At 32.2% G+C, this 60,948-nt stretch overlaps 5 protein-coding genes across 5 annotated transcripts; 4 read left to right on the forward strand and 1 right to left on the reverse strand.

Annotated features, from left to right (window-relative positions):
- Nucleotides 1–15,029: 15,029 nt before the first annotated feature.
- Nucleotides 15,030–16,177, forward strand: LOC115971795. Its single transcript, XM_031091837.1, has one exon. The coding sequence runs from the start codon at nucleotides 15,169–15,171 to the stop codon at nucleotides 15,784–15,786; it is 618 nt and encodes a 205-aa protein (XP_030947697.1). The 5' UTR covers nucleotides 15,030–15,168; the 3' UTR covers nucleotides 15,787–16,177.
- Nucleotides 16,178–36,074: 19,897 nt separating this feature from the next.
- LOC115971855 (putative gamma-glutamylcyclotransferase At3g02910) lies at nucleotides 36,075–37,000 on the forward strand. Its single transcript, XM_031091935.1, has one exon. The coding sequence runs from the start codon at nucleotides 36,194–36,196 to the stop codon at nucleotides 36,707–36,709; it is 516 nt and encodes a 171-aa protein (XP_030947795.1). The 5' UTR covers nucleotides 36,075–36,193; the 3' UTR covers nucleotides 36,710–37,000.
- A 1,077-nt stretch (nucleotides 37,001–38,077) lies between these two features.
- On the reverse strand, nucleotides 38,078–40,254 carry LOC115971856. Its single transcript, XM_031091936.1, has 3 exons — nucleotides 40,149–40,254; nucleotides 39,075–39,218; nucleotides 38,078–38,519 (listed from the first exon to the last, which is right to left on the reverse strand). Exons 1-3 carry the CDS (start codon nucleotides 40,184–40,186, stop codon nucleotides 38,348–38,350), a joined length of 354 nt encoding a protein of 117 aa, XP_030947796.1. The 5' UTR covers nucleotides 40,187–40,254; the 3' UTR covers nucleotides 38,078–38,347.
- A 12,743-nt stretch (nucleotides 40,255–52,997) lies between these two features.
- On the forward strand, nucleotides 52,998–53,999 carry LOC115972564 (glycine-rich cell wall structural protein 1.8-like). The gene has a single exon (XM_031092889.1). It carries the CDS (start codon nucleotides 53,033–53,035, stop codon nucleotides 53,813–53,815), a length of 783 nt encoding a protein of 260 aa, XP_030948749.1. The 5' UTR covers nucleotides 52,998–53,032; the 3' UTR covers nucleotides 53,816–53,999.
- Nucleotides 54,000–59,087: 5,088 nt separating this feature from the next.
- Nucleotides 59,088–60,266, forward strand: LOC115972563 (glycine-rich cell wall structural protein 1.8-like). The gene has a single exon (XM_031092888.1). The coding sequence runs from the start codon at nucleotides 59,120–59,122 to the stop codon at nucleotides 60,074–60,076; it is 957 nt and encodes a 318-aa protein (XP_030948748.1). The 5' UTR covers nucleotides 59,088–59,119; the 3' UTR covers nucleotides 60,077–60,266.
- The last annotated feature ends 682 nt before the right edge of the window (nucleotides 60,267–60,948 follow it).

Raw genomic sequence — 60,948 nt, forward strand, 5'->3', positions numbered from 1 at the left:
TTTTTTTTACAATTTTCTCCTTGATTTGGAGCTTAGTTTTCGGACATAGACCGTTTAATGAACCATAAAAGGGATGGGTTTAAGGTTTTTAAGGTTGGATCGATGTCAAACCGAGATTGAACTGTGATAACGTCATAATTAATTTAAAATATAAATAAATATATTAAATTAATACAAATATAAAAATTAATTAAAATAGTCCAATTAAATATAGAAACATATAATTCTTTATATATTATTGGTCGAAATCTATATAATTTTTTAGAGAGGTGTTATGTCAACAATATTTTCACAATAAATCATAGGTGGTTAGTTGTTATTGGTTCAAATTTGAACTTAACACTAAGATTAATTTTTTGCCCCAACAATAACAACCAGTAACAACCTGTCATTTAGGATTTATTGTAAAAATGTTGTAGACATATCATTTCTCAATTTTAAAAAAAAAATTCATCTAATAGACCTAAAAATAATGAAAATAAAAAAGAAATGAAAAAGGACACGTTGATAAAAAGAAAAAGAGAGAAACATGACATACACACTAGTCGTAGATAATTCTTTATATATTATTGTTTGATCATTTGTGATTAGGTGTATAGTATTAATATAATTGTATTGGGAAAATTATATAATTATAAAAACATACACTTACAATTTCTTTTGGGTGTGTCTAAGAATCTTAAGGATAAGTCGACTCCGCATCACCAACTGTTGTTTGCAGTTTTGATAATAGCATGTGAGTTTAACGAAAAAAGGATAAGTCAACGAAATTTAAAGAAATGATTGCAAATTTATCCCACTCTAATCGTAGTGATAAGAAGTATAAATTTATAATACCCCAATAGTCATTTTATAGTGGACCACTTGATCTTAAAAGTTCCTTTAGAAACTTGTGCTCTTATGCCAATTACTTAAGTATAAATTTATAATACCCCAATAGTCATTTTATAGTGGACCACTTAGCTTGATTTTAAAAGTTCCTTTAGAAACTTGTGCTCTTATGCCAATTACTTAAGTTCTCAACGAAAACCTACTACGTACTTGAGCATTTAATTTTGGGTCATTTGCAAACTATGTAACTTAGTTTGGACCACGTTTAACTAAAATTAATGGTGTTCAATCTGTTTCAAATGAGAATGGACTGACTCAAAACCTAATTATCATGTCCAGATAAAATTAAAACTAACTTGCCCTACTTCTTTTTTTCTACCTGGTTAGATAAGGGGGGGTCCAGTGTCCAATGACACTGGACCGGTTGGAATTGTAACACTTGTTCATTTTTAGACGTATCAACATCCGACCGGGTCTAATGCACTGGAAGCACTGAACCTAATCCGGATCCTTTAAATAATTTATGTTCTCAAGGAAAAATAAATAAATAAAGATGTGGACTCCAACAATGTTAAGAAATTAGAAACAAGCATTGTCAAGTCTATTGGAGAAATATTTACTATTTCGTGTCCAAATTGAAGGCTGTCTTCATTCAACAAATAAATGGGCGGATTATTGTAAATATTGAATACTGCATATGCTTGGGGTATTAGTCAAGCACCCAAAAAAAGTCTTTACATTTTACCCAAAAATTTTAGGACCATGGCTTATTCTACGCACCTTGTCACAACTCTCCTATGTGACTAGTGGTCTGATCATGAGTAGTTGAAAAAAAAGTAGTGAATTTATGTAAATACTATAGGTAGCCGATTACAGTTTGTCACATAGGATACTCGTAGCAAAATATGTGGAATAGGTAGTAATCCTAGAATTGTTGCATTTTACGAGGTACAATGTAGACTTACTATTCAGATAACGATGTCTATCCTTTGTTGGGACATTCGATTACAACTGAGGCGTCCATCGTTAACATTTATTTGGGCTTTGGAGCACCACATTTTGCCCAAACTCGGCCCATTTCTATGTTTATTGGTGAAACTCGCAACAACATTTGGCAATTTCCTTCTTCTTCTTCTTTTTTTTTTTTTTTTTTTTTTTTTTTTTTTTTGGAGTGGAGCATGTAGATACTGTGTCCATATACCCGCTATAGTATTGCAGTTAGATATACAAACTCTACACTATCCCTAGGCCTAGTGTGGGTTTAGCCCAATATTGTGTTTATTGTCATTGAAAATGTTTCAAATATTTCGGCCCAATCGGCCATATAGAATCCAGCATTTGAGAGTTGAGACTGTCCTTTACTTTTTTGTGCAAGGACAGTGCTGTGTCACAGCCAACTGGTTCAATGGCCCTCGCTCAACTTAACTTTCGCAAGTAATCAAGTGGTCTTGAGCAATGTAGAGTATAATCCCTGGCCCAATAATTTAAGACTCGGACAATCTGGTTCATGAAATTCGGCCGGGGCCCAAAATTAATTAGTAGAAGGATTAGTTAAGTGCTAAATTATTAACCTTAAAATTCATGGAACCGAAAAATTAGACGTGGTCGGGGGTGGGAACCCTAAATTTGTTTTAAGGCAACCTAAATCCAAATATCCCAAGTTTAATTCAACACATTATCAGTGTATAAGATTTTCAGAGTGTCCTATGCATAAGGAGCGAAATAGTTTTGATAATAATAAAAAAGGTCCCTCTACAAAGTACAAGCTCTTAGAATGGGGAGGGTAAGGGCTGGACTTGAAATTTCTGATTTAAAAAAAAAAAAAAAAAAATGCTTGGACACCACTTTCCTTGTGTGTGTGTGTGTGTGTGTGTGTGTGAGAGAGAGAGAGAGAGAGAGAGAGAGAGAGAGATGTTTGTTCCGATGGGAAACCTTATGTGACGATAGTTTTCCGTGTTATCCTGCATTTGATAGTTTTCCAACTCATTTTAAAGTTGCAACCAAATATAGGAAAATAAAATAATTTTCTAAAAATGCTTTTTGAAAAATAACTAATGTAAAAAAAAAAAAAAAAAAAAAAAAGAGAAAACGTTAGCAGGATTTGTACTTGCATTTGGATTGCCCGACTAAGGTCAAACCTGTATGTTATCTATCGTTCCAATTATTGGCTAATTTTAACTGATGGTCAAATTTGATCATGCTTAAAGGTAGCAAGTGTTTTGTATTTTATTATTTTTGGCATAAGTTAAGAAGCATAGCTATGAAGTTGAAATGTTACATATTTTCAACTCTATAAATGGATGTTATGAAAATTTGTTTTACTAATTGTATAAAAGGGTATGCGACTTCGACATTCAAATGAATCAAATCTAAACTCCACAAAATAGGACGAGTTTGATAAAGACCAGATGATAACCAGACCTTCTGCTTATGACAGCATCCTTTACGCATGCGTAAATCACTAAATTGTGTCTTTTTTGGTCATACATTGATATACCTTACAGCCTTAATAAGCATGAAAGTCATATTTTGTGGCTATGCCTTCCCAGGCTTAGAACACTCACATGATCAGTTGATACATTATAGCATAAGTTTAAATTTTAAACATTCAACTCTAAAAATCACCCGCATTAATTTATGTAAACTTTTATAAATTTGAATGGTTGGTACAGTAACTAAAGCTATAAATGAACTGACCCAAGTATTAAAAATTCAAACTTGTTTATTTAGATTTTTTTCAAATACGGCCCGAGCTCGAACTCATCACAAACAAGATTTATGTTCAAGCTTGGCTCATTTTCTTGTCGAGCAAACTCGAGCTTGTTCATGAGCTACTTGATTAAAATTTTCCTTTTTTATATATTGTGAAACCATTACTAAAATGTTTTGCATCTTCACAATTTTATGAATTTTTACTACAAATAGACTATTTATATTATCAATAAACTACAAATAATAATTTAATATCATATGGATCTATTAGCAAACTTATACCATCTAATTTCAAGTCTATAGAAATATATTTTTAGACAAGTATATATATAAAAATATAATATTACATATAGTAAAATCAAGCATTCATGTTCACAAGTTTGTTCATGAACACATTATTATGTTTGAGCTTAGCCCGTTTATTAACTGAGCCTAAACTTAAGGTTTGAGCTTGGCTTATTTTTTAAACAATTGATAATAAACAAGATATTTCCGAATGTGCAAGATCCTAGGTTCCACAATTCATTTGGGATTTTTTTTTCTTTATTTTTATTTTGACCAATTTATTTAATTTCATTTTTTATATATAAAAATAAATAAATTAATAATTTTATTGTGTCACTTTTATAATATGTCCAATTATTTCTTATATACCATGTAATTGGGGCATAAAAGTAAATTCAAGAAAATTACGTTTTCCATCATCTCACTTTTCTACTCAACCAAACAAATGAGTTTTATATCCTTCCATTTTTCTAACCCTCTTACCAAATACAGAGAGAAAATAAAAATATTTTTTATCCCTCTACTTTTTCATCATCTCCCAATTTTCTATCCTCCTACTTTTTCACCCCTCCCTCCAACCAAACGAAGACTTAGTTTTGAAAAAAATTTCTCTATTGATTGGATTAAAAAAAAAAAAAAAAAAGACTAACTAACTAACTAACTAACTAATTGTCAAAACAAAAAGCAACTCACAAGCAAAACTTTCCAGGCCCAGTTTTTTAAGACTCGACCAACTTGGTTGCGCCTTGCAAGGTTCTTGTTAGACTCGGTCGATTGAGGCCCAAGATTCACTAGTAGACAGATTTTTTTTTTTTTTTTTTTTTTTTTTTTTTTTTTTTTTTTTTTTAGAAACAAACACACACAAACACAAGGGAGAGATAAATTAATTCTAACACAAAGACATATCATAACTCCACTCAAAAGCTATGTTAACTTTTAAGGAAATGTGGGGCAAGTTATACTATACACAACATACTCTCTTAAATAATGTGAGATAATTACCCCATTTTTTTTTAGAAACAAACACACACACAAAAGAGAGAGAAAGGGGTTTAATATTAAGATTTTTTTTCCCTTGAATAAAAAATGAATTGATGAAACCAAAAACAACTTATAACCATGATATCCCTGGTCCAATCTTTTAATATTCAATCAATTGGTTGGGCTTATTTAGCAAGGTTCATAAAATTTGAGGTCCAACATTCACTATACATGGATTATTTAAATACTAATTTAATTATTTTCAACCTCAAATTTATGGAACCAAACAATTTTTAAAAGAATGAATCTTGTTTTTTTAAGAAATATCTTTATATTATATCCTATAGTAACACTCTTTTTATTGTCCATCCTCGTCATTTGTTAATACCGACAAATTATGAAATTGCCTGAGCTTTATAATTTAGTCACATTATCTTTTATTTATAAAAAGAATTAAGATTTGAATTTACTCTATTATGTTATTGTAACTATTAAATCCTTTAAGGACGTAATTATGAAATTGCGTATAAAGTTATGCATTTACACTTATTGACTAAGATTTGTTTATTTCTCTAGAGAATTTTTTTTTTTAAAAAAGGAAAGGTAAGTTGACTTTTTCTTTTGTTTTGTTTCTTAGGACTTTCGTTGTTTTTTTTTTTTTTTTTTTTTGGGTCAATTGGTAAAAAGACTTCTGGTACGTGGTTTTCAATACTTTTGAACTGAAGACCACTACCTTAAAATGTTGCAAAAATATCATTAAGCTTTGAAATCCATGATGTGACTATTGATTTCATCGTTTCACAAAAATATCTACACATATACAAATAGAAATAGTCAAATAGGCATATACTCCTCCGGTTAAAAACAAGAGAGAAGTCAAGAAATATTGTTGAAAGGACCAGATGAATATGTAATTGAATTACACTAACATATTTATATACAAAGAATGACATATATATGTATATGTATATTTGCATACATGAAAGGTTCTTGATTGATTTTTTTTTTTTTTTTAAACAGTAATACTTATTAAAACATATACAAAAATAGTAATATTAATATTTTAAACCGAGTTTATAATACATTACATAATTAGAGTACAATTATAAAAAGACCTAACCTTTGTAGTTGTAGACATAGGTTATAAATAGTGGACACTAGATACACACAACCAATGTAGAATAAACATCCTTTATTTTGAGTAAACAATAATACTTATTAAAACACACACAAAAATAGTAATACTAGTATTTTAAACCAGGTTTATAATACATTACATAACCAGAGTATAAGTACAAAAGGGTCTAACCTTTGTAGTTGTAGACTGAGGTTATAAACAGTAGACACTAGACACATACAACCAATATGAGATAAACATGCATAATATACTTTCTAAGACTAAAATGCATAATTTACTTTATAAGTTTTACCCAAATTTATTTCAGTCTTTTAACTTTACTATCATTCATTTCAATTATATAAGTTTTAAGTTTATTCAAATAAGATCTCCTCCTCAACTTTCATTACGTTATTAAAAAATATAGGTGTAAATACACTTTTAGTTCCTACATTTTGACTTTTTTCCATTTTGGTCTTTACATTTTAATTTTACCACTTTTAGTCCCTAAACCAATTAACACGTGTTATTTTCGTCCTTTCCGTTAGTCAATCGACGGAAATAGCTGAGGTGGCTGTCGGAGGAATTAAAATATTATAAAAAAATGTCACATCACCCATGACACATCAACATATAAATTTTAAAAATTAATTTATTAATTTTAACTAAATAATAAAAATAAAAACATTATTAAAAGCTAAAATTCACATGAATTAAGATCTAAAAGTTTCTTAAACAAGAACACCAACCCAAAAATTTTAAAACCCAAAAAATTAACATAAGATCCAAACTTGAACACTATTCTCAAACCGGCCACACATTTTTTCTTTTTTTCATCTCAAACTCAAACTCTATTCTCTCATCTCAAACTCAAACTACACGGCCACACACTATTCACTCATCTCAACCAACCCAAACAAAAAATTATCATTAGATCATTTTAGTTTTAAGTGTATTTACTTTTCTTTAAGTGAGTTAGTAAAAAGCATCAAACGAATTTTTTTTAATTATCAGACCTTTTTAAACCATGATTTGATTTTAGAGAGAGCTCTACCAAAAAAAAAAAAAAAAGAGTTTAGAGAGAGAGAGAGAGGGAGAGAATGAGATGAGGCCAGTGATTTGGAGCAGATATAGAGGAAGGGGGGTTGGCGGTGGTTTAGAGAGAATGGAACTCCGTCTCGGCCACAATGGAGCTCGCCGGTCTCGGCCTTCATCCCGGTCTTGGCCACAATGGAGCTCACCAATCTCAGCCACCGTCTTGGTGTGGGTTTGTTGACTAATTGGTGGGTTGGTTGACATTTTCGGTGGCAATGGTGGTCATGTTCTGGAATTTTTGTAGGTTTTTGAGCTGAAGTTCATGTTATGAAGAAATGTTTTTGATCGATAGGGTGGTGGTGGCTTGATTGTGTCGGTCATTGTGGTGGGATCTGGGTTTAATTGTGTTGGTTTGGGTTTGATTCTGTTGATCTGGGTTTGTTGTGATTGGTTTCTTGATCTGGGTTTAATCTAGGTTGGTTTGTTAACTGGGTTTATGTGATTTGCTGAGAATTCGATATTGATTGTGTTAAAATTTGGGGAAGAACATGAAGAATTCGATGATCTTGATTTGTGGTAGATCTGATGGTGCTGGGTTTGATGATCTCTGAGGTGTTGAATTTGGATTTTTCCTTCTTGTTTTCATTTATGTCCTAGTGATTTGGGTTTTAGTTCTTGGATTGCTGGATTTGTGTTCTTGTGATGGGTTTGAGTTCTTTGCTGCTAGGTTTGATTTGGGAAGAATATGAAGAACAAGTTGTAAAATGAAGAACAATCTAAAGAACATGAAAAACAATCTTAATTCATGTGAATTTTAGTTTTTAATTATGTTTTTATTTGTATTATTTAGTTAAAATTAATAAATTAATTTTTTAAATTTATATGCTGATGTGTCATGGGTGATGTGGCATTTTTTATAATATTTTAATTCCTCCGACAGTCTCCTTAACTATTTCTGTCGGTTAACTGACGGAAAGGACGAAAATAACACGCGTTAATTGGTTTAGGAACTAAAAGTGAGAAAATTAAAATGTAAGGACCAAAATGGAAAAAAGTCTAAATGTAGGGACTAAAAGTTCATTTATGTCATATATATATTGTGGGGCCCAACAATTCGTGGACCAGGCCCATTCACCCTTAGAGAGTCCGAGGGCCCAATCCGAGGAGAATTGTAGCCCAAGCTCCATGACGCAGAGCACAGACCAATTTTGGGAGGCAGCCGAGGACAGTCTAGTCCTCGGCAGGCCCATAATCCCCCCAGAATAAAGGGACAAATTCGGGAGGAAATCCAAAATACCTTGGGGCGATTACCCTAAATACCCTTCTGGATAAGGCCCAATGCCTGACAGAACCGTACTCTGCAGCTTTATCAAGTCATCCCCAACAATTCCGGGATTAGACTGATGGGACCAATGTCAGTATTTGTAAAGACTGACCCTACACGTGGACGAAGGACATCGAACGCACGCTAGTATAAAAGGAGAAGTAAGTGAATCTAGTGGGGGGGAGAGGAAAAGAGAAAGACTTCATGAATAAGATCGCCGGAACGATCCATGCAGAGAATAGAGAAGGTCCTCCGTTGGACAGCCGGAAGGGACCACAAGGGTCCTCGGATCAAGTCCGAGGAGCCCATTCTCAGAAGTGGCAGCACGGCGGGGCTTTAAACGTTTAGGCCCAGTCCACTTTCCACAGGGACCTCTCTGAAATCCAGACCGGACCATCGTCCCGTGACCAAGCCCAAGCTTTTCAAGCCCACTCTCTACAAATTGTATTGTGAGGGATCTCTCCCGCGTGAACCCAAAAATGTCACTGGGCCGCGCAGGAATCGTGTCCTTACATATATATAATATTTTTAAATTATTAAATGAATTTTTTTAATTAAAATTTTTTGAAGATAAAAACTAAAAAATTGGACAATCAAACGCAATATTTAACAAAAGTTGATAGAGATACTTTAATTGAATAAAATTGAAACTTAAAGTACTGAAATGAACGAAAGTAAAGTTAGAGGGCTGAAATAAATTCTTGTGAAACATAAAGGTTGGATTTTGCATTTTAGTCTTAATTAAATTAGTAAAATTTGTTTTATGATATATTGGGAATATTTTAAATAATTAAACTTAGCTTAATCAAAGGAAGAAATTACACTTTTCCACCATAAATTTTCAACTCATACATGATGTCGCATAAAACTACCAATTTTGCTTGACTAACATCCCAATTTGAAAGAATTGTATTAGGATACCCCCTAATGTCTAAATTGAGAGTTGAATTAGATGAAAATTGTGATTTTTCAATGCAAGCAACAATGGTAATTTTGTAACCATATCCAAATTTTATCTCATTGAATGCCCAATTTAGACATCAAGGACACATTGATACAATACTTTTAAATTGGGGTGTCAATGTAATAAATTGATAGTTTGGGGAGGTGGACATTGTAAATGTTGAAAGTTTATGGTAGAAAACTGTAATTTTTCAAAAAAAAAAAAATTTCCAATTGAACTTTTTATTTTATGGATGATATACTTGTACATATTTCTTATTTTATGAGTTTTTTTTTTTTTTTTTACATGAAACATTTAACCTCATAATTATTTGAATTTGGAGAAAATTATAATTTACCCCAATGGTTTGGCCCTATTACAATTTAGTCCACAAATTTTCGATTGCTACATTTGATCCTATAAGATTTAGACTAACATAAAATTGTTAGGGTGTTGTCCAAAATAAGGCTTAGGATTTCATTTTAGTCAAAACTTTAGGGGCAAAACTATAGAAGTTGAAAACTTTGTGAGACTAAGTTGTGAGAAGAACATATCACGAGAAAAATAATTTGCCCACAAAATGTGCAATTTAGAAAAAACTCTAATGATTCCATTTTATTAAAAAAATTTGGAAGTCAAAACTCCAATGTAGAAATTGAAAATTGAGGAAAAAATTGTGATTGGGCCAAATAATATGCGTAAATGTATTTTCTTCAATTAAGACATCTATTTTTATTTTTTATTTTTTATTTTTTATTTATTTTTGCAAGGGAACTCAACCTTTTTTAGGGATACAAAAATAGACAAACTAATTTCTAATTATCTTTATAAATAGCCTTTTTTAAGGGCATAAAATATAGGGATTATTCTAAAATATAAAAAATAATGATATAATTTTTTTCTTAAGCTCTATTGGTTTATAAGTTTTTTTTAAGAAGAAATTGATTTATAAGTTAAGTCAATCGCAATGAATATTCCACAAATAATGGACGAAAGTGGTAAGATTAAAGCAATCCCAATTCACATGATCCTACTTATATACATAAAATAAAATATAAAAAACCATAAACAAAAACAAAAACAAACAAACAAAATGTAACATGATTCTAATTAAAATAATAGTGCAATGAAAGGAAAGTGATTAGAATATAGTCAAAATTGGAGGGATATGGGTGCTTTTTACTTCTTTTCACTTATTATAATCATGTAAATATTATACTAAAAAAATAATTTTTTAGAATAAGATCATATATGAATATAAATTTAGTAAAAAATCTCTTATAATATAATATAGTTATTATTAGAATAACCTAACCATGGCCCTTAAAGGAAATTTTATGACTGACTAGAAAATACAAAATGATCAGATAACAGCAAAGCAAATCGGGAACAAGAGATAACCCAGCAGTAGCATCATTATTCTAAGCACCCAAATTCCGAATTGAGGTTAAAAATAAATAAATAAAATTTGGGTCAAGGTAAATCATGCAAATTACAGAGTTAATTATTTTTTTGGTTGAAGACAAATTCACACGTGAAATACTTAATTACATTTGGGGTGAACACTAATAAGTAAAAACATACCGTTAGTAATTAATTATACCTACTTGTTTGCCCACGAGAAATCCGAGACATGTTAGACTTAGACTTTGACGTATTTGTGTTAGCTGTGAGAATTGCATTTAATTAAATAGAGATGTGCTCAAAGTAAGAACTGGGTAGCTTTGAAGGATAGGAACTTGAAATTAATGCATGGGTGCCTTTCTATTTAGGGTGCACAGAAATGTTGACGTGGAATGGGTCATACTGATACAGATCGATGAATGGGACTGACTTCTATGCTATAGATTCAAGTTTTCCTCCTAACCTTTTTGACCTTTCCTTCAAATTAGTTATAAATTACACTTTTTTGGCCATTAAAGTAAGTTAATTAACAACCATATATATAGATATGGTACTATATATGTAGACTTCAAAAGTCAAAAAAAGAAGTTGTGTTAATTAATAATCATTGTTAGAAACATTGGTTCAAGCTAAACTCAAATAGAGTGTGTCTAATAGTGGGCTCAGGTTAGCTTATTGTCAAAAAGTTGTGTTTATTGTCAAAGAATTGCATCTCTTGGCTTTGTACTTTTTAATTGTCTATATAAGGGGGCTACGGATTTATTTGTACTAGTGATTAAATTTTTATCAATGTGTAGTGTGTTGCAGAAAATAACTCACAAAGAAATATCTCTCCCTCTTTCTTATCAATTTTACCAAAGTATTTAAGCCATGGATACTATGTGTTTTGTTCTTGCAGCAAACTCCATTGGTTGAGTGTCCATTCATGAGAGATATTGATTTTCAATGATCATAATAGCTAATAGGCCCAACGAATATCCCATCAAACACCATCATCCACTCTTCAACCTCATGAACGCGGGAAGTTAAGCCATAAAGAGGAGAATTCAATATCTCGAACAATTACAAACTAGCTATTAGACAGTTGGGAGCTCATCAAGACCCACATTAATGAGCCCAGAGGCGTTACAAAAGAAGCACTAAAGCCACAACGGATAGAAGTAAGAGAGATATATATATACACCATTTAGAACTAAACAAGGTACATTTTATATATATACACGCTATAGCACTAATATTTCCTAGTTCTCATAATCTCTCTTAACTTCCATTTGTTGACTTTACCATCGGAGACTCTGTGGCCGGCACCACAATGGTGACCACCTAGAGAGGATTCCTTTCACAACCTTGCAGGTACAAAGACAAAGTACGTGCTGACCTATCTAGACAAACCTACTTGACTGACGATCACAGCATCATCAATAGCAATACAAATGGACTTAACCCAAAAAAAAAAAAAAAAAAAATAGTAATACTAATGAAATTTCATGCTAACGATAATCAACAATGGAAAAAGAAAGCCGAAGGTACTGGTCAGCCACTTATAGAAAAAAAAAAATCTCATATGATGGGCCAATCTAATATTCTAATTCTAATACACAACAACAATTCCAAGTCTTTGGTTTAGAAATGGATGACCTAGTTTAGGATTGTGAAATACTAAATTTGATATTTCAAATTAATGTTATTACATATAAGTTATATAATTGTTGGCCAAAGATTAGATTCAATACTCATGTGCACTAGATTTGCCAAGATTATGATACGTGTTTATTTTTTTGTTGTGTTTCATGATCTTGACAGGTTCATTGCATGGGAAAATTTGACTCAAGCAAAGTCCACAACTCCATACAGTTATTTATTTATTTTTATGTGTTAGACTAATCCAAAACATATGTGGTCTTTTTTAACTTCCTGGACTTATACAATTTTACATATTTGTCCTTTAAGCACACTATATTCCACATAAGATGCCAAGCTTGGATTGATATTACTGTTAAGTTCCTATCTTATATAACCCTTAATTTATTGACTTTATAATTTCGTTACTCTAAAATAATTTTTGAAAAATTATGTATATATATATATATATATATATATGAGGAACCCTTGTGTTTGGGCAATGCAAAAGAACTCAAGACATGCAAAAAAAATTTTGACACCTAAACAAATTCAGAAAATTCAAGAAAAACCTTGAAAATTGCACGAAAAATTTCAAATTCACAAAGATCAGGACCAAAGTCAAAATTTGATGGTTTCATATAAGTCAGAAGTGAAGAAGTATGGGTTGATCAACTTAAATATTGATGAATTTCTTGACCTAAATTATCAAATATGATGGTTTATTTCTTGGCTTAAATTGAAGAAAATGATAATGAATTTCCAAATTCAAATTGTCAAAGATGACAAGGATGATAATAATGAATTTCTTAACTCAAATAAACTCAAAAGTAGATGAATTTCTTAAGCTGGCAGTTCAAAATTTTCCAAATCAAATACACAATCCCTAATGGGTGGCCTCGTTAGATATCGAATCCACTCCATAATGAGTGAATTCACCAAATATGATACCCCTTTAGGTTTGAGAGGCAAAACTTTCCCTATCCAACACAAAAGCATCACACAAGTTTGAGATGCAACATCATTACCCCCCAAGACAAGGCTTCCTCCTATATTTAAAACATGAAGCCTTCATTGTTCAAGACGGGGACGATGAATGTTATCGAACAGTTGACACGAGAGTTCTCCTAGCCCCTAGGGCCAAGATGCAAAACTTTTATTGTCTAAGACAATGACATCTCATAGGCTTAAGATGTGAAAGCTTCACTGCCCAAGAAGAATGTTTTTTTTGGGATTCAAGTTGTGAAATCCATTCCCCAACTTAAGCCACGAATCTACAGACTCCAAATTTTTTCCTCCTAATTTTTTAAGATTTGAAATCTTCATCCCAATTCAAGAAGCGAGTGATGGTACTTGGAATCTGGAGATTTGGCCTCCATCTTATTGAAGAAGGTGTGACTTCTCCCTCTAGTATTATAAAGTTATTAAAATTATAGGTGTTTGGTTGATTAATATTGGGAGGGTTTAAAAATCTCAATATCACTTAATTCACAAACTTATGAAAATATAAAGTTCAGTCTAAAAAGTTAATAATGTAATCTCACATGTCTAATGTCTTGCATTTAACTAAACTTGTAACAAATCACCACTAAAATTGGTTAGTATCCCATATCATAATAGTCATGTGATTTGTTTTCTTCCCATTAGATATATACTGAACTTTAAAAAATAAATTGAATTAAATTGTTTTAGAAGGAGCTCTCAAGATTTTTAAAAAACTTATCTTTGACTCGGAAATAAAGAGTTTTTAATGAAAAAAATCATACAATATTAGCTGATTCTTTACCATTATTAGCAAGAAATAATTGAGAATACATAAAACGATATTCCACTTTTAACTGGATATGATAAGAAGGTGATGGGATGGTTTTGACTTGTTGACCTGGTTGAAAGGGTACTAAAAACAATTTCAGTAAAATCCTCTTTTTTCCTTTTCTGTTGGTTATGGGATTCAGTAAAAATACTTTAATAAGCAATAAAAAAGCCACCAAATCAAAACGTCAAAATTAACATCCGCAGTAGATGCCCAAAGGTTAGGAATAATCTATCAAACTTTATTTCAACTGAGACCCATTTTCCCACACTCACTACTCCTCTCTTCTTTTCTTTTATGTGTGAATGTACAGTGATTCAGTCATACAATTACATTACACGTGTGAACAACCGCGCACAATCCTCATGGCACTCCTGTAAATCCACCACAATAGACCGGGTAATTTCATAACGTGTGACCAAAAACGTGTCGTTTCAGTCTACCAAGGTTTACCAAACCAAACGACGCGAACGCAAAAGCCGAACGAAAAAGGCCCAAAAGAAAAAGATAGAGGAAACTGAAAAGTGCTGCAAGAAAAAAAAGAGAAATTCAATTTCAATGAGTTAATTTTCAAGTTTTATTATTTTATTTTGATTTATGAAATACTTACATTTTAATTATTGTAAAAATATTGTGATAATTTGTTGGGTCTTTAAAATAATTTTTATTGTAATTAATTATTTATCATTCTCATATTGATCTATTGTTTTTTTTTTCACCAATCACAGAATTGTTGTGCTTAATTTTTTTTTTTTTTTTTTTTACATTTATTAAAATGTGGGGTCTAAAGTGTATCATTTTAAAAGTATGAAATTCATTTAATGTATCTCCATTAAATTATACTAGGATTTTTTTACATACTTTTTCAAACCAAAAAAAAAAAAACCCAAGGTAACCCGAGTTAAAAATTAACCAAGGTTAACCTGTCTCCCACCAATCATACCCCCCTTATTATAAAACCTCAGCCAAAGGGAAGCCACAGAGTCGAGACGAACATAAACTGAGAAACTACAGCTAGCGCACAAATCCAAACTCGTACACAAACACAATCTCAAGCTCAAACCTCCACTGCTTTCTTTTACTTATTATTATTAGTGAGTAAAATGGACGAAGAAGAGATATGGAAATGTCCTAAACACCCTTCCAAGCGCCGCCGTACTGGGATATGCCACGTCTGCCTCCGCGACCGTCTCTCCACCCTCTGTCCCGACTGCGCTAACGCGCGCCCATGCGCTTGCTTCGCCGCCACAGCTACACAAACGACGTCGTCTTCCTCGTCTTCCTCCTCCTCCTTCTCTCGCTTCTCATCACACGACGCCGCCGTCGGAGGAGGAGGACCCGGACCCACAGGCCGAGTCTCCAATCTCATCGAAAGCGAACCGGCTTTCCGTCGCTCCAGATCCGTCGCGATTCCCTTCCTCCGGTCCAGGTCCCGGTTCGTCGGAACCGGGTCCGACACCGAGTTCAGAGACACCACGCCCAAGGCCAAAGCGTCGTCGTTTTGGTCCGTCTTTCGGTCCAGCAAGAAGGTTGAAGAAGTGAACGACAACCTCAGTAGTAGTACGATGATGAGGAGGTCGAGATCCGTTGCCGTTTCGATGACGTCAGATTCTGGCAAAGCCAAAGGGTGGAGTTGGTATTTTCCGAGTCCGATTAAGGTTTTTCGACAGTCCAAGATTTCTAAGGTTGTTCATGAACGGTCTCCTTTGTACAGAGGTTGATTTTTATTTTTATTTTTATTTTTAACTTTTCTTTTTTGTACGCTTTAATTTCAATATTATTAAAAATATAGTATATTTTCTATATATGAATATGGAGTAATTAAGAGGAAAAAGAATACAAATGAGTGATTGTGGTTTAAACTTTTAAAGTTTGTACACTTTTTTTTTATCAGTTTTTACTTTGTATCTTTTTTTTTTGGGGGGTATACAAAAGTGAGAGTTGTGTAGTGCAATATGTAATGTTAAAGTGACTGACTTGACTGTGAAATGAGAAATGAGAAATTTTTGTTTCTCAATAATGCCATAATGAGATTTTTATGGTGTATTGTTTGTATCTGAATTTGTACGAGTCTGTTTGGAAGGATTTGTAAATGTTGGAAGTGAGAGATGACAACTACTGTGTGTGTGTATGATTAGGCTCAGATTGACAACTACTTTGTGTGGGTGTATGATTAACCTCTCATTCAGAGGAGGTTGGTTTAGAATGTTCTGGTGTTAGCTGCTTCATAATGCATGCAAATTATATACTAATTTGGCTTTTGGTCCCACTTAACATGTGAATATGATTCCAACTCAAGGAATATATATATATAATGTAACACCAGTAAGTTACTCAAATGATATAGGTATGAAATTTTAATCAATCCACAAGCCGAATGGTAGTTTGTTTTGTTGTTTTTTGTGTTATTTTTTTTTTCATGGACATTAATTTAGTTGATAAAAGTAATGAAAAAGATAAGACGACCATGAAGTCGATTTTAGTCTATAAGAGTTTGGTAAGCTTTGAAATTGCTGGTACAAAGTTTGAATCCCTATTGTTGTGCTTTTGGCGTTTACATCTAGAGATGTTCAAAGATCGCACGCACATACCTCGTCAATAATAAGAATAAAGTAACAGGTAAGCAATAGAAAATTTAATGTATCTGTATAGATATTTGGGAGATATATCTTGGAGCTGGAGGTGGGTTTTGTAAAATGTGTGGAAACAGCGAATGGGGGCATAGTTGAATGAAGCTTTTGCATAAACAAAGCAATTTCAACAAATCGATGTTTACCATAAATTTGACCTTAATAGATGGTCTCCTTCAAAAAAGTGTGGTTGGCCCATTGGCACTCTCGCATGAAAACATTTCTGCATATTTCTGAGTGGAAAAAAAATATTTAGCGACAAAATTATTTTATAACTATTGATTGATGTGATAAGTTGTTAACGATAGACAATAAAAAGTTAATAATTCTCTTGCACAAATTTTTTTTTTTTTTTTTTTTGGTATACGTCAGCTTTCCACATTTTGAACATGGACATAAACTTTGCACGGTTTAAAATGTGTAGATCAGTGCATATAATTGTGAATATTATGTGTTTGAGTTGGTGAAAAATGAGTGGGCAAAGAATGAATAAAACTATAAGCAGAATATTTTCAGAGTCTAAATAGTAAGTTATTAAGAGTATATAAAAAAATGATGCCAATCATAAGTTCAATTAAGAAAAAGTACTTACTTGTCACCAAGACTTTGGTGTGCAATTATTGTGTAAGTATTATGTCTGTACTATGTAGCACAGCTCATGAAAGAATGTAATAAAATGGTCTCAATTTTGGGTTTAGTTGAAAATTAAAAATGGTTTGACATATCAATAAATTTCCAAACATATTGAGAAAAGATTATATGTATATATATATATCTAATGTCATCCAAGAATTGGAAAAAATAAAAATAAAAATAAGGAAAAATATTTAGGTATTTTCAAAATATAGCAAAATGGTGATCACTCATCTCATATTCATAGTAAGATTCACCTTGAATTTAATAAGTGAACTCACCATGAATGTGAGAGGAAAAAAATATCATTTATTATACTTTGTAAATACCTAAGAATTACTCAAAAATAAAACTTTAATTTCAAATTTTAGAAATTAACTACGAATTCTCAAAAAATTAACCAATGTCTATATCATATATATATATATATATATATATATATTTATATATTTATATATATATATATCATTTTCCTTAAAAAAAAAAAAAAAACAAATTGAGTAGAACTTCTTCCAATAAGGAAAGGATTATAATTTGACATTGGCCTGGTGGTCAATGTCAGGAAACAGTTCATTCTTTCATTGATTATTGTGAATTAAAAATGGTAGAGGCATATCTGTTCTTGTGAAATACGGGATACGAGATGATATTGCCCCCTTAAAGCTTGTGAATTAATATTATTTGTTATCAAAGGAGACAGTTAACTTATCTTTGGAACCACCTGACAATAATTGTTTTATTCCATGTCTCCAAAGGGTAATGGAAGCTTGAACGCAATGATGAGCTGAGCTGGGTTTTATAATTTCATATTTATTTTTGAAACTAAAATTATTTCTTTTCCTTTCCCAAATTCAAACGGACAAAATGCAACCATCTAAGCTTAAGAGCCTGTTTGGTCAACAGTTTTCGTTATTTAAATACAACACATATTTTCATAACATTTTTTCTATCATATGTATTTCCATAACACTTAAACAACGTTATTAGAAATCTCTTACCAAACGGGCATTTAGCTTCTGTAGTTCATCAGAGTTTTTTTTATTTTATTTTTTTTATTTATTTCATTTATATTGTCAAAAATAAAATAAAAAACTTCATCCAACTTTTCTTGCATTTCTGTGGGCTAATGGAATTCTTGATAGCTTGATCACGTGATGACGCTGATAGTAATGGTTGTAGTGAGAATCTCAAGCTAGATTCAAACTTTTGGATGGACAAAACCTGCAACAATTTTCTATGCATATCCATGGAACCTTAGCACATGTACATCTGCTCAGGGAGATACCTCTAATTAGAAGTGTAAATTATAATTTATTCAAAGTAGCATCACGCTCAGGCCACCTTAGAATGTGCTACTGAGGTGTCAAATATGGCAAAACAACAACAACCTCAGGAAAATCAGGAGCAAGAAAATAGGAAGGCTTTTTTTTCTTTTTTTCAGGATTGAACATGTAACTTCATGATTATAAAAAAATTTATATTAAGAGATTTGATTGATTAGCATTCAAAATCTCCATTACTATAGGGATTGATTATGCTTTATGAGGTGATTATAGGTATTGATATTAGAATTCGTGTTAAAATTTTTGTTTGTCTTTATGATTTTAAGATTTTTATAGTAATAAATGTCAAAATATGAAGATTATGGTTTTGGTTCTCTCACATTGGAAAGAACACAAAAATATTTTGTATTATTATTATTATTATTATTATTATTATTATAATATAAACCTTGTTTTCAAGCAAAGAAAACGCCAAAAGGCCCCACTTTAAGTTGGCTTTGAAAGATACATTACGCTGGTTAATCCATTACTCATGGCGTGTGCAAGTAAGCTTAGAATTCTTCTGACTTACAATATTGATAACTTGTTATTAACCTTTTTTTTTTTTTTTTTGGTGGATGCTGTTATTAACTTTCTTTGTTGTTAACTTGTGATCATTTTAATATTGACAACTTAGATTCTGAAATGCGCAATCCAACTATTAAATCTTCTTCCAACTTATATTAAAGCTTCTTCTCAAAAAAATTTAAAAAATAATAACAATAATAAATATATATATAATCACTTGCACTTTTGACCAACAAAGTTGATTTTTCCTCTGGTCCATTTAAGTGGTACTGTCTAGGATTGCCATCAAGCTTCTTAAGTTCTTAGACTAAAAAAGTTTCTCAAGAAAGAAAGCCCATGAATACTGTAAAATCTTTTAATATTTTATATTATAGTAACTGCATTGCCTCGTCTATAGGTACGAAAGAAAGAGAAGCTCAAAAAAGAGCTAGCGTAAGACAAAGTATCTTTTACTATGTGGCCAAACGATAAACTTAGCATGTCTCCATTATGAACAACGTTGATAGCAATCTCGTTGTCGCCTTCAAAGGTGGAGTGATGGATGCTGATCTCTTGAGCAAACTAAATAGCCTGTCTAGTAGCTAAAATTTCAAGAGTCATCACATTCGATGGAAATGGAATGGTCTTTTTTTTTTTTGATAGAGAACCTAAGACTTTTCCTTGAGAATCACATATAACAACTCTAAGCCCAACTTCATTCTTATTTGCAAACACAACACCATCGTAATTGGTTTTGTAGCCCTCATGGTCAAGTGGGTTCCAAACAAGTCTCCGAGGGCACTATTGCTTCATTGGAGGAACTCGATGATGCTGAAATTCCTTGAGGTAACTCTTGGTTAAATCAAAGAATCTGTTTAATAAAACACAAGCTTCGTTTAAACGACTCTTGTTTCTTCGGTTCCACTATGACCAAGTAATCACATTGAAAAGATCAAGTTGTAGCGTGCCAAATTTGTAGACCAGACAAGGGAGGTCAGAGAAAAGATCATATTTTTCATGAAATCAATCTAGTTAAACTCGTGAGTCCATATAGTTTAGAGGACTCCATATTCCCGAAGGGTATGTAAGGAAGTTTCGGGTGCCTTTGAACAGAGAGAACATTTGGATTCTGTTAAAATTTTCCATTTATGCAGATTTACTTTAGCTAGCAAAGCTTCATGACAAGCCTTCCAAATAAAATTTTTAACCTTACCTGGAACCTTAAGCTTCCAAATACCAGACCAGAACTTCTTTTTTTCTTCAATGCTCGATGTTAAGGCTGAATCTCTATTAAACTCTTTACAAAGAAATTGATAACCTGTTTTGACGAAATAACTGCCATTATAGCTCATCGGCCAATACAAGTAGTCATCTTAAGAAGTTGAACAGAGGAATAGATTTTATTTTTTGAACTTCAAAGGGAAGAAAATGTATGTCAATAAGTTGTTGATTCCACCATCTGGAGTCAGCATCAATAAGAGAAGAGACAATAGCATCGGTCGAGAGAAAAGATGGAGAAGAAATAATTCGACCTCTATGACCTCTCAACAACAATAGCGGCTTCAGGAATTTTGTTTAAGGGTTTATTAAAAAAATTTAATAAAAATAGAACTTGAATATATTGAGTTATTGACCCAAAAAAAAAAAAAATTAGTACATAAAGTTTTACAATTTCCTTCTACAAGTATTCAAATTTTGAATTATGAGTATTTATTACCAATGTAGGTAGGTATGACTTATGAGCCTACAATCATTTTATTTTGTTAAATTTATCTAACATTTTTATTTTTATGTAGTTTTTATTATCCATTTGTTATTGTTTTTATAAAAATATTTTAAACTAAATGACTAAACTAAACTTATTAGTTTTGTATTAATTATTGACGCACACAAATGCAGTCATTCATACATAAAATTATACACTAGTATCTACTTAATCAATCAAATGCTTAGACAATCACTAACTTTACAATTTTTTTTCTTAAATTTTACTAACTTTATAACAAAAAGCTATTATAACATGATAACAATACACACACATGTAACAAACCATTCCTATTTCCTAATTATTAAATTATATAAATTTATATTATATTTATATTGTACACACAAACATTCACACACATCATAATTCATACAAATAACATTATAACAAAAAGTAATGCACACAATCAATATTTGATACACTCACACACATAATATAAATTTATAAAAAATAGTGACACTTACAATTCACAAACACTTACTCTTTATCCTTAGAGTCGGAAATACTTGTAATAAAGGCGTGCAAAATTTAAGTCAGGGTGTGCAAAAATATTTTTAAGAAAAAATTATAGTATTAAACTAACAAAAAAAATATTATATATATATAATATTTTTTTTTTTTTTGAAATCAGGGGGTTCATTTGAATCGCTGAGAATAATGTAGCACCGTCCCTGCCCAACAACCAATTATCCTTGTAGATTTGGATAATACTACCATCACCAATCCTTTAGAGAGCTTCATTAGCAATAACCTTTCTAGCTCAAAGAATACTTTTTTAGGCATAAGAACCCGATGAAGCTTTTGCATCAAACACTGATCCATTAGGAAAATATTTGGCCTCGAAAACCTTATAGAATAGGGAGTTGTCATGAATGAGTCCAAATTTGTTTAGCCAACATAGCCTCATTAAATCTTCTGAGTTCTTTAAAACCCATAGCACCCTCACCCTTAGGTTGATAGAGAGAATCACAACTCTTTTAATGAATTTTGCATTGATCCCTTTGTTAACCCTACCAGAATTTTTGAATCATCTTAATGTCATGACAAAGACCAACTGGCAAGTAAAAACAACTCATAGTGAAATCGGGAATAGCTTGAGCTACTGCTTTTATCAGAACCTCTCTCTTCATGCTTGCGACAACAAGTTTTCCTTTTAACCTTCAAGTTTCTCGCACACCCATTCCTTGATGTAATTAAGGCTAGCTCTTTTATTTCTACCAACCACTATAGGTAGACCAAGGTACTTTTCGCATCCTTTTACTTCCAGAACCCTAAGCAAATATATAATGGCATTTTTCATGTCTTGAGAAATATATTTATCAAAGAATAGGGTTGTCTTATCTCTGTTTATATTTTGGTTTGAAGTGTGCTCATAGAGAGCTAGAATCCCTTGAATGGATAGGAGTTCACCAATCTTTACATGACAAAAAAGCTGGCTGTTGTCAAAAAAAAAAAATAGATGAGAGATTTGTGGTCCATTTTTGCTCAGAGAGAAGCCTCTGATATTTCCCATGAACAATAGAGCTTACCTCTATTGAGTTACTATTCATCAACAAAGGCTACAAAATTCTTTTTATATTATTATTATTATTATTATTATATGGTTCTCTCTCTCTCTCTCTCTCTCATATGTACTGATCCAAGACAGGCGATGCCGTTGGATGGACTGCAAATGGTATCTAAGTTGATTTGTGCCCATGAACTAGTGCGACAGTAGTTGATTAATTTGTATAAGATGGAGGACAATACAATTGGTGGTTGATTTGTGCAAGAGGGAGGATGATGATTGATCTGTACAATTGAAAGAGATGGCGAATGATGCGATTTTGGTTAATTTGGTCTTTGATTTTTGATATGGGTTGTTGATATTTGATTTGGATTGATGATGTTTTATTTTGGTTGAAGTTAGAGAAAGGACAGGGAGAAAAAAAAAAAAAAAAAATTCTAGAGAAGGAAAAAATGGGTTGTAAAATAAAAGAGGTTTTTTAAAAAAAAAATTTTTTTTTAATCAATTTGGGCAAAACAGCATTGAGCCTGGTGTAAATGGATGGTTGGGGTGTTTGGATCATCAATTTTCATAACTCATAACTCTATTTCCATAATTCATAACTAAAAAATAATGGGACCCACAGCTAGAAGTCCGTTTGGCACCATTATAACCCTGTTTCCATCACTCAATTCTTTAATTTTTGAGTGATGAGTTATGGAAACTGAATGACATTTTTGTAATTAAACATTTTTTAGTTTTCATAACTTATAACTCAATGACATTTTTGTAATTAAACACACATGAGAGACCCATTAGTCATAACTCAGCCACACCTTTTGACCAATCTACCTTTTTTTTTCTTTTACTGGATTTGGTGAACTGGGTTTCTTTTTTTTTTTTTTTTTTTTTTTTTCTTTTTTTTTTCCTTTCTGGGTACTGGGAAAAAAAATACACCAAGTGACAGGTATGGGGCTCACAAACAGTGTGAAAAATATTGAGTGATGGTGCCAAACATGTGTGATATTTTAAATTAATAAGTGATGAATGATGAGTAATAAATGATGAGTGACGAAAAAAAAAGCCATCCAAACAGCCATTTCCCTCTCATTTCTTAGGTTAAACCATCACCTCCTTTGGAGGAACCACCTTACTTTATAGGCATGTAGGCAGTAATGTCAATGTCACTTCATCTTGGAACAATAAAAGAATCAATAGCTTTCAAGCCCATCAAGTAATTAAGTTATGTGTAGTTTTTTATTTTTTTTTGGGAAAAAAAAAAAAAAACCGTAGTCTTTATTACATAGGCGAGAAAATGGGAATCACATCAAATTTATTTTCTTTTCTTTTATATGTAAGTAGTTTAAATTCAACCCTTGAAATGTAATCATTGTATAAGGAATTTGAGTTCAAATTCCGTCTAAATAAAAAGGAAATCAGTTGGTGTCTTGCATGATGGTCTAGAGCAATTAAATCCTGTCTATATAAAAAAGAAACCAACTGATATGTTAGTTATGTGATAAGTTTCTTTTCTTTTCTTTTCTTTTTTGTTTTGGTAAAAAGTTATGTGATAAGTTTCAAATCATGTAATATCCATAAAAGAAAATTTTATTTATATAAATTATTATTAAATACATAAAAATGATACTGATATTTTAAAAAGAATATCTATAATATATCCAAAAGCTAAAGCCTTTAACTTTATATTTTATTTTATATAATTTGATAATTATACCAATGTAAAAGGGGATTTCTATAAAATTAAAAAAAATAAAAAAGAAAAAAGAAAAAAACAATATGAGCTAGAGAGGAGATTTAAAACTTCGGTTCTTTCCGTGTAGGAAAGTAGCTATGTTTTGTACCTACTAGCAGACAAAGGAATTCATAGTTGGAAAACCCTTTTTCTTTTCCACCAAAAAGAGTTTAGATTTTTTTTTTTATTATTATTGTTTTTTTTTTTTTTTTGCTGCTAAAATACTAGTAGATTTTTATTTGAGTACCATGGATTGAGATTGTCCGCAAGGCGATTCATACCATTAATGTATCTTAGGCGTAGGCCCCCGTAGGGTAAGGTTTGTGTTCTACGTTTCCAGTACAAACATGACACGATGACAAATCATGACTATCTATACATCTAACCTAGTCATGTCTTGTTTGCACAAAAATTAAAAAAAAAAAGTAAGCCCAACACAGTTTCAATATTCTTCACTGCATGTACTACCTCGATAATACCCAAATATATTCTCAAATGGCACCACCACATTGTTTGTTTTCTCCAATATTATACTACCCCTATAGTATGATTTGAATGATTGAGAGGCACTGGGCAACAAGGCAGGCTTGGTATAGAAGCTAACTAGGTCTGAAAAGTTCAGTTAAAAGAGATTCTTTTTGACAGTCTAGGACTTGGTTTATGGTTGTTCTTCAACCCAAACAGTTAAAAAAAAATTTATATTCACCAAAGCCAAAAAAAAAAAAAAAAGGAAAAAAGGAAAAAAGAAGTTTGATGATATGGCTTTCAAATCGAGCCGTTTAAAAAACCAGAATTTTTTTTTTTTTGAAGAATTTAAAGATTGAATCAAGGTGAAATTGTGATGATATTATAATTAATTTAATAATTAAATAAAATATAAATAAAATTATATTAAATTTGTAAATATTAGCAAAATTGATTATAAAAAAAAAAATTGAAACAAACTCTTAAATAAACTTTAATGATATTATAAAATTAATAGAAGATAGTAAGAACATAAATAAGTATGAAAAAACACTTGTATAATAACTATTAATTATTTTAATAAATTCCCATACAAAAGAATTATTTTTCAAAACACAAGTAAATTTAACAAAGAAAATAAATTTAGTAATATTTAATAAATTAAGAGAGATGTGATATAATAAGTTAAAAAGTTATAAATCATGTAAGTATAAAATAAATATAATAATAGTTCATAGTTAAGTACAAGATCGCCTAAATGGTGCATCGGTTACAATGTTAGTCTTAGTTCTTAAAGCTCTTGATGACTACATTTTTTTATATTAGTACTATATGTTTACAATAATCCCTAATAGGGTATATATATAGAGACTACATGAGTTAGGGTTGGCCTAAATGAGCCTTACAATATAATTGAGTAGTCTCTTACATCATTACACATAATAAATTACATAAATTCAATATAAATATATCTTAACAAGCCTCAATTTTTTTTTTTTTTTTGATAATTCAATCATTAAGGGAGACAGAATTTAAACCATGTACACCTCCATTACAAATATTAGGAGGTGCCATTTGAGCTGCAATGCTTTTGGCAAACAACCTCTCTCTTTATGAATTTTAAGAGGTTTAATTTGGTTATGAATAATTTAAGGAGATAATGTTGTCCTTCTGTATATCATCCATGAATTGAATTGCATGTATGACTGGTGAAAAGTTGACGTGGGACCATTATAATACGAAATGGAGAGCGAAATTGATTGGAAGAACAACATAAATAGTTTTAAATTTTTAAAGGATTGCATCCTTTTGAATTTCAGGAAAGAAAAATTGACCTTTTGCTAATTTTCACGTGCCAAAAAAGTACTTCAACCTTTCAATTAAAATAACAGAGAATAATTAATACAAAACATTGTATTCTCTTTGTCTTTTTATGAGACGTGAATCTTTTCACGTGGTTTTTTTTAATTAATTTTTGTATCTATCTGCTTGAGGCTTCCAACCACACAGAGTGCGGCTTCCATGTGACTCTAGACCTCAATTGAGAAGCCATGTTATATATATATATATATATATACATGAATATTCCTCGTTTTGCATTCTTCGAAGTAAAAACACGAACCAGAGGTTTTGACAAAGGCACACCGTTGAATTAATGCAAATTAGTCTTAGTCAGAGAAACCAAGCTTTCGGAAGCAGCTTTATTTGAGAAACTAAATAATATACCTTAGAATTAATTAATATAGAAAATACCACGGCTTAGAAATTCAAAAGTCAACCTCCCACTTGTGTTATACATGTCGTATTTTTATTATATTGATTCAAAATATTACTACGGAAATTAAAGCAAATGTTGATTCCTTTTTCAATCTTCTTTTAACATTGTCAACATTTTGTAATGTACTTGTGTAAATCAAGCAAAATTTTTAATTTTATTTCTTTGGAAAAGTACATTTGTTGAGGTCTCTTTTTTTTTTTTCTCTGTAACCATATTGCAGCATTTAATACTAATACTATATATAATAGCAAAAAAAAATTCCTATTATTAAGGGTGTTGCAGGCTCAAAAAAAAAAAAAAAGATGTTGCAACACATAAAAAAAAGTCAAAAAATACTCATCTAAAAATTTGCATTGTCTTTACCAAAAACTTATTAGTGTCTTGATCTGATGATAAAAAATTATTATCAGGGGTAGAGGCCATAAGTTAAAACTTTCTAAAAAAAAAATCTGCCACGTTCTCAATTAAAAAACAAAACATTATACTATTTCAACAACATTAAAACACCATTTAATAGCCTCTCAATAAAATATATTTAATTACTATGATCCCATATATATCCTTTTAAGCATTTCTTTCTTGGGTGTTTAAATTACATAGAAAAACTCTTAAAAGTTAAATATCAACGGCTTAAGGAGATATGAGCATCTCATTGCTAAGCATCCTTTTTTGGCAAATTATAATGTTGATAAGGTATTGTACAGTCTATCTTAGTGCTTCTGAAAGCTTCAAGACATTACCACTGAAAGCGGCCTTCACTGCTGTGGCTGAATGTATTTGTGCTAATATCATATTCATTCCTGCTAAACTTCTCGCACACCCTGAAAGTTGCATGTATGGTCGATTCTGGGGATGTTGAAATGTTTACAATCAACATTATTGTCGCTAAATTTTCCACAGCTAGAATGATTTATCTCTAAATGTCATAGGACTAATTATTTTCATGATGATTCCTTTATTCCATGCCCCAACATGAGTTTCTAATACAAAATAAATACAACAACTACAAGATAAGTCTTGTGTACATTATTATTTTAACTTTCTTTTATATTAGGATTTTTTTTTTTTTTCACTTATAATAGTATCTCCTTTATAAAAGAAAATTAAGCTCTTCCATTCTACTCCATATAACTGATTATAGTTTTGTTGTTTTGCAATCCAAAATGAGACACGATAATCAGTCTCTTTATGATGAATGCAACATTTAGAAACTTGAGCCAACCTAAAATTACAAAAATACCTAAATATATAAACACCCTTTGTTTTATAAATGCTAATTTAAGGATCATATATAGTAGATTTGGCTAGCACTACACTAATGCCAACTCTAAACTATCTTGTATTTTCTCTTGCAAGTCTTCCAAAATTCAAGTGGTACAGGTAATCACTGATTTTGAACATCTATAATTATATCAATAATTGCAACTTCAAACAATTGGTCATTCTCTCTAATTTTAATGTGAACTATGACTTTTTAAATAATATCTCCAATATTTATTAAATGGGTAATTACACTTTTCCTATCACTAGTTTACATAAAATTTAATTTGTGACCCTCTAAAAAGTACATTATCTACGTAAGATTACATTCTTTAATATTTGTTTTACTTAACCATTTTTCTAGAATCAAATAGATGTTCTCCAATAGGTTTGGTATTGCCTGAATTATGAGGACTTTTAGAGTAATACAAGTCAATAAAATATATATAAATATCAAGTTCTTATTTGCGCTAATTGTATAAAGAAAGATATAAGTAATTACCAAACACAGAAGACTTTAATGGTCTGTTTGGATTGAGGGGGCATAGAAAAGAGTTAACTCAAAATTAACCTATTTTTAGCCAACTTTACTCTACTCTTCTCGACTTTCCCTCAATCCAAACAGACCATTAAAGTACCATCAATAAAATCTAATGTATATGAGTAAGATTTTAAAGTTACACCACTCCTAAAGTACTATTGATTTAGAAAGTAATTATACAGATGAGTGAGACTTTAAAGTTACACCAATCCTAAAGTAATTTAGGTCTATTTCTAAGAGACCTAGTTAAATTATTTCTATATTATTATAATGAAAAAAAGAAGAAGATAAGGGTATGTTTGGTAACTGTTTTTTCCTCTTAGTTTTTTGTTTTCAAAAATAATTTTCTATTTTTGAAACTAAAAAACTTGTTTGACAATCCAAAATAGATAGAAAACAAAAAATGTTCTGAAAACTCAATTTGTGAAGGAAACTGAAAACATGCAAAAGACTATTTTTAGTTTTTAGTTTTCAAAAGTCAATGAAAACACACATCTAATTTAATGAATTTGTCTTATTTAATGAGTTAGCACTAGAGTTCAAATCCTAGTAACAATATATTTTAATATTTTTTATTTTTTTCAAAAAACTATTTTTTAAATTTTAACTAACCAAACATGTTTTTGATTTCAAAAATACAAGAAAATTGTTTTTTTTTCTTTATGTAAGGACTCAATTTGTAACGACCACAAAATAATATTGGGTTCGCACGTAAAAAGGCACAAACAATATAATTTGTAGAGCGTGGGTGTTCAAGAACTAGATTAACCTCTCTAGAAGTAAAAAGATTCAATCTCACGTTTATTGATGGATCATGGCTGGTATAACAATCGGTTTTTCTTTGAAATAGATATAGTTCTTTTGTTTTTCAAGTTTTCTTCCTGAGTCTTCTCTTTGTTTTTCTCTATGTTCCGATCCCCTTCCTGCATGCCCTCCTTTCATGTTATATACCGCCCTTTTTTATTCTATCTTCACCACACACGTGTAGGTTGGGTTCAGGGGATCTCTTTCTGTCCCATCTAACACCTTCTGGAACTTCTTTCTAGTAGCTGTAAAGCTGCTTCATCACTGTTCAGACATCACTTCCATATTAATGCGGCCAGAGAGTTGGTTGAGAGGCAATTAATGCCGAGGCAGCTGTTACCGTAGATATTTGTTCGCCTTCTCTCTCTCCCACCTTTGGCCCCTTATCCCACCTTGAGTGGTGACGTAGCTTCGAGGTATGTTTGTAACCTGATGGCATCCTGATCGTCCTCGGAATCGTATTGCCGAGAATGGTTTTGTCCTCAAACGAATACTGAACTCACCTTTCATGATATTCCCTCTTCCCTTCGTTTGGTTACCCCTTTAATCTGATATGGGCCTCCTCGGGCAGGTTTGCCTCCTCGGATGGGCCACAGGCCCAATTAACTTGACTTTAATAGTTTTAGCGACTAACCGGCCCCCACACTTTATATTCCCAAAAAAAAAAATTTTGAAAATAAAAAACAAAAACTGTTACCAAACATAACCTAAGTTTTGTTGAATGTCCACAATTCTTTCTCATGCTTCCTTTTGGTATTATTGGGTAAAATTTAGGTATTTCTTAAGTGTTGTACCTCCACCAATTGTAGCTTGTTACACTTATTTTTTTTTCTCTCCTATAGAATAAATGAAGTTTAATATTTAAAAAATAAATAAACACATGGCATATTACAATTCATGAAGCATAAAGTGAAATATTAAGAGTGGAATAGATGATTTAGAGGTTGAAAGTGGGGCAGTTGGTAATTGAAAGTTAGTGGTGTGGATGTTCTTTTAACTCTAGCCATGTTTGAATTGTCAAATATTCTAAGTGTATGGCTTTTATGTGAAACAAAGACTCTAGAAACAAAAAAAAAAAAACAAAAAAACAAAAAAAAAAACAAAAAAAACAAAAACAAAAACGAAAACAAAAAAATTACACAACTATCAAGATTATAAGTTGTTAATGATAGGTAAAAAAATGATATCAATGGTGAGCCTAAATAATGAGAATTAGTAAAAATTTGTGAATTCAACTATTATAAAAAAACTATGAAAATTATTATATTTGTAGCATTACTCATTTACTTATTTGGTGTAACCAACATTTTTTCAACTTCAAAATTTTTAAGATATACATGTGTCTCATTGCATATATAACTTAAAAATAAATAAAATCGCAATATCTTTTAGGTTTAAAAAATTTACTTATTAACATTGCTCTCTTTTGGGTTCAAATCCCCCTCTTCTATTTGATGTAAGATTTTTTTTTTTTTTAAATACTGTTATTATTAAACCTTAAATATTAAAACTAGAGAATGAGAATTTAAATTTATACGTTTTGTTTTGTTTTGTTTTTTGTTTTGTTTTTTTTTTTTAACAAAAAGAAAAGATACTTGCATATCATTATTATAAATTGAATACATTACTAGCCACACAACTAGGAATAATGAGAATTAGTAAAAACATGTAAATTCAACTATTATGAAAAAATATATATGGAAATTTTTATATTCATAGCATTACTCATGCATTTACTTATTTGGTGTAACCAACATTTTTTCAACTTCGAAAATTTTAAGATATACATGTGCCTCATTGCATATATACCTTAAAAATAAATAAAATAGCAATATCTTTTAGGTTTAAAAAATTTACTTATTAACATCGCCCTCAGTTATGTTCAAATTCTCCTCTTTTATTTATTGTAAGGTTTTTTTTTTTTTTTTTTTAAATACTGCTATTATTAAACCTTACATATTAAAACTAGAGAATGAGAATTTAAATTTATACGCACACGATAGGGATTTTTTTTTTTTTTTTTTTAAGAAAAAGAAAAGATACTTGTATATCATTATTATAAATTGAATACATCACTAGCCACACAACTAGCAATAAAAGGAGATATTTCCTTCATCCCCACTATATAATGATTAAAAGACTTAGAATCTAATGCCAAAATGCAAGTTGCTCAATTACAAGATTTACGAATCCATTGAAAACGACCACTATCAAACTCCAAATAAATGAAACTAATATAAACAATAATATAACTCATTAACGACATATTGGGCACATGATCTTCAAAAGCTAACATAAAAAATTTGCATTGCCCTCGAAAATCACATTTCTTAGATCAAATGCTTTAGCAAAGACAACTTCATTCAGTATTAAACCTACACACATATCGCATATAGCTGCAATAAATAAGTATTCCATTATTACAATCTTAGACAACTAAGACTAGAATACCCACGTCTCTATTGTTAGACCCATCAAAAACCTTTGCATTAAATTTACCAACCGGTTGAGCAAGCCAACTCTAAAAGTCTTGTAACACAATAATAGTATTTTGTCTTTTTTAATGAGAAGAACCAAGATTTCAATTTTCTTATCTCCTCTAATTTGTTGTAACAATATCAAAAATCGAATCAAAGAACCTTTAAGGCCTTACATCAATGGAGTGATTTTTGGGTCACATACAAATAGCTTTATAATTGAGGGTAGAAACCTATAAAACCTTTTGTCCTTGATTGATCTCACTTTGATTTTAACCATAACAATTCTAACCCTTTCTTTTTCTTTTTCTTTTTCTTTTTTTAGGGTAAAGATAGAAATATATATTAATAAAAAAAACATAAAATATACTGTAAACATCCTAAGCATAAGCCAAATAAGAGGTAGAAAAACAGATTGAGATCAGGTTAATAGTAAAAACATATTGTGATAGGGAGGTGGTTAATTGCATGGTGCAATTGCATATTATAATTACACGATGTAATTGCATATTACTATTATATTGAATCTCAATCTAGGAAAAACAACCAAGTAAAAAAAATAGGAGAAAAAAAGAGTTGCAAAGCACACAAAACCAAGAGCTTCGGTGAGAAACCAAGAAACACAAACATAAGAGCTTCGCGTGCTCTATCTTTACTATCTCATTAACATACGAATAAATTTCTTATTAGTGTAAACAATATTTAAACACAAACTTTTTATTAAATAAGGGAAAAACGAAAAAAAGAAACTTCTATGGAATAGATGAGAGAGTTCAATATTTCCTGACATTATTGTAGTATAAAAGTTTTTTTTTTTTTTGAGAGAATTTCAATTTATGATGTCTACTTCTAATGATAATTTTTTATCATTAAATTAAGATATCAATCAATTTTTGGTGTAATTAGAAATTAAACTCCTAATATTTAAATCAATCATTAAAAATTTTATTAATTGAATGTAAGATAAGTCAAGGGCCGTGAATGAGATTTTTGTCGGGTGCAATGTACGGGCAAAGGAGATCAGACCTTTTTGCAGAAGCTGCATACGCATCCGACAAAATGGTACCTTCACACCTTTCGAAATGTTACTGTCTCAAATGGGGATTGCCTACCTACGTGTCCGTCGATTACGTATGGAACAAGTTTAGTTTTGCGCCCAAATCCCAACGTTTCTGTCCCTACATGATTCAAAGAAGCAACTCATGTGGTGGGTGTCCCACTGTACACGTGAACCCCTGCATGTATTCATCAAATCTGGTCGCAAGTACAAAAATTAACCTCTCACCTTTAAAATTATGTCCCACTCACACTCTTTTCCTTTTTCCAAAAAAACCTGGACTTATAATTGGATATACACTTTGACATCATTTAAATATATGATATGTAATAATAATAATTTAATTTTAAATAAATTTTTAATTTTAATAATGAACCCTTATATAGGAGATGAAATTACATATTAATAAATGCATGAATTGTATCAAAATATATAAACGAACATATATTTTTGGAAATACCATTCGTTTTCTTTAATCATTAAAGACTTTTTTTTTTTTTTTTTAAATTGAATGTCATGTTTCAACAACTCTCAAGTCTCAAAAGTGTTCCTCAACAAATTTTCATGAAAACTAGTTTGTGGTTCGTGGGATTTTGGGCTTAGCTAGATATTGCGACAGATATACGCAAATTGATAGTATCAGCTTTTGGAAAAAGGAGGGTGGTGAATGGAGATTATAATATAATAATATATCTTGCGGAGTCAAATAATTGAAGGTAACTTGCATTGCATGTGTGGCTTGAATCGGTTAACTAACATTCGCACGGGGCTCTAGGTACGTACGAAGAGAAAAGGAGTGTACAAACTACCTTTATTAGAAAGCACTGCGGCTCTAGATTCTATATATATTCAAGATCTTGACCAATCAAGTTCTAAAGTTTAATCGAATTTAGATCGATTGACCTGTCATCGACTAGTTATCAAAAAAAAAAAATCTAGAATCCAAGATTACAACTCATACAGGCTTCGATCGATCACAAGCAATCGTGCCATAACTTGATTGATCTTAGTACCTTAGTCTCTTTAACAGCCTATTTAATGACATTTAAGATTCTCTTCATGTATAACTTGATGAGCTCGGCCTTGGTCCTTGGGGGAGCTCATCAAGTTTTGAGTTTACTGAGCTTGATGAGAAGTCACCAATATCAAGGTTCTAATTTGATTTGGTATCGTCTTCTCTCCATTAAAAGGAGAATTTTCGTTTCAATCCTTCTTTCTAATTGTTGTATTTAATTATTATAAATTTTTGTTGAATTTTTTTTCTTAGAAAGGCTTAGTTTGGAGAATGTAAGTTGTATTAATTAGATTATGATTGTGTATATGGTTAAATTGTTTTGGCGACAATAAAAGGTAGGATCACAAAGCAAGCTATGGCCAAGCATTACAAATAGGGACTAGGGCCCCTTAACTTATATTTTCCACCATCCCTACAGATGGAACAATCTGACCCTCAATATAATGCATCTGACCAAAGTTGTTCTGAACCATAATGCATCCGCTGTGCCATCAAATCGAGAATAAAAGGTTAGCTTGACCATTTTAAGCTTTACTTCCTTCTGAAACATGCTCAACCTGTTGTCTATGCACTCGCAAAATCTACGCCAAGAGTTTTAAAGTTACTTTAGCTTGTTGTCTCGTCACTCGTGTGTATCTATAGTTTGTATGAAAATAAATCCATGTCCCAACTCCCAACTGCAGAAGAAAATGATTGATCATGCTCCAACGCACCATTATTGCCCCGTGCAATTAGATTTGTGATTTAAAGAAAAGTACACAATGCAAGATTTTTTTCTCTCAAATTTCCTTTTCAAGAGGACCATGGTGTTCTAAATAAGGACCTACATGGACCTACTTTTTAGTCTCTTTCTCTCTAATCTCTATATGCTTCTCAAAAGATTGACCAATTTCTACCGTTACAACTGTAAAGGGTGATATGATTCTTTCGAGAGGGGCCTAAAGCCCTAAATAAGTAAAAAATTTTTGGTTTCCGAACTTTTTTTTCACTCACCAATTTTTATAGCTGAACCTTAGCTGCAACTTTTATTCTGATTTCTGAAAGGATTGAAAAAATTTATGAAGCTTTCTTTGTTAAACATGTTGATCTTTGGGATCAAATTTTAAATAAAAAAAAAAAAACACACACACACACATACACACGTCGATCTTTAACTTTGGGCCGGACTTCCTTTGCATATGTATTACCAAAACTAAATTGAGCTAACTTATAGTTGATGCAAGAAGTACTTTCATTAGTAATTGCAACGATAGACCGTTTGGGTTGGAAAAACCTTCCCAAATCCGGACAAGTTCTACACTTTATATGCCAAACGGTCCAAATCTACTTTTAGTAACACCTATAATATATATATATATATATATATATATATTTTAAGTATAATTGATATTACATTGTCACTGTAGTTTCTTGTTTCCCTTTGGCTAAAGAGGGTGTTTAGAACTTTTCAAAACCCTAATATTCCCTTAGGTGGTGCATATATGCGTCCCATCTCATATGTATCAAGTACTTATAAGTAGTGGCCCTAAGATGTTGGTTAAAGGTTTCAAACTCAATTTACCTTTGTTTTAGTCACATATAAATAAAATTAATCATAAGTTTATTTGTATTACTTATTAAATAATTGAGTCAGGCTTAAAGCATAAGTTGGTAAAATCCAAAACCTTCCCAAACTTTGAATCAAATTCTATCACATACCTGTTTGAAAAAAATTCTAAACACATCCAAATAGGATCAGGTTGTGTAAATATATCTTTATAAAAAAAGAATATATATATATATATATATATTCTCTCATTCTCTGTGTGTGTCACATAGAAAATACATGAATTGGTCCTGGTTTAGCTAAATTTTGTTTAGAAGCAAGCAATTTCATGATTGGGCCGTTTACCGTGTCTAAGGATAAATGGATTTAGGCCTGTCAGTGTCAGCCCAATTAATTTTATTGGCCCAAGATTTGTCCTTTGATATTATTTTATGGGTCGGTGCCAGTTAGCAACATTTTGACTTTTTTTTTTTTTTGGGTGCAGTTTATGTCATTTTTTGTTTTTTTTGGCTTTATAAACTGTGGGCGTACTTATTAAAAGAAAAAAAAAATTAAAATAATTTATGGGACTAATTATATATATTTTTTATTTATTAAATTTTTTTTTATTAAATGAAATCCACGTTAGTCCAACCTTTATCAAGTATCTCTTGCTTCTTGTTAATATTTGACGAGTTTGGTTTAATTTTAGTATTTTTTTTAATTAGACATATTCTTTTATTTTAAGAGTAATACTACAGACACAAACTATTTTTACAAACTATTAATGTAATTTTAACATTTTTTAAATAGTTATTATAAGTAAAAATATGATATTAATAATAAACCATATTAAAACTAATAAAAACTCGTGATATTAACAACTTATAAAAATATTATAAAATAATTTGTATATATAACATTACTCTTATTTTAAATATATAATTCACAAGTAACAGAAAGTTTTAGCCCTCACCTTCTATTTAGTTTGAGTGGATGATATGTGAATTTTTAGACAAAACAAAATGAGTTTCCTTTAAAAAAAACAAACCCAACATTTACTATATTTTATTTCAGCAAAAAGTCAACAATCTCTCTCTGTTTCTGAGGAATGGGTGGTGACAGTTTTGGGGAATCCAAAGGCCACCTGATCTTCACATACGGCACACTGAAGCGAGGTTTTCCGAACCACGGCTTAATGCAATCCTTGATAGACCAGAACGACGCCGTTTTCCTGGGCACCCACGTGACCCTACACTCCTACCCACTCGTATGCGGACCCAACGGTATCCCATACCTGATCAACCTCCCCGGGTCGGGTCACCGGGTCAAGGGCGAGCTCTACTCCGTGTCAACCCGCGGACTCGGCCGCCTCGACGAGCTGGAGGGCACCGCTCTCGGCCACTACGAGCGGCTCCCCATTCAGACTCAGGCTGAGGCGGAGGCGTACTACGCGCACCGTAGCTTTGGAGAGGAGCTGTGGGAGAAGAATGGGAGAGAGGGGTTGAGTGAGTACACAGAGAGAGAGGCAAGTGGGTATGTGAGAAGAGAGGATAGGCCTAAGGATCGGAGTTTTGTTGACGAGGTGCGTTTCTTTTTGTCATCTTCTTCCTCTGCTCCAAAATGATGATTCTTTTCAATTTCATCAGAAGTGAAGAGCAAGTGGGTATTAAATAAATTTTACGATTAATTGGTTGTTAGTTTTTTTTTTTTTTTTTTTTTTTTTTTTTTTAATTTCTGTATTATCTATGTGCTTGAACTGTTTGCGTTATTAATGTTGTGGTGGGTGGGTGAGTGTAAAGCTCAAAATGAATGCTTCACCTTTATGAAATCTTAAGTAATTTGTACAGTACTATTTGTTAATAACACAAACACTCATGAAACGCTTTATGTTTATTACTTTTAAAGTTTAAACATAGATACAAGACAAGATATCATCGTTTTTTTTTTATTCACATCCGGATTTTCTGGATTTCATGCACGGTTAATGTAGGTCTTTATTACTTTTAACATTTTAATTAACAAAGCTATGTGAGGGAGGTTCAACAGTTATAGAAGTGCAGGGTGCACATTGATACAATAAATTTCATATCAAAATTATAGTATGTAAATATAAGATAAAAGAAATTAGTAAGGGACGTTTCTTACTTACCCATATGAGATTTTTTTTTTTTTTTTTTTTTGGGATGAGAAATTACTTACTTGAAAAGGTTGTGTGCTTCCTTGTTGGTTTTTAGTGACGTTGGTCAATAATTAGCTGATTATAGATTAGATGCGAAGTAAAGAGCCCCTGTCATAGTTCAAGAAGGATATGTTTATTGAACATTTGTATGAGATAGTGGTAGATGCATTTGGAGCAGAGTAATAGTGACTTCTATTTGAGCAAGTTTGAGACAATCAGAGGGAAATCTGGCACAAATCTAAAATCAAGATAATATGTTTTGAGTGATGTTAGGGAATACCACAACAAATTGGTCTTACAAACTGACATTCATTTATTATGTTGTTAAAGTCCATCAATTACATGCATCTGCATATCAGATTATAAATCTTTTGTAGTATAATTTCGAATTTTTAGAGCTTTAAGCATTTTCCAAATGTTTTTACATCTCCTTGCAATATTTTCTATTTAGTGACATTATTGTACAAGTTTCATTCTGCTCACTTCTGAGTGAAGGTCAGAACAGCTTTTCATTGAGAAAAGCTATAATGTGGCACCTCTTCCTTATAAAATCTCATATTACCTATAGGGCCATGATTTAGGTCAACAACAATAAGCTTCAGGGTGTTAATCTGTGGCAATTTCCCATTAAAACAGGGACCATCTCCAAAAAATTTGAGATTGTACAGAAGTTGGAGGCTACTAACAATCTTAGTATCTTACCGATCCTTATTTTAATTTTAATTCTGTTCTTTTTTTCTTTTTCTTTTTTTCTTTCGGTGCTCCAAGATATCATACAAGGTTACTTTCTATGGCAGCATTGAGTCTTCATAATTAGCAGAATGGAACTGTCATTTTTATTTTGACAAATACCCACTAATCTTATATAACTAAGCTTATAAAGGTCCATAGAGGAGAGCTTCTAGTAGTCTTTTTATTTTATTAACACAGTACTCATCCTATGAGTTTGATTGTATCATTGAGTTGCCAAAGCAAACTCTCATGACATAATGCCCATTGAAGCTCTACACAAGCCTTCATGGGCTGACTTTCCACAAGCTATCATACATGGAGTAGTTACATGTGAACACTCTTCTGCTAAGGTCATTCAGTGGAACAGGTGCAACCATCAGCACATTCAAAAAAGGCCTTGCCTGCTTTAGGCCCTTCAATCTTGGAGATGACACAACTCCAACCTTCACCACACTTGCAGAATGCGCCTCCGCTAAAGTTCTCTAGCTTTTGCTTCACATTCGAGTCTCCACTACTGTCCCATCTTTGTCACCAAGAAATAAAGCATCAGTGATCATCTTGGGTAGGATTCACCTATATGCATATCTTGATCCAATTATTATGTATTTGCGTACTCATATTCTAGCCAAATCAGTACTCAAACTCATAATTAAAATTTTAAGCTTCCCTTGGAAAAATCTAAAATTAAAATTACACAATGAAATGCTTTAAGCACGGTTGGCTTTGTGTGTGCATTTATAGGTGCTTGGAAGCTTCCAACTAGTTTATGTCACAATGAAACGCTTTTTCATTAGTGAATTGCACTCTTGAGAGACCCTCACTTTTCTGTCGGTACAATGAGACATTGATAACATCATCTTAGCAGACCTCAACTTTATTTTCTTTTCCCTGTTTAACTATATCTTTTATGCAGGAAAAGGTGGAAGCTTTTGTAAACTCATGTTGAAAGACATAGGGAAATGAAATCAAACTAATAATTTTCTAAGTGCTTGTTTAATCCTAAGAGTCCTTGGCCGCTGACATAAAATTAGAATGCAACTTTCAAATGTAAGTAAGAAAATTAAGAAATATAACATACATGTCACAGGTGCAATTTTCACCGCATTTGAAGAAGGCCTTCCCTGCATCAGGCCCCTCAGTCCTAGTAATGACGCATGTCCACCCTTCACCACACTTGCAAATTACATCACTTGTGCCAGAATTCCCTCCAACTGTCTCAACCCTGCTCAAAGAGGAGCTATCACTACCGCTGTATGATCTTATGATTGAATATTGACAATAAGCAGAACATTTCATTCTTGCAATATGGCTGAAGTTCTTTGCTTCGTCTAATTATAATCAACCTTGTATTGAGTATTGACCATGATCACCACCAAAATCTAGTAAGGAACCACGTATCTTTTTTAAGGAGATCATTTATTTAACATATGGTTTATAGAAACATCCTTTCAATTTTTTTTTATAGGTTTAAGATGACCATATGCTTTCATGGATTAACCCAACCCTTTTGCCAGGTCTAAACAAATATTTTGAATGAGCCTTTTTGTATCATCAAAAGGAAAAAGCGGAGCAAGTTTACCTTCTGTTATGTAATTCCTCTGTTTTTGTAATAAAGTCTCGTTGTTCATCAAAAATATAAAAATCAAAATCAAAATCAAAAAGAAAAAGGGGAGCAAGTTTTATCGACAACATACTCTTCGGTTCGAACCTATGAACTGTCTATGAGCTTTTAACTTAAGCCTAAATAGTCTTCTTATGCTATAAGATGAGGCCACTAGCTGTAAGAAGTGTGCAGCAAAACGGGTTGGCTAGGGGACTGAAAACAAGCCAAATCTAAAGAGCTAAAATTCTTGTAATAAGCTCATAAGCCTCATATGACAAACTGAGTCCCTTGTTCTTGGAACATAAATATTATAGATATAATAATTAATTGACTCTGAGATCTTTGTCGTAATGAACATGACCAATTTGTTAGAACTGGTGAAGTTTAGGAATTGGAGATCTGCATTTACGTTTCCATTTTATGTCTAATTAGGGGAATCATATTATAGAATTGCATGTTGCAATACATGGGTGAAAACAACATTAACCACATGAAAGATGATACATAGCTTTTAGAACAGAAATAAGATTTAGGATAAAGAAGTGAAACCTGGGTGGTTCCTGCAAGCTGGTGCCTTGAGTCTCCATTTTCCAAAAACCTGTGGTTTCCTCCTAGTTCAACTTCTCTATTTATGCACACTATAGCTATTTTGTTTAGGAAACCTTGCATCAAGCATTGTCGCATATAAGACAAAATAAATAATATCTCTCAAGGACAATATTGTCCTTATCTGCTGTGAACTTATCCTCTTCCTGTAATAGTTCAGTGGCCCAAAATTAATAAAACTTTATCAAGTGATGAGGACAAGAAAAAATGGATTCTGATTCTCTCGCATTTTGTACATCTCTCTTCTTCTTTTTTTTTGTATTTATTTTTATGCGTTAAATTGTGGATATTTTGCATTAATTATTGAAATATGTAGTGTGAAATAGTAGACGTAAATAAATGTGAAAAAATATTTAGCCGGAACAAAACTACCAGTCTCTTATTATCCATTAACATTTTTCAGTAATCTCGTGTAGGGTTTAGTTCTAAAAGATTGAATATATTTCATTCTCCTAACACTCTATGACTCTTAAGAGAAAAAAAAAACGCTATTTACACGTAGCTCTATATCCTTTTGTTCATTTTTTTCATCATTAGGTTTGGTAGGTCATCTCAGTAACACTAAAAAACCCAGAGAAATTAGCCAACAGCAAGGGCACGTGTCCATGCCGAACATATTATCATGACGAACTGAGTGACATACGATTGTGTGCAAAACTACTTTTTGTTTTAAAAAACAACTGGTTTTCATTTTGCAAATTTATAACTCGACAACTAGCTACATTTTTCTTTAGTAAAAAGTAAAACAGAAAATAGTTGCATTTCATTAATTTGTCAAACTTCAGAATCACAGCAGCGAATTAAGAATGAATTTGTTGGACCATATAGGTTTTGAATCAAATGAAGGGCCAGTTTTTTTATTATGATGTAAACATTGCAAAAGCTGGTGTGATGGAAATAGCTGTGTAGAAGCTGCTGCAACGTTTTGGCGGAATAAATGTTTTGTAGAAACAGTTGTAAGCAGCTTACTCACTTTGTTGAATGTTTGGTATATGTCATTGCGATAGTGCTTTAAAAGTCTCACCCTCAAAATGGATGATATGATGTGATTAAAGAAAAATATAAAGCTTTATCATGATAATTTTGAATAGAAAAAAAAGTAGAATAATTGTCATAAATTATTTTGGAGATTAGATTTAAAAGTATTTATTTTAAGGTGAGTTTGAGACAAGGATGGAGCTACTTATGAGCCAGGGGCCTGGGGCCAGGCTCCCCCTGTATTTTTTTTTTAAATAAAAATTAAATTCTATATATTCAAGATCAATTTATCATTTTTAGCATTTGGGCCCAAATAAATTAACTCTGCCCCCAACATAAATCTGTGGCCTAACAAAAAAAAGCCCAAATAAAAAAAATATTTAGCCCAACTAAACTAAAAAGTAGCTCAAACATCAACAAAACTAACCCAAACAAGAATAAGAAATCTATACATTTAAGATCAACTTAGCATTTGTGCCCCAAAAAAACGTAAATCTGTGGCCCGCCCTAGGAACCCCAAAAAAACACAAAAAAAGCAACAAAACTTAGCCCATCCAATAATAAAAATAGCTCAAACAACAACGAAACTAATCCAAACAACAACAACAAATATAACAAGAAGCCCATTTATTAACTTTTCAAAAACAAAACAAAAAGATTATTAAAAAAAAAAAAAAAAGACCTGTTATATTTAGTTTAAATTCAATTGATCAATTAATTTTAGAAAGAAATCCCTAAATAGACACGCGGTTGCCTCGCCAATAGGACAATTGTCAGGCCACCACACATCCTTGCATCATCATCTCGCCTCACCCATGAATTTGTTCTCCACTGTCATTTGATTCTTTCTCGCATCTCCAATGCCTCTCTCTCTCTCTCTCTCTTTGAGTTAAGTTTGATATTTGAATCTCTCTCTCTCTCTTAGTGTCTTTATGTGCTCGCTAGCTGTGAGTTACCTTTTGACTTCTTAGAGAATTCACATCCAAAGTGCTAAAAAAATTTAGTATTTAACACATCAAAAATTTACTTTATCTATTTCGACACTCCACTTAACATTACACTCTACATCCCATCCTATTTTAACATACAACTCATTAACATAATATAAATAATTTCAACCATTTTAACATACAACCCATTAAATAATATAAAACAAAAACTCAAAACACTATTCCCTTTTCTCTTCCCCAACTCTCTTAGTCTCTCAAACAAATAGACTAGACTAGCCCAAACACCCACGAATCAAGCGCCACCCACGGCACAACCAGCCTCCTAACCACCACTGTAACATAGTAACCCAACCCACAACCCAAACAAAAAAACCTAGCAACCATTACGCACAAGACCATATCATCTTGCAAAATCATTTAAACCAATCCAAAAAATCAAACACAGTCCCGTTAATAACCAAACTCAAATCATGGCATCACTTCCGCATAAAGCTATGCGCTCGAGATTCTTGTGATTCGTAGCTAAAGATTCCAAGCTTTGTTTCGTTGGATTCACACCAATGAGAACCAATTACTAAGGATTGGCTGAGTTGGCCAAAAAAAAAAGGATTGGCTGAGTCAATTCGCCTTCCAAATTTGAACAATTCGAGATTGCCACGAGACCAAGGCTTCTCCACGTTTAACTTAAAGGTGGTCACAAGACTATCCTAACTTGCAAAAAATGTGTATATGTATATACACACACTTGCAAAAAATAAATTATATGCTAAACTAACCTATTTCAACCACCCTAATAAAATGTTGAATATCCTAACTTGAGAATTGCGAAAATTGGGTTCAACAAAACTAAGAGTAATGTTATATCCATAACATTTTCTCTCAATCATTTCACAACAAATCTTATATGATAAATTGTTACTAATTCTAATTTAAATCCAATATTGACATCAATTATTTACTCACCAATAACAGTTGTTACATAAGATTTTTTTATAAAAATATTGTGGATGTAGTATGATGTAAATTCCAAACAATGACATGAAGATGTGAAGTCAAGCCTTACATATTTTAAGTCAGAAGACTTAAAACGCATATGATGTATAGAAAGCTTGGACATAATTTCCTTTGTTTTAGTCTGGTATAAACATGGGGAAAGTAAGGAAATCTTGGTACGTGAGGCGTTTGATAATTGGAATGGTAAGACACAAATGCACTTATTTTTATTTTTTATTGTTCATAAATTTGGACTCTTTGGTTTTTACACTGAATAACTCACTTTGGTCTTATCTTTTTCAAGAGAAATCTAGAAGTGATCTATTGACAATGAACAACTAGATGGATAGTTATGACGTGGTCTTCACATTTAGTACCAAAATTAAGAAAAATATACAATTAGCTTTGGCTTTAAATATATACTAACTTGTAACCTCATCCATATGCATGGAATATACAATCTGATCTATAGTATAATTCATACATATATGAATTAAATACTATTGATTGTCATTCTTATATTAAAAAGCTTGTAAAAATATTATTCAGTAGAAAATGTAATTATATTGTCCATGTGTGTATATTTTATTTTATTTTTTTATTACTTCTTAATTTTTGTTATTGTGAAGCACTCTTTTTTTTTTTCTTCTATTTTTACAATTCATTAATTCTAGATTCTTTGGATTTGTATTCAATAATTCATCTTAATGGATAGTTATGATGCAGTTCCACATATGAGTCTAAAATTAAGAAATAATAATTTAAGATACATAGTGCAAAATTGTACTCCAATTACATATTCTAATTGAATTTTTTCTGAGTTTTGGCATAAAACACATACACATACACACACACACACACACATATATATATATATATATATATAAATTATCTAGGACAATTTTTTTTTCTCCCCCATTTTTTCACTCTTTATACTTGTTAGGGCTAAATCAGCGTTGGGCCCATTGGGCTGATGGTGGCGAATAGTGGGATATTGGAAATAAGGCAGGACCCACGATGCATGCACCATGCTAATGTGATAGACGGTGTAAAATGTAAGTTTGTTTAGTTAAAAAGAGATTGAAGATAGAGAGCAATCACATACCCACACGCACACATGTATTTTGGTTTGCCATGTGATGACCGATGAGAATGAATTCCTCTTCCACTGAGTCATGACAGATGGAGCCCTGGAGGGCATCATCTTGCCTCTTGGCAAGCTAGACGAGGAACGAATGAACTTCTAAGTTCTGAGTTATATATGTGAAGATTTCTTAATAAAAGTTACGAATTTCTTTTAAAAAAAAAAAAAAAAAAATTCACATGACCTAATATTAGGTCACGTGGCACCCCAACCCAACAAATATTATATTCTAGGCACACCACAATAGCCGCACATTTATTAAGTTTTAACTTTATTAAAGCAATTACATCAGCTTATGCATAACATTCTGTCTATTTTACACTTAAAACCTATTTTTTCTATTTTACACACTCATTTTCACAAAACACCTACATCAGTTTATCTATTCTACATATTTATTCAATAAAATATTCATTTTTTTACAATTTTTTATTATTCTCCCTCATCAGTTTATCTATGCCCCTCTCTCTCACAAACCAACACTCCCTCATAGACCCAGACCCAACACTCTCTCACAAACCCAGACCCAACACGCAAAGATCGATCTTCTTGTTTGGTTAGTCGACACAGACCCAGCCTTTTTTGTTGTTAATTTTCTTTATTTCTTGTTTGGTTGGTGAGAAAGTGGTGGAAAAGAGTAGAAATAGAAGGAAAGACGATCGACAACACTCTCTCACAGACCCAGACCCAGACCCAACACACAAAGAAAAGTAGCAGTTTTCATCGATGTGCGAGCTCCGTTGTTGTCGTCAGCGTTCGGTTCCGACAATCCGGTGATCGAAATGGCTCACTTCTTGGATCGGTCTTCTTGTTTGGTTCGTCGACCCAGACCCAGCCTTTTTGTTGTTAATTTTCTTTATTTCTTGTTTGGTTGGTGAGAAAGTGGTGGAAAAGAGTAGAAACAGAAGGAAAGACGATTAGCTATCAAAGATCTGTTGATTTTCTCTATGTTTGGTTAATTTTCTTTATTTCTTGTTTTCTTTGTGTTTTTCTTGGCAACCAAACAAATCATGTGTAATACACATTTCTTGTTTTACTTGATTTTGGAAGAAATTTTTTGATGTGGTGTTCTCTGTTGATGAATGTGTGGCATTCTCTGTTGACCGGCGACAATGAGAGTGAGGTGAGAGTGAGAGTGAGAGTGAGAGCAACCAGAGACACAAAGAGAAGGAAAGAGAAAAAAACTAATAAAAAAAATAAATGGAAGCGCTACAGTAACCGTGCATATATGCACTGTTACTGTAGCAATTGTGCATAAATGCACAATTTTACACCCACTGATGTGGGTGTTTTTTGTGCCAAAATGTGTAAAAAGACTACCTTTTTCTATTTTGCAAAACTATCCACCAGCTGATGTAATTGCTAGTGTACATGTGCTAATTAAGCATTCTTAAAAATTTCTTTATTGTCTTTGTCCTGGTATTGCATTTGATTCTACACCTTTAAGTGATCCTTTCATTCTTTTTTATGAGTTCAGAAACTAGTATACAGATTTTTCATCCTCAAAACATGTATACATAAATTCTCAAAGAGACCTCAAATAACAAACTAAGCATTACCTTAGTGCCACTCGTAAATTTCCCCAGTCACACAATCATCCTTGGCGATTGAATAGAATTTAGATCATCTACACCCCTTTTAAGGTACTATATACATACATGCATACATACATACATATATATATATATATATATTCTAAATTCAATGATGTTTTCATTCAAATCCTCATAAATGAATCCAATTCTTCGTAATTTTACCATCCAATATAAAACTATATAGTTTCCGATTGTATAAAACAATTAGTACTTTGATTTGTAAATCTGTCGAAGTATGTGTACAGAATGTATGAATTTGTTCACACGAAAGAATCTAACAAGTTGATTTAGATCTGCCTAGCTATACTCTTATTTCTTGAGAACTTTATATATGAAAAGTTGAATTTTGCAACTCTAAGCCTCAAATGTCTCTTTCAATATTGGACAAAGCAGAAGCAAGTGTTTGACACTGGTCTAGTACATTGAAACGTCGGTGATTGAATTGGTTCTCTTTGAAAATGAAGAAAGTAGTATACGTGGTCTGTAGACTGGAGGGCACTAAGGCAAAAGAAACAATTTTTTTGGACAAGAATCCAAGTCAGGAATGATGCAGTGTGGAGTGTGAATGTTGCAATGATTTCGCCTTTCAAAATTGGAGGAAATTAAAGGCTCCTCCACTCTACCACTACCCCAAAGCAATATGAGATGGATTGGTCCCACTCCCACGTACCACATGGTAGAGAAGGGAAAGGGATGCTACTTTCCACTTACTTTACATAGTAGAAATTGAGGTCAAGTACCTTCAAAAAAAAGGAATGGCTTCAAACACTTTTTCTAGATACGTTACAATTTATACGCTCTCTTTACTATTATTTTAAGATATTAATTTGTTTTGGTATATATGCGATGTTTGAAGCCTATATATTTTGTTTGACGATAAAATATTGCACTCATTAGTTTTAGTTAACTCAACTGATAAAGTCTCTTATGGTTGAATAATAATATGAGATTTAATCCATATTTACACCAAAAACCGATTGGTATCTTAAAAGAAAATAAAAAATAAAAAACCTGAAATTAAAGGAAAGTTTCAAAATTTGGAGGCCAAATAATCAAAATCAACCTATAATCATCATATTAATTATTTCTCTTTTGCGTTTTATAAGGACCATGTGCATGGCGGTCCATGTTTTTTCAACGAATCACTGCTAGAGATGGTGACAAATTCTTTTTTTTTTTTTTTTTAATAGGAAGAGATGGTGACAATTTGTTTCACCAGGTTAATATCTACAAATATACCTACATTTTTATTGATATAAAATTTATAGATTATAAGGAGGTCATTAGTTAGGCCAAGATTACATATTGGATTGCGTTGATACAGCCTCTTGACTAGTTATTGGCTTGACTGTTTTAGTTAGACTTTATGCAATTTGGTATAATTCCTAGAGTTGTTAATTATAATTATCGACTGTTGCTATCAGAAAAGAATTTAAGGCTTTTTCTAGCTCTTTTAGTATAAATTATTATACGTTCGAGAACTAATTTCCGATATCATATGTCATGTTGCATTCCCTTATACAATGATTGAAGTTGAATTTTGAGGTTTAGCTTTAATTAAAGCTCTCTAATGTACGGTTGCATATTTTAATAATAATAATGATTTGACATAGATACTCATACTTATTTTTCAAAATTATACTTATTAATGCTCATAAGACTATTACAACTCCTATAAAAGTACTGGTTGTAATAATAATAATAATAATAATAATAATAATAATTACTAGTCATTATAAACTTACTACATATGCCTTTAACTGTATTTTATTTTCTCATGCTATTAGGTTAGGCAATTCTGTAACTTACAACTTACCTAAACATATGGCTAATTTTTTCAATAATTAAGGTTCATGGACTTTCTTCTCAAAAGAACAAAAAAAAAAAAAAAAATTAGGTTCATGTATGAAAATACATGACATTTTTATAATGTCATTAGATTGTTTAATAGTTTTAATCTACTTTATATTTTTCAAAAAAATAATAATAATAAAAGAGTACTTAAATATTTCTCAAACACTAAACACAATTTTTTTTTAAATGATACTTAATTACAAGGTTTATATATATTAAAAACTTTTCATCACAAAGAATCTAGAATTAAACTCTACTTTCCAAGGCGATGCTAGACAGACACTTATAGACCAAATATTCATTACTTGAAGATATTTCAGTTGTTATGGGGCCGTGGGCTGCCGCCTGAAAGATCCTGTACATTTTTCTTGACAAGATACCATTAGCACTCATGAAAGCCGTTCATACTACGCAGGTTTCAATTCATTTGTTCGTGACATATTGCTGAGTGCTGTACCACAGGACCTCAATTGTATGTCAGATGATACTTCCATAGTAACTCTCTTTTATAAAATATATAGAGTATATTCAAAATTAAATTTTCATTTTCCTTTCCTTTTACTTTTACTTTTACATTTTTTTTAAAAGGTAAATTCAGTAATATTTGATTGATTATTTTTATATATTTATTTATTTTCTTGAAATATAAATGCATAGTCAGTTTAATTTATGAAGTATATAGCTTAAGTATAACAATGAATATACTAAATCTAATACAAAGATAAAAAATAAGATATTGAAACCAAGCACAAAAAGAACAAATTATAACTTAAATTATCATTATATATTCTATGTTAATCAGATATTTTGTTTAATAAATTTAGTAATTTCTTCTTATATTAATAAACATTTTTGGAGTGAATTTTGCATTCAATATTTTATCTTAATGTTACCCCCTTTACCAAAATCCTCTCGACCACTACAATAAAATCTTTTTTTCATTTTGGCAATAACCAAATTTCGTTCTTCTCAGTTACCACAGTACTCTACCACTATTTTATTTATTTATTACTTTTGCTAACAAAAAAACCGGAGAGGTCTCCCTTGTCCCCCCCCCCCCCCCTGTTTTTTTCAAGTTTGGATGGGAAAGTATAGGATTTGCTATGTATATATAGAACTGAATACTTCAAATAAAGTAAATTCTACTAGTTTAGTTGGATGACATTAAATTTTCTAAACCCGAATGATTCTATCATGTGGAAGGTTAAACTAATGGCCATTGAGATGTGCCTTAATTAGGGAGTCTCTGATACTTAAGTTATGATCAATAGAAAGAGGAAGGTGATATTATGGTTTTTATCCATACCTTAGCAAAAGAGGTGGACTGTAATTTTTATAGATGACCTAGGCAGCCGTTATGCTCATAAATGTCTCATAATTTGAAGGGATTATTATTCTAGATATAACAATTGCTGACTTAATTGATTATAGAGTTATGATCGTTGAGTAAAACTTGTCATTTAATGCACTTGATGACCTAGACGATAATGTCTCTCTCTCCTTGATGGGTTGCTAGTGGTGCAAGGTCTAAGGTGGACAATCTTACCAATTTTTCCTTACCCATCTACCATTATGGTAGCCGTCATTATGGATTGTGTTTTTTAGGGATTTAATTTACTGATATGAGATGTGAGCAGGGGCCGAAGGGAGGGGGGTGGGTGGGGCGGCAGGTGTCTAATACTAATAGAACTCTTTAAAAAAATAATTAAAAAAAAAAAAAAAAACCCTACTATAACTCTAATATTAAACTATGGGTCCTACTTAGTAATGATTAAAAAAAATAAAAAATAAAAACCTACTGCTATACGCCTATACGGAATAGGAATCGTATAGCATTAACTAATAGAACTCTGAAAAAATAAATGTGTATATATAATATAAAGCACCCCTAACACCTCCCAATATATATATATATATATATATATGTGTGTGTATGTATGTATGTATATATATTCTTTTGATACCAGTCTCTTTCAGTTTGTACCTTAGAGTTTTTGCTGTGTTTTTAAAAACATTCAAACTGAGTTTTTAAAAGCATTCAATGAAAGATCAATAAATAAATAATTGCTTAATCACATATATTGAGAAAGGTATATTTAAAACTATTGAGTGCGAAGAAATTATGCAACGGTTTCAAAATATGAAAATTCGTCAAGGGCAATTGAGTAAATTGAGCTAGGTATATATGAAAAAATAAATTAAAGTTTACATTTTATGTTAGATTTTGTATGACAATTACATTATTTTGTTATTAATTTTGATTAATTTTTTTAGATTAGTTTTTTACTTTTAATCTTGCCCTTCCTGACCTAAATTCTTGGCTCTGTCACTTGATGTGAGCTAGAGATGTTGACGTAATTGCGAGAATGTCATGGTATCCATTATTCATGCTCAATCATGCTTGGGCTTGTCTATCAAAATTGACCCTGGGATTGTCTTAGGCTTTCTTGAGGACAGCCTCGTCATAGAAGGTATCTGACCTCAAGGGATGCTCAATCATGCTTGGGCTTGTCTATCAAAATTAACCCTGGGATTGTCTTAGGCTTTCTTGAGGTCAGCTGCGTCATAGAAGGGTATCTTACCTCAAGGGTCCCTATAAAGACGAGGTCGTTAGAGGCTGTCTAGGAGAGATGAACCAAAGAGGATCGTCCATATATGGAGAGGGTTGTCACTAGATAGAAGTGTGCAGAGTCAAGTTGGGCGAGTATGGGGCAATATTTTTAACCAACCTAGTAATGGCAGGTTAAAAAAATTCCAATTTACCATTGACCCACCACTCTATAAATCTAGTGGGTCGGTTGAGAATTTTAACGGTTTCAACTTAGCGGATTGAGCAGATTGGTGAATTCATTTGACTTGGATTTGTTTTTTGAGAGAGACTAAATGAAATTATTTCAATTAAATTGGATAATTGTTTTCTCCCTCAAATAAAAAAATAAAAAATAAATAAATAATTGTAATTTTTATTAAAAATAATTACAAATACTACATTATTTCTGAAATTTTATTACATTGAAAAGAGAAATATCTCAGAATTTGAAATTAGACATGTAAATAGAGAAAAATAATAACAAAATCTTAGAGAGAGTAGCTATAGTTTATTAGGGAGGAGAAATGTGAAATTAAAAAAATAAAAAGAAAGAGAAAGAGATGAGAGAAATAAAGTAGGAGAGTGTGTGGTAAATTTTTGCAACATGACAAAGTATACACACACACATATAGGCGGGTGGGTCGGGTTGTGGCAAGTTAGAAATATCTCAACCCGTTACCAAATCCGTCCAACTAAATTATTTATCTAACCCACTCAACTGACCCGCCTCACTTAATAGACCCGCATGAATTGAGTTGAGTCGGTGCAGATCAAACAAGTTGGCAGATTAGATAGTTTTTTTTTGCATAGCCCTAGTTGCCACATTTTAGTAGGAAGGTGCATTTTTCAAACCTTACGATGGATAGACTTTCCAATTAGTCGTCTAGAAAGGTGACCCATCAATGAGCAAGTGCTATCAGTGGGTTGTGGCGGGTTAGAAATATCTCAACCCGTTATCAAATCTGTCCATCTAAATTATTTATCTAATGCACCCAATTGACCCGCCTCACTTAATAGACTCGCATGAATTGGATTAGGTCGGTGCAAATCGAACAGGTTGGCAAGTTAGATAGTTTTTTTTGCACAACCCTAATTGTCACATTTTAGTAGGAAGGTGCATTTTTCAAACTTCACGATGGATGGACTTTCCAATTAGTCGACTAGAAAGGTGACCCATCAATGAGCAAGTGCTATCAGTGAGTTGACATCTTCATTAATTTTTCCGTTACTCTTCACATAATGGTATTTCCCACCACCCACATATATTGCTTTATGCACAGTGATCAGAACTATGAACACAGGTTTGGTACTGTAATGATCATCATTACGGTGGTTTAATAGTTGACATCAAATGCTTTTATACATTGCATGGGATATATAGATAGAATAGTAGCCCAAACTATAGTGCAATCAATAATTCATCCCGTTTCTACCGTTAGTTAAAAAAAAATAAAAATAAAAATAAAAAATCCTACTGAGATGAACGAAGATAAGTCAGCATTATTCAATGTATTGTTTGAATTGCATGCATGAATAGTGGTATGGCAGATTATGTTTTTGCACATTCACGTATAAATGCAAATTACAAAGTATCAAAGAGCGTACTTGATTATAAAAAAGAGTGCTTCGAAATTAATAAAGTAAATCCCATCCATCTGAAATTTTCAGCTACTGAACTTTTTATACATCAAATCGTTGTGCCAGCTTCTCACTGAATAATGGAAAATATAGAGTCAAATCTACTTGCATTAGTTACCTAGTAATAGATAAGATGTAGTCATGTACAGATAAAGAATATAAAAGATGTTAAATTTAGCAAACTATACGTACCTAGATGTAGATGGAACGTCCATATAAATAAAATTTGCCACGTCCATATATTCAGTGTCTTCATCTCAAAACCAACGCAATAGAATTATTAATAAAGGTATTAACCATGTAAGGTGTAGCAATTATATATATTCCAAGAATAGTACGTAAGTTGTGTAGCAAAATTAGGACCGGCACCCAATCATTATATACGTACATTATGACCATAAGATATCTTAGATCAACACTACAAGAAGATTAAAGTTAAATAAGAAGCTGAAATATGCTTTGACAGTCTTACTATTAAAAAAAAGTACAGAATAAATTTACTCTTTATGGCTTATTTCGGGGGCTAACTACTTTCAGATAAATCACATTATCAGCTATTGCCATAAGAGAAGTCATGTTAACAAATGTAATTATGATACGTGAATCACAATATCATACACACACTTTGAACGAAAAGTAAACCTGCAAAGATCATATAAACATTACAATATACAGTACATGCATATGGCTCAAAAAATAACCGAACTAGTTGCTCTCTTAACGTACGTACGTGGTCATTTTTTTAATTAGTATATCCATCAAAGACTTTTTTTTTTTTTTTTTTTGACATCAGAAATCCATCAAATTATAATTAGGTCTATGCAAGATTTGGGTTAACATATTTGCGAGAATGTGGGCGACAGCAAAATCACACTAATGGGTGAGTCGCTAGTGTGAGTGAAACCAATATTGTATTGGACCACCGGCACCATGTGGGACTCCAAAAATACCTTTTCCGTGCGCTTCAACCACTCTTTGTGAAGTAGACGCGGTTTTGGACCCCCATCCCGTTCCTATATATACTCCCACCTTCCATACCATTCTAACTCAAGCTTGTGGGATTATTCCAACATTGATATTTTCCCATGGCGATTCAGAAAGTGTTTAGTGTTGTTTTCTTTGCTCTGTTGGGCTTAGGTATTTGTTCTGCAACTCGAGCCCTTCTTACCCTTGAAAATGGAAATGTGCATGTTGGCTATGGCACTGTTGTTCATGGAGCTGTAGGAGAACACGGGTTTACTGGTGCTGGCTATGGAGGTGGTGCAGGGAGTGGAGAAGGTGGTGGAGCAGGATATGGAGGTGCGGGTGGACTTGGTGGTGGTGGTGGCGGTGGAAGTGGAAGTGGAGGTGGAGGTGGAAGTGGGGCAGCTGGTGGTGCTGCTGGATATGGAAGTGGTGGTGGGGAAGGAGGTGGTGCTGGATATGGTGAAGGTGGAGAGCATGGGGCTGGATACGGTGGTGGAGGTGGTGGAGGAAGTGGTGGTGGTGGTGGTGCTGGATATGGTGCAGGAGGAGAACATGGTGCTGGTTATGGAAGCGGTGAAGGAGGAGGTGCTGGTAGCGGCTATGGTGCTGGAGGAGCAAGTGGTGGTGGATATGGTGGAGGAGGTGGCGGTGGGAGTGGCGGGGGCGGTGGAGCAGGTTATGGTGCAGGAGGAGCAAGTGGAGGTGGGTATGGCAGTGGTGAAGGAGCTGGAGGAGGTGCTGGTGGTGGAGCTGCTGGTGGTCATGGTGGAGGTGGTGGAGGTGGCGCTGGTTCTGGCGGCGGCGGTGGCGGTGCCTATGGTGCAGGAGGTGCACATGGGGGTGGATACGGAGGAGGCAGTGGGAGTGGAGAGGGTGGTGGCCATGGTGGCTACGCCCCTTAAAATTTCTTCTCTATATCAGAATGCGTCTCTTACTCTAATATGAACCCAAAAAAAAATAATAATAATAAGATTAGCATGGGTAAGATGATAGCTTATAATTCATAAGTATTGTATGAATGCCGGATTAATGCTCTCAAGAAGCTGTATTTAATTATTATGACTAATGAATATGCATTCTTCTTTTTCTGCTTTTAATTTATGATTGATGCATTTAAATAATCAAAATCTCAACCGAATTAGCTAGTGTAAATAAAATAAGAAATAGATGTGAGTACTGTACCAAAGTTAATTACGTGCATGGTAATAATAATCATTAATCTAAAAGGCTTTTACGAATGTAACTACATCTAAACTACCCACTAGAAAATTGGAAAATCTTATTACATATTCGTTACACCTTCAATACATATTATCTTATGAAATCATATTTTAAAAACTTGATTTCAATTCATATGGCAGTACTTCATTTATATTTTACGTTAAGTGTCACATAAACTTATCACACGTACTTAGTTTATCCAATAAAATGATGCCATATTATTTTCAAATAAAATGTTGTGGCATAATGAAAATTATGTGACATTAGTTTATTGGATGAACTAAACACACGTACGTAATGTAGACACCCAAATTTGCACCCATGATTTAATCAAGGAGAATGACTCGAATGACCATCCATGTATCCAAAAAATCATAATTGCATCACATACATTAATTTTTCTTGCATTACACGCATCATTCTGTATTTGTATTACATGCATCATGTCATTCATTACATATCATAAAAATGATCTTGAGATTCTAACGGTCACAATGGTGTTTCCAGTTTTCAAATTAGACCATCGAATTGAAAGGTATTGCATGATCAAGTTTGCAAGGTCAACATGCATTATGTCTAGGTAGAATCGACCACACATGATCAATTTAAATTAATTCTGATTAGTTAAACAATTTAAATTAATTAGATAATTTTGTGATTGGTTGATAATTAGTGTTTAAAATAGGATTGCATGCATAGAAATAAAAGGGATGATTAGATAATAATAAAATTGTGGATAATCTGAAATTTATTAAGATTTATTTTAGGGTATTTATCTACAAGATAATTGTTTTTAAATAGCTTGAATTATCCAAAAAAGAGATGAAAAATCATAGACAGAGAATGAAAACACATCTAGGTACAAGTATCGGCCAAAAAACCCTAGAGGAGGAGTTCAAATGGCACCCGAACACGAAAGAGTATTCGGAGTCCAAAGGGCCATTCAGCACTTTTGGAGTGCTGTCCAAAAGTGCCAAATTAGCATCTTTTGGGTTTTGGCCCAATGGTATTTGGGTGACAATAAGGTACACCATTTTTCGATCTTTTCGCAAAAGGATGCATCCGGATTGTCGTGCCTATTTTTTAGAATCTTCTAGCCTCTATAAATAGAGACTGAACCTTATAATTCAGTACCTTTTTTTTTACACTTTGGGAGGCATATGTTTTAGGCTCTCAAATTGCCCATATTTTCTGATCCTTTCTCTGAGTGTTGTTGTTTAAATTAGGGTTTTTAGGTTTCAAAGAGAATTTCATAAATTTCTTTGAACCCTAAAACATCCTCTCAAGAACGAAGAGTGCTCATGCAAGAGGTTGTTTCTTAACCTTTTTTCTTATGATGTGATGATGCATGTTATACCTCTTTCTTTTTCAAATATCCATAACATGAATTGTTAAAGGTTGTTTTGTTTACAGCATGATTGTTTTTTTTTTTATATATATGATTATTGTAATCTCTTTCTTGAATGTCAATAATCTGCATGTGAACGTTTCTTTTTCTTAAAATAAAACAGATCCATATCTTTATTAGGTGTAGATTTGGATTTTTTCTTTAAATAAAATAGATCTGCTTTTTCTTATATGTAGATCTGGATTTTTCTCAAACATAAAAATAGATCTGCATCTTTTCTAGATGTAGATCTGAATTTTTCTCAATATAAAAACAAATCTGCATTTTTTCTATATATAGATCTGAATTTTTCTTAATATAAACGCAGATCTGTATCTTTTTTAGATATAGATCTGAAATTTTTCTCAAACAAAAAGAGATCTACATCTTTATGAGATGCAAATCTAAATTTTTTTCAAATCAAAACTGATTTGTATCTTTCTTAAAATACAAATCTGATTTTTTTTAATACATGCAAGTTGTTGAAATAAAGAAAGAGATCATGTACTACTATGTTTGTGTTTGTTTTAATTCATGATTGCATAAATTCATATTGTGACTAAAACTCTCTTCTTGAAAAAGTTCTTTTTCATTCTTTTTAATAATAAAAACAAATCTGATATTTTTTAAATCAAAAGACTTTATTTTATGTAATAAAAACAGATCTGAATTTTTATCTTTAAAACCCACTTTTTTCTACATACTACAAAACAAATATGGTATTTTGACAAATCAAAATCCATTTTTTTTACCAATCAAAACAAATCTGATAATTTTCAAAATAAGAGATTTCATTCATTAATAAATTTGTGTGATCTAGTTTTTGTTTCACATGTTCAACATATCATTCATGACATGCACTAAATGGTACATTGGTCATAAGAGTCTAGAAGACCAAACTTTGTCTAGGCGGAATGGGTGCCTAACACCTTTCCATTCCGTAACCTAGCCTCCGGATTTAGGTCATTAGTTAAGTAGATCTAGTCTTATCTTTGTTTGTTTTGGGTAGAATGTAACTAAGACAAAAAGCCATGTAAATATTTGATAGATTGTAACTAAAACCCAAAGCTATGTAACTTTTTAATTTTTCAGATATGTTATTTTTATTCAATTAATGAAGAGAACAATTCAGTCATGTATTTTTTTTCTTTTTTTTTTTTATAAAAAAAATAAGTGGCGATTCCATACCACTTACCCAAAAAGAGAGGTGCCCTAAAAGGTACCCGAATCTCTTTTTTGAGGGACACTTTTTTGTCGAGGTCTCTCACACGTAGTAAGCTTATGTGGCACTTAACAAAAAATATAGATAGAATGGTTACTGATGCAAAAAAAAATTAATAATAATAATAATAAATAAGAAAAAAAGAAGAGAAAGAAAACATTTTGGGGTAAAATCTAAATTCTGAAATTTTAGTGTGTAAAATTCAAAGATCCCAAATTTTAAGAGAATAGTTTGCACTTTAGCCTATCATTTCTACTATACACCAATCATAATTTGTGATTTAAAAATAAAAACATTTTGAAATTTGTTGTGTATCTAGACTTTTTGTTTTGAAACACTCTTAAGGTCCGTTTGAGAACAGCTTATTTAGATTTGTTGAAAGTGTATTAAAGTATACTTGTACCTTGAAAAAAGTGAAAAAAAAAATGTAATGTATTAAAAAGCTATACATAAAAGATAAAAGATAAAAATTAAAAGCTAAAAACTGAAATTGAAGCCAAACACACTATTAATGTGCCTTTAAGAGATTAAGGGGGTGTTTGATAAAGGAGTTTGAGTAATGTTGTTTGAGTGTTTTTGATATACATGTGGGTGAAAAAATATGTGTAATATTGTTTAAAATACTCAAAAGTGTGTTTGAACTTACCTACCAAACACCCCCTAGAGAACTCGGACTAAGAATCTCTTCTTGGTACTCATTTGGGAGTTCACCAATAGGCTTTATCCTCCCCTTCTCTCCTCTTTACAATTATTTGACCAAAAAAAAAAAAAAAAGAGAGAGAGAAGAAGAAGAAGAAGATAAATTACACCAATTTCAGTAAAGATATCATGACATGACACCACCTCCAAACCATTGACAAAATAACACTTCTCTTTGGATTTGACAAATAAGTTCATGTCTAACTTTCCTAACATAATATTTTATTTTATTATTTTTAAAATCATACCAAAAATATGGAAACAAAATGACATTCTCCCTTAAGGTTTTTATAAATAATACTATCCTTGAAGTTTATATAAATTAGTAGGCATAATTTTAATTGTTTTTTGATTTTCTTCCCTTGGACATGCATGAGCTTGCATGCTATCTTCTTAGTTAACATTACAATTTCATACTCCCACAATAAAATTGCTTGAAACAAAATCTTTTTCAAATGGTTTCAGAATTTGTTTGCGAAAAGTGTTCATAATTTTTTTTTTTTTTTAAAGAGGGTTTAAATTCAAAAGTGTTATCAAAGTTTTCCAAAGAACTTTTTCAAAGAGGTTTTATTCAAAACTCATGAGAATTTCACTAAAACCCTTCCAGGGAATTTTTTCCACCAAAAACTCATGAGATTTTTCCTAAATTCCCTTTCCCATAAAAACTTGAGATTTTTCAAAAAAAGTGCCTTGAAAAAACCCTTTATTTTGCGTAAGTATTTATTTGGAGGCTAGTTTGAAATTGCCATGTTACTTTAAAAAAATGGATGTAAGCTATGCTTAACTCCATATTCCATTTAATATATACATGCTAATTAAGTTATGTTCAATTGTTCATGCACTTTATTTCCCAGAATAAGTTGTACATAATTAGGACTGGCACCCAATCATTCTATACGTACATTATGACCATAAGATATCTTAGATCAACACTTCAAGAAGATTAAAGTTAAATAAGAAGCTGAAATGTGCTCTTACAGTCTCACTACTAAAAAAAGTACAGAATTAATTTCCTTTTTATGGCTTATTTCGGGAGCTAACTACTTTCAGATAAATCACATTATCAGCTATTGCCATAAGAGAAGTCATGTTAACAAATGTAATTATGATACATGAATCACAATATTATACACACAATTTGAACGAAAAGCAAACCTGCAAAGATCATATAAACATTATAATATACAGTACATGCATATGGCTCAAAAAATAACCGAACTAGTTGCTCTCTTAACGTACGTACGTGGTCATTTTTTTAATTATATTAGTATATACTATCCGCCACAAAATGAATAAATCAATAAAAACTACGTTAGCCATTGGTGTGAAAAGGATATCAATGAGTCGGAAATCCATCAAAGACTTTTTTTTTTTTTTGGACATCAAAAATCCATCAAATTATAATTAGGTCTATGCAAGATTTGGGTTAACATATTTGCGAGAATGTGGGCGACAGCAAAATCACACTAATGGGTGAGTCGCTAGTGTGAGTGAAACCAATATTGTATTGGACCACCGGCACCATGTGGGACTCCAAAAATACCTTTTTCCGTGCGCTTCAACCACTCTTTGTGATGTAGACACGCTTTTGGACCCCCATCCCGTTCCTATATATACCCACCTTCCATACCATTCTGACTCAAGGTTGTGGGATTATTCCAACATTGATATTTTCCCATGGCAATTCAGAAAGTGTTTAGTGTTGTTTTCTTTGCTCTGTTGGGCTTAGGTATTTGTTCTGCAACTCGAGCCCTTCTTACCCTTGAAAATGGAAATGTGCATGTTGGCTATGGCACTGTTGTTCATGGAGCTGTAGGAGAACACGGGTTTACTGGTGCTGGCTATGGAGGTGGTGCAGGGAGTGGAGAAGGTGGTGGAGCAGGATATGGAGGTGCGGGTGGACTTGGTGGTGGTGGTGGCGGTGGAAGTGGAAGTGGAGGTGGAGGTGGAAGTGGGGCAGCTGGTGGTGCTGCTGGATATGGAAGTGGTGGTGGGGAAGGAGGTGGTGCTGGATATGGTGAAGGTGGAGAGCATGGGGCTGGATACGGTGGTGGAGGTGGTGGAGGAAGTGGTGGTGGTGGTGGTGCTGGATATGGTGCAGGAGGAGAGCATGGTGCTGGTTATGGAAGCGGTGAAGGAGGAGGTGCTGGTAGCGGCTATGGTGCTGGAGGAGCAGGTGGTGGTGGATATGGTGGAGGTGGAGAGCATGGGGCTGGATACGGTGGTGGAGGTGGTGGAGGAAGTGGTGGTGGTGGTGGTGCTGGATATGGTGCAGGAGGAGAGCATGGTGCTGGTTATGGAAGCGGTGAAGGAGGAGGTGCTGGTAGCGGCTATGGTGCTGGAGGAGCAAGTGGTGGTGGATATGGTGGAGGAGGTGGCGGTGGGAGTGGTGGGGGCGGTGGAGCAGGTTATGGTGCAGGAGGAGCAAGTGGAGGTGGGTATGGCAGTGGTGAAGGAGCTGGAGGAGGTGCTGGTGGTGGAGCTGCTGGTGGTCATGGTGGAGGTGGTGGAGGTGGCGCTGGTTCTGGCGGCGGCGGTGGCGGTGCCTATGGTGCAGGAGGTGCACATGGGGGTGGATACGGAGGAGGCAGTGGGAGTGGAGAGGGTGGTGGCCATGGTGGCTACGCCCCTTAAAATTTCTTCTCTATATCAGAATGCGTCTCTTACTCTAATATGAACCCAAAAAAAATAATAATAAGATTAGCATGGGTAAGATGATAGCTTATAATTCATAAGTATTGTATGAAGGCCGGATTAATGCTCTCAAGAAGCTGTATTTAATTATTATGACTAATGAATATGCATTCTTCTTTTTCTGCTTTTAATTTATGATTGATGCATTTAAATAATCAAAATCTCAACTGAATTAGTGTAAATAAAATAAGAAATAAATGTGAGTACTGTACCAAAGTTAATTACGTGCATGGTACTAATAATCATTCTAAAAGGCTTTTACGAATGTAACTACATTTAAACTAACCACTAGAAAATTGCAAAATCTTATTACATATTCATTACACCCTCAATACATATTATCTTATGAAATCATATTTTAAAAATTTGATTTCAATTCATATGATAGTGTATGTTATGAGTGTGTAATAAAGAGTATCTGAGTATCATTACTCCTAAAAAAATACAAGTGACTATTGTTTATGCAAGAGTACGCTATTTTGTAACCACCAGTGCACAAAATAAATTTCACAACTTTTTCCATAACATTTGAGGTGAAAAGTTGTAACAATTGTAACATTACTGTTATATGAGACTATCAATGACATCATTTTGGTTATAATGCAAGCTACACTCCTAAAGTTTAGACGATTTAAATTTTACACTCTAAAATTTCACAATTTGAATTTCACTCCTTGAAGATTTAGAATTTGGATTTTACTAGCTAAAATTATATTTTATTTGTATCAACGGTACTTTAATTTATATTTTCCATTATGTGTGACATAAACTTATCACGCGTGCTTAGTTTGTCCAATAAAATGATGCCATAT

Source organism: Quercus lobata, chromosome 12 (assembly GCF_001633185.2).
Source record: "Quercus lobata isolate SW786 chromosome 12, ValleyOak3.0 Primary Assembly, whole genome shotgun sequence".
Taxonomy (NCBI): Eukaryota; Viridiplantae; Streptophyta; class Magnoliopsida; order Fagales; family Fagaceae; genus Quercus; species Quercus lobata.

What these genes read in the sequence shown, in the direction of transcription:
- LOC115971855 (XM_031091935.1), top strand. Translation starts at nt 36,194, where the DNA reads ATGGGTGGTGACAGTTTTGGGGAATCCAAAGGCCACCTGATCTTCACA.
- LOC115971795 (XM_031091837.1), top strand. Translation starts at nt 15,169, where the DNA reads ATGGACGAAGAAGAGATATGGAAATGTCCTAAACACCCTTCCAAGCGC.
- LOC115972563 (XM_031092888.1), top strand. Translation starts at nt 59,120, where the DNA reads ATGGCAATTCAGAAAGTGTTTAGTGTTGTTTTCTTTGCTCTGTTGGGC.
- LOC115972564 (XM_031092889.1), top strand. Translation starts at nt 53,033, where the DNA reads ATGGCGATTCAGAAAGTGTTTAGTGTTGTTTTCTTTGCTCTGTTGGGC.
- LOC115971856 (XM_031091936.1), bottom strand. Translation starts at nt 40,186, where the DNA reads ATGGAGACTCAAGGCACCAGCTTGCAGGAACCACCCAG. An exon ending in AGCTTGCAGGAACCACCCAG is followed by an intron (nt 39,219 to 40,148) that starts GTTTCACTTCTT and finishes CTCTTTGAGCAG; the next exon opens with GGTTGAGACAGTTGGAGGGA. An exon ending in GAAAATTGCACCTGTGACAT is followed by an intron (nt 38,520 to 39,074) that starts GTATGTTATATT and finishes TTGGTGACAAAG; the next exon opens with ATGGGACAGTAGTGGAGACT.